We start from the raw sequence: 72,089 nt of genomic DNA on the forward strand, positions 1-72,089 counted from the left end.
ACTTTCTGGTCCAAATCCACTGAATAAATATGGTGAATTTGGTTGTTATTACTTATCAGACCCTCTTTGCTTAAATTTCCCTAATTTCTACTCCATCTTTCCTTTCCTTGCAACAACAATCAACAACAACAGCAACAAAAGAATGGATAGATATATATATGGGGAAGAATTTATCTTTAATCATTGAGAGAGATTTAAATTGGAACTGAGCAAATTTAATTACTATGTAGAATTAAGAATTAGAATAGTGTCAGTCCCTTGTTATTAATATATGTTAAATTTCTTAATTAAGAGCAGGTGTAATTTACTTCAGAGCCTAAAATTGACCAGATCAATGTGTAGCAAAATGATACATGGATGCTGAGATTATGGTAATTAATCACTTAAATGTATATTTAAAGTGAAGTTTGATAGGCAAAAGCCAGAAAGTTTTAAATTAGTAGTCCACAAAAAATGCAAAACATTTTCAAGATCATTTCTGTAAACCTTTTGTAATGCTTTACAAATATTAATTAAAAAATATATTTTGACTGTAGAAAATAGCCTCCAAAAAATATTGGGCTCCATTTTCATTACCACTCAGCTATTTCCAGGATAAATGTGTTTCTGTTATGCATAGCAAGATGCCAGATTGACACATCTATTCAGGAGTGCCAAACGGTGCTCATTCTGACTGCTATATTGCTTCTTGTGAAAGGTTCTGTCACCAGATCTTAATTAAGCATGCTGTTGATAAAGCTCAAACCAGATTACACACAACGCATTCTTCACTGCTACAGTCATTCCTCAGTGACATTAAAAATCAGAAGTAATGGTAGAAATTAAATATATCTTGATTTTGTAAATGATTTAGGCTTTTGTAATCAGATATGAATACCATAAATTACCATTGCTATGATTTTTTCATTTCCCATATTTGTGCAAGTGGGAATTTATATATTTGTTTTGATGTATTCATGCATTTATATGTAAATATATGCTCTGTCTCTAGCCTTCTAATCTGATAGAAATCTAATGAACACTGGAATTGGAACTGGATGATCTCTGAGGTTCCTCCCAACCAAAGCCATTCTAAAACAGAGTCTGGAAATGATCTTTGACACAGAGTAAACATTTATATTGACAGCTACGTAGATTTCTAGTCTATGCTGCATCATGGGTAGGTTTAATGACTGTAAGGAGAGCTGAGACAACTAGCTAATGTACACAAATGTCTACCTTAATACATCTATCAAAACTTTTCAGTATGTTGAGTATCATTCTGACTCTTCAACAGTGACATTTTTCCCTGTTATGTGACAATACTGGTAATATTTTTCTCTCTTTCATAAACTATAGATCCTAAAATTTGAACTTGACCTATGCATATATTTCTTTTCTGGACTTGAAGTCTGAAAAGCACAAACGCAGAAATAACTCATAGCTGAATGTGTGACGAATGCATGAACGTACAATAAGTTATAAGAATTCACATGTGATAAGAATGAAAAAATAAAAACAAAAAAAAGGCTTTTAAAAAAAAAAAAAACTAATCAAGAACTTCTGAATATTTTTACCTACAAGGTAGGTAATTATTTAAGATTTTGATAAAACATTTTATCTTTTTTTTCCATCTGCTCCTCACAGGATGACCATGGAGGGGGTCTGGTTATTGCATTTTCAATATCCAGCAGTAAAATTACCCTCTGTGAATTTTCAGAGAAGTCCCTATCACCATGTGTGTACTACAACAAATAAACAAAAAAACTACATCACTGGTATTGTACTAATACCAATGTTCTGGGTGACAGGACACTAGTTTTGGAAATTCAGGTGCCTTAGAACTGCATTCTCATCTCTCCGGGCAGACAGCTGTGAACCATGCAAAGGTCATTCTATACTGTGAATGCATCTGTTTCCCATCTCCAAAAGTCTTTTATTTTGCAAATCTTGTCTGCTTAATCTGTAAATTTTCCAGCGTAGAGACTATCTTGTTATGCACAGAAAGGGGTCTTGATCTCACAAGACCTCCACATTTTATGATAATACAAATAACATTCATCTCATAAATATTTGCCCCTGTTTAACATAGTTATGTGAATGGGCAAAGCATCTTACTTGGTGAGCATGCTTTGAAAATGAGTTATTTCCTAAATTGCTTTCGGGAAATTATTTCAATCCGTTTTATGGTCATTTAAGGATAAAGAGTGAGCTTCTTTTTAAAAACAGAACTGTTTCACCGTCAGAGTAATGCATGTAGTATGCGATCACTGACTTAAAATATTTATAATTTTTTTACAGTGGACAACTTGGTGTGGCCAACATATTATGGATCAAAACATTGTCCACAGAAGTATAAAAATTAAAGATATCCATAAAAAGATTTTGACATAGCAATGCTGACAACCTCTAAACATACCTCTTCAAAAGACACTTCTACAGCTTAATATATACAGTCCTGCCTGGCTAAGTGTTTAATTTGACCCTAATAGTTCTGTTTGAGTCATTTGGGTCTGTCATGTTAATAAGACCTCATAAATCACTTGGCTATAACTCATAAATTTCCAAGCTGTCATAATAAAGATGAGTTGTGTATAAAAACTTCAAAGCAGTGTACAGAATGAACTGTAAGTTTTCTGTGGGGACGTCCTTCCCTTGTCTGGAATTATACCCCATTTTGTGCAGGCAATGAGTGGCAGAGGACTAGTAATTTGCTCCTATTTATAACCTCAAATCTCAGTTCCCTAGCCGGTTTTACTCACAACAGCCCTGGCAAAGTGAAAATTTAGGCTTTCTGCTCTAGATGCAGTGACAAATTGAAGATTTTATGAGCTTGGTGCTCACAAGATGAAAAGAAACTGTGGTTATTCCATTGACTATGACTGGAGATTTGAGATAAATGTGCACTGAGAGTCAAATGTTGGAGCCTATGATTAGAGTCCATATGGGTAAAGAATGGACATCTCCATAGGAACAAGAATATATTTGACCAAAGATTGAAAGAGAAATTATACAATCTCATATATACATACTTTTTGCATGTGCATTTATGCATTTGCTTATGAAGCAGAATAAAATAGTCCCACCCAGAGTCATTTTTGTCGTTGGTGCTGAGATGTTTAGTAAAGCCATTAAAAATAAGATGAAAACAAAAAAGAAAATGAGGAAGAGCTTGAAAGCTTCATTCAGGTACCATATTTCCTAGGCAGTAGATAAATTCCCTATTCATTATTGCTGAAGATTTTACTGCTGCCCTCTTACCAGCTTATACTGGTTGTCTTCCAAAATAAGAATTATCCCAGACTATTTAGTATAGGAAGGAAAAAATAATGTTAAAGGATAAGTGATAAAATAGCAGACAGAAGTTGATGCCAGGAGCAGGGTCATGTAAGTTGCCACCATAATTATAAAATTAAACAAAAGATAACTTCCCAATTTGGAAATGATTATTTTTTGGCTTCATTAAACTGCAAAGATAATTCATTCATTGCCCTTTTCTGCTCCCATTAATTAGCATTTTCAACAAGTCTCTCCTTCAGCATCAAAGTTGTTATGAAGGAGGGGTAAAATAAGCTTTTTTTCCTCCAATTCATTTTAGATAGTTTTCAGGTAACTGAAAATATTCCTCCAGTGGGAATCTCACCCATTTTTTTTCTTTTTCCACTTCTCTCCCCAAGCTGATGGTAGTTTTTGGGACAAGATAGAACATTTCACTCACACATGAAATTACGTAGTGAAAACGTAGACAGTAGTAGATTTTCAAAGATCTAAATGTTTACCTGGATTTCTTTTGGTAACTTGATAGCAATGAAGGATTGAAAACCAATGAAAGACCTGGAAGTCAATCATAGATGTCTAGTGTATGTAGAGTGTTGTATATCTAGTGTATGTAGAGTCTAAATTGCATCTAGAGCAATGTAGTGCTTAATTACAAGTACATTCATGGATCTAGTACACCATATGGTTTACACCTGCTGTGCCGATTTACAAATCTTCTCTTTTAACTTGATGCAGGTAAGAAATGAAAAATTAAAACAAGAATGAATTCAATGAAATTTCTCCTTCTAAATGAATCAAATAAAAAGTTTAATGAAATTATTAAGAATATGAAATATATCTGCTTACTTTTATTGATTTGTTTAGGATTTAATGGAAATATTTTTCATGCTGCTGAATCTTGGCACTGAAAAATAGGTGATGAGAAGAAAAGCAGTGCTGGTACTAGCTTCTGGGTTGTAGGTTGGTTTTATGTTTGTTTGTATGTATGTTTGGTTTTTTTTTTAATTATCTATAATTTTAGTGGACAAATGACTTACCATATTTTCCCCACTAGTACTAGATATTACAATTCGAAGAAATTATGTCAAATAACTAATTCTCAGAAATATTGCATAGGATTATAAGGAGGAGAAATTAGTCTAGGTATCTAGAACTATCTGTAATGCTTTATGGTGTGTAAAACCTAAGTGCCATTACCATTCTGCTCGTATTGCAGAAACAGTAAAACATTTTCAAATACAAACAAGCTCCCCAGTTATCTAAAATTCCAATCTGTTTTCTCAAATTCAAAATCAGTTAGCAAGTATACCATATTCTAGATGAAGGAAATATGCACTGTGAATTTAAAGAACACCGCCAGACTTTGATTTTTTCTTTTGTTTTCTAATTGTATCCAAAACAAATCATTATGGTTTTCTTTATTCTGAGGTTCTTATCATTAGAAGAGTGAGAGAATGCTTTCAAATTATTAAATGTAGGCCATGTTTAAATATTTAAACTTAAATATTTAAGTGTACATCTTTATATATAAGGAGTTGATGGGGGGAAGGGTAAAAAAAGATTCCTAAATGTCAAAGAAAATATACACAAATTAAAGCTCAGTATTATTCCACTGGTAGGATTGTTCTGGAGAATTGCAAGTTAGTCAATCATAATTCCAATCTATTGAATAAGAAAAATGCAGAAAAACTAACAGTACTTTTTATGTTCCCAAAGAACCTCAGGTTAAAATATTAGTTACTCTACTGCAAATTAGAAACACACTAAGAACTGAAAATAAAACTGGGCCTAATATTTTAGTTTGCTCACAGTAATCCTGCCCAAGCAAAGCTGAAGTTTTTTTTTGTCAGCATCTCTGTTGGTGTAAAACAAGCTGTTCTATGTACAGCAAAGCTAATAATGCCTGATTCCTGACAATTTGGTGTCCTGCCTCTTGTCAGTTCTCCACATTGTAATACAGTGGATACGATACAGTATAACATCATCTTTTCTGCAGTACCTCTAGACCTCTGAAGCAAGAACTATCGTAGGTTCATGGTGTTACTGACTGCTCAGTAACAGAAATGGTTACTGCTGAATTTGGCACTTGGCAGCTCCTCTTTGCCCTTTGGAATTTCATATTTGAGTCTGCATCAGACTATCGAATTCCAGTGGGTCTTGAGTTATTAGAAGACTACAGACAGCGGGATAGTTCTATAAACCTGTTTCTTTGGTTAATCAAGCTTAAAGTGCTAGAACTTCATCAAATTTTCATCAGATTTTAACCACTGACATTCCTGCCCACCAGTTGTAGCTACTATTTAGTAAGGAAGGGCTACCTGAGCCAAATCTTATCCATAAGTGTCAGACTACCAGCTTGTCTGATACCTAGGAATGAAATATGGATCTCCAAATATTTGATAAAGACTATAGGTATTCTTTGTATTAGATTTTCACCCTCTGTTGATTACAAGATTTGGAGACCTAATTCAAACTGCTGATTTCTGAGTAGTTCAGTATGTGTTATGTGGTTGCATTTATGAGCCTATTATTCCTCTGGGTTGGCCATATCAAAATAAACCTCTTGTGGAGAGAAACTCTGGGTTGCAGAAAGTTCCCACCATGGACTGTCTTGACAGTGAGCCTCCAGCTTTAAGTTCTCTCTCCATTGAAATGTACCATTTGTTTACCTAAGTTCAAGGATGTGGTTCTGAAGTGTCCCTAATTGGAGTGACTTTGCAACTGCTTTCATATGGCTTTCAATTAGGTGTTAACCTAGAATGAGGAATTTATGAAAACAATTATTTAATTTGTAAAAATAGACAACCTGACCTTGAAAAGTCTAAAAAACGTAAATTAGCCTTGGTTTTCAAAACTATCATGTTAACAATCCTAAAAAAATTGACACTTTAGCACAGATTCCATAATTTTTAGAATGGGTGAGTGTCCAGTGAATGCACACACATTCCTATTTTACATTTTGCCACTCACTGATAGCAAAAATATCAGTGTTTCATGTTGCACAACTTTGCATTTTAGGATATTACTTCCTAAAAAGTCTCCTTTGTATAATTTCTCTTCTATTATCTAAATATAGCACTCAAAAAAATTTTGATGGCCTTGAGGGTGATTCATTTGAACTTAGTGACCTCCTGTTTCATGCTAAAATATCTCCCAGAGGGCCATTTCTCTCCACTAACTGCAAAGAGAACTCTGATGACCTGCTCAGATTTAGATGTTGATATTGGCAAGGTGGGAATTGGCTTCTTCTCCTGTGTAACTAGTGATGGAACGAGAAGGAATGGCCCCAACTTGTGTCAGAAGATATTCAGGTTGAAAGTTATGAAAAATTTCTCCTCTGAAAGAGTGGTCAGGCACTGGAACAGGTTGCCCAGGTTGGCAGAGGAGTCACCATCCCTGGGGGTGTTCAAGAAAAGGGCAGATATTGTTCTGAGGGATATGGTTTTGTGGGAAATATTGGTGGTGTCTGGACAGTTGGATTGGCTGATCTTAGAGGTATTTTCCAACCTTAGTGATTCTATGATTATCCACTAGATTAATCCTACATCTCATAACCTGTACATCTTTAAAAAAATTAGCTTGTTACCCCACTGTCTGTAACTTTCAGGATGGAAATTTTGAAAGTCTTGGCTGATTTTATAACAGTGATGGGAGAAAATCCCCTGCTAATTAGGACACGATTACTTTTGAGACTGGGTGACCTATGCATTCTTCTGTACAGAACTGATTTTATTTATTATTTTATCGTTCAAAGTTAGAACAATGGCTAACCCATGTGAAAATCAATTCACTGAGCTACTTAGAGGATGAAAACATTGTAAAATTCATTGTTTGTATGTTGAATTGGTTCTCCACTTCCACTTCTAGGGAAGAAAACATGTCTGATCATGGCATTATTTAGATACACAGTGAATATTCAACTGGCTGGGTACTTCATTGCTCTGTAAATTGAACCACTATTTCTGTCAGTGATTACATAAACAAAATAGAATGCTGTCTGTTCAGAATGTGTGCTCCCACAGGTACAAATGCCTATACCAATAGATACAGAGACTCTGCGAATTCCATTGTTATCTGTCAGTTGTGGACAAACAATGGATTTGACTCCAAATCTTCTGGAAAACAGTCTGCAAGGATACTGGCACTGTGCATACCTTGTTTTGTTGAACCTTGCAGTCACCAGCAATCTAGGTTCTATTTCTTGTGAATTGCCACATTTCATTATCATAGCAGAGCTCATGAAGTTATCTCACTGCTTTCCCAATAACAGGTGGGATATTTGAGGGATATGGAAATTACAACGATGATAAAAGAGATTTAATGAAGTGTAGACACCTAAATCATTGAAACATTTAGACATCAACTTTAGATTAAATGCATCCCACCTTGATCCAGTTTTGCCTATAGACCTTAAATGGGAATAAGACAGTAGTGAAACTCACATTGTCCTCAAATAATATTTCTTCAGAAAACTCACAAACATATTTTCAGTGTGGTTAGTGCATAGAGAGGTAGAGTTTATACTCTTCTGCCCATTTTTTCCAACCTTTCTTTATATTTCTCTTCATCTCAACATGAAAAAGCATTTGAGGCATCAGAAATGCTTTAACTCTTGCCTAAACATTAATCTTTTTTCTTCACTGCAAAATATTCAGTAGAGTCCCTTCAGTTCATTTCCTAAAACTGCATTTATGTAATGGCTGAGTAATAAAAGTCAGCAGAATGACTAGATGGTATTTCATCCTTTTGCATTATCATTGAAAAAGACATTACTATTCCACTATCAAAAATATCCATCAACCAAATTACATCCCTTTTCTTCACAAAGTTTTAAAATAGGATACCTAAGTATGATAGACAATGTAGAGTTATTATTTAATGACCATAAGGGAGTTACGTTTTGATTCATTTTCTTATGTGTTAAAAATTTATGACGAACATAAAACCTTGATATAACAGCCATATCATTTGTAATGGTCATAATTTTATTTAAATCATATATAGATAAAACATTATGTACATTTTAAAGCATGCCATCCTGAAACACTTAGAGAAGTAGATGGGGAGATTCAAAATGGTAAGTATAACCTAAGCTAGAAAGAAAAAATATCCCTTGGAATCTTGATATCTAAAATAATTATATTTTTGCTAAATTTTTATAAATTTTAATTGTCTTTCTTGAAAGGTCTACTTTCTCCCTGTCTAGTATAGAGATTTAAATACTGATTTTGTCATTTCCTTGCAATATTATTTTGTTGTGTTTGTATATTTCTCCACCAGTTCTGCTTGCCTGACCATGAAATACTGTAGGCAGAAAAAAAGAAAAAAAGAAAAAAAAAAATTAAATAAAAAAAAAGAAACAACAGCAAGAATAGTTCAAAAAAAATGGGAAAATGGGAGCAGATTTTCATAGAGCACAAATCATCTGAGAGCAAAAGATCTCAGTCACTCCAGGCGAGAGGGAAAGATATACATGAAACTGGAATTGCAACACTCTTCTCTCTTTGTGAGTGTTTTTTTTTTTAATTTTAAACCAAACCCTTATGGTTTCTGTTCCTCTGGAAAAGGATGGGAATAAATCCTCCTTTGTTGCAAAAAGTTGGTCCAAAATAGCAAAAACCAAAGTCTGGAAAAAAAAAAAAAAAAAAAAAAAAAAAAAAAGCAGAAATAATTTTGAAATATAAAAGGCATTTATCCTGGAATTCTCCTATAAATGGTGGTGATAGATTTACGTCTCTCTCCAAATTCTGGTTTAATAGCTTAGTTCTGTTTAAATTGTTGTCTACTCTTTTGCCAGATAATTGTGGTTCCAATTATTTTCTATATATAGTTTTTATTTTAAATGAAAAGCACCTCCTCACAAAGTACCTCTAATATAAAGATGTACAGCAGGAGCTGGGCTTATTCAGTCTCCAGAAGAGAAGGCTATTGGGAGACCTCATTACCAAATTCCAGTATTTAAAGGGAGATTATAAACAGGATGGAAAACAACTTTTTACATAGTTAAGTAGTGATGGGACAAGGGGAAATGGTTTTTAAACTAGAAAAGGGGGTTTAGGTTAGATGTCAGGGGGAAGTTTTTCACTGAAGAAGTGGTGAGGTGCTGGAACAGGCTGCCCAGAGAAGTTATGGATCCCTGGAGGTGTTCAAGGCCAGGTTGGATAGGGTCCTCAACAGTCTGTTCTAGTATTTTAGCATTTAATCTAGCGGTTGGCAATCCTGCCTGCAGCAGGGAGTTGGAATTTGGTCCCTGAAGTACCTTCCAACCCAAGCCGCTCTGTAATTCTATGACTCTATGAAAGCAGGGAATGTGGAGTGGTTTACAGATTTTCCTCTTAAACGTACTTGAGTTTACACTTTAAAATAACCAGTTGACGTCAAGTGGAAATAAGCATGTATGGGGAAATAATATCCTATAAGCATTTTTCAAGTTTTATGGAACTATTTTGCTAGAAAAAATTGATTCTTCTTTTTTTTTTTATCAAATTAGGCAGTGGCCATTTTTGGTTAAAAAGATCCCCTTTTCTGACTTAGATAAATGGCTGTCTTCCCTGATAGTTAGTTTTGGTCAATTCTGTAGTGTCATAGAAACTGTCGTGATGAGTATTTGAAAAGTCTTCCTTAGTATCTATATCACATTTTTTTAAATCTTACTTTAAATAAAGAAACAGCAAATTTACTTCAAAATTATTAGAGGAATAGTAAGCTTTACAATAAATCCTTAAAAAGCTCTTTGTCTTCTGTTAGAACTACAGTACAGATGATTTATGATTTATATTATAAAAGTAAATTATCACAACTAAAGTCTATTCACAATACTTTTCATTTTTAGAATAAAACAAAAGCATGCTTTTCACTTGCTTCATTCTCCTGTTATATAACATTTGACAGGTGAAGGATTTCTTTATCTTTAGGGATTATCCCAAAATGAATGTTTGGGATAAAATTTGTTCTTTATTTTTCTATTATCCTATCATAAGGTTCCTTAAAAATACTAAATCTCTAATAGCGAGATGTTTTTTCCCTAAGACAGATGATAGGATTGCATGTTTGTGACACATGAAAAGTTTTTGCATTATCAATGAAAGTTATTTTGGTGACATTTTAGATTTTTATATATATATATTTCAGCATTAATTACATGTAATTATCTTTAATATCTATGACAAGTGTGAGTTTGTTTAACAATAACAAGAAGTAATGATCAGGAAATTACTTGCATTTCCAATACTTATCTGCAGTATATATGAGTAAAACATATATATTACTTGTTTCATTGCCATCAATATTAATTACAGCAATAAAACAGACTCGGTTATTGCTGTCCTGAAAAGATGTTAATGATGTGGTCATCACTGAAATAGCTAAATTGGCTAATATGATGGCACAATAAATTCAGACTATAATTGGCTTGATTCTCTTTTCTCTGACATCTGTGTAAACTAGGAGTTCCCTAAGCATAACACTCATGTAAATGAGATAAGATTCAGATCTTTGCTTTATAGCTGTGGAGACCTGTTTGTAACAGTTAGGTAATTTTACTTAGTCAGTCTGCACTCTTGTTCTACATTAGCTGGCATTTATATTCCATACATATATACATATATAGCCACCTGCATCTCCAGGCTGGTATGCCTCTGTAATATACAACTTACTAATGTATTAATATTCTTGCAATAGTGATATTTTCCAGCAAATCAAAAGAAAGAACTTCAGGTTGAATAAATATAATCATAAGAAAAGTGAACTTATAGCTTGCAGATATGAATTATCATAAAAAATAAACTGAACTCATAATTAAGATGTGTTTGGTTGTTGTTTTTTTTTTTTAAATCTTTAGTTGCCCCTGCTGTCTCCTTTATTTTCTCTACATGATTTCTTTCCTACAAGTTCTCAGTCTTGATTAGAGAACAGACTGGACAGTCAGCTATTAATGAACCACCAGGCAACGACTTTGTTTTTCATTTTGTTCAATGTTCTCAATCTTTATTTACTGTACAATATTCAGACTTTGCTCTGCAGACAGAATGATTGATTTCCTCCTAGCATTTCTACACAGCTTGTCTTTTGTAACATCCATTGGCTTCACAAAGGTTATTGAATTTTTATGCATAACACTTCTGTTAGACAAAGAGATTATTCCCATTTTAAAGAAAGGGAGGTGGTGTTTGACCTGGGTTTACTCCTCTTACTTTAGTTGCATAACTCTGGTATCCACCCAACAACCTACTAACTTCAGATTTGACCAAAAATAAGTGGAAAGAAGCAGAATCTTTACAGAAAAACACAGGCTTCACGTAGGTTCATCTCTGTATCATCTACCAATAAAGCATAAGGAAACTATGATTCTAAGTCTACTCAAAAATTATCTGGGGTAGATGCAGCCTCCCATTTACCAGTGAGTTTTGCGAAGTTTAATTTTTCATTGGAATCACAGAATTACAGAACTGTAGAAGCTGGAATGGACCTCTAGAGATCATCTAGACCAACACCCCTGTCAAAACATGATCTTTGACCAGCAAGCAAGCCCATAAACAAGAGCATCTGTTTCTGGGTTTTTTGTTTTGTTTTGTTTGTTTGTTTGGTTGGTTGGTTTTGTTTGTTTTTGTGTGTGTGTGTGTGTGTGTGTGTGTGGTTCTGACCACCACTACCTGCAATTTCTTTGATGCCTGCAGAGCAGATGATACCCAGATCATGTCATTGTTTGAGTTGGAAGGGACACTTAGAGATCATCCAGTTGAACTCCTTATAATGAACAGGAGCACCTACAGCTCAGTCAGACTGCTTAGAGACCCATCTGGCCTGACATTGAGTGTCTCCAGGGATAGAGCATCCACCACCTCTCTGGGAAATCTGTACCAGTGTCTCACTACCCTTGTTGTAAAAACTTTCCTGATATCCAGTCTAAATCTCCCTTGTTTTAGTTTGGAACCATTTTCCTTGACCTGTCAGAACAGACCCTATCAAAGAGCCTGTCCCCTTCTTTCTTGTAGACTCTCTTTAGATCCTGAAAGGCCACTATCAGGTCTCCCTGGAGCCTTTTCTTCTCCAAGCTGAACAACCCCAATTCTCTCAGTCTGTCCTTGTAGGGGAGGTGAAACACCCACAAAGTGTGAAACACATATAATGGCCAACCGTGGGAATTTTGCTTGAAGCTACTTGCTAAAATAAAGACGATGTCCTGCAGAAGCAATTCTAGACCTCAGACTTCTGTGGATAGAATACCTCTGTCTTCTTTCTAATTCATTATACATACTAAAATTTCCGTTAAAAAAAAAATTAAAAAAAAACAAAAACAAAAAACCAAAACCCAACCTGTATCCTAACATCTCATTAAACTTAACAATCTCACCACTTATCCCCCAGGCCTGGCCCATTTCTGGATCTTGGTGCTTAAGAAATTTAAACGGAGAATTCAGCTCTTAGCAAACAGTTGCTGAAATACTTCGGCGCTCTGCAGTTTTTCACCACTTGACGCCCCTTGTCAAAACATTAAGGGGGATGTAGAGGAGCAGCATGTCATTATGTAACATTTTTACACATCATATTCATAAAGAGTCAAACACATTTTATTCTTGATCTAGAACTCCACTAATTAGATGCTGCTGACAGTTTGACTGCAGGCTTTGAGTCTGAATACTGTCATGCTGTTCCCGGCTGGCATTTATAGTTGGCTGGTCCATAGAAGCATGGGCCATTCTGCTCAGGTTTTCAAGGCGAGCCAGAAGTGTTGAAACTTTTCACCACTTGTTCATCATCTCTCGCTTGTTAATTAATGTCTGCAGTGTTTTGAACATGTGCTGTCAGAATCTGTCTTTTATTTCCTTTGCAAAAAAATAAAAATGCCTAGAAAATGCTATCAATGCTATCATATCTACAAACAGCTCAACTATGCTAGCCAGGAAAAGAAAAATCCAAGACTAAATTGCCTGGGACTAGAATATTTTCTAAAGCATATAGACTACAGTATTATCATAGCAATATAGTTTATTGCTATCGTGATTATAGAATAAATATATATTTGTAGCTTAGTTGGTTTAAATTCAGCAAAACTGGGAAAATGCAGAGCTCAGCAGCCAATTTAAAACCCTTCCCAAAGCATGGAAAGATAATAGACAATGTGAACTAAATTACACCCCGGGCATGTCTTAACTTTTATTCTTGGAAATTACATCTGGAAGATCTCTCAAGACATCCCATAGGCAGCTGAAATTTGTGCTTCTATGAATTTGTGCCTGTGCTATGAACATACTACTATAAAGACTATGTCCTGACCACTTTCTTGGAATACATACCAGTCAACTGAACACGGCAGGCACTTTGACGGTAGCCAGGTCATCACACTTGTTAATAAAGGAGCTTCTTAGATTTTCATACAACAAAATCTTAATCTTTGTAGATTGCTGGTTTTATTTACAGTATCCTTGACACGTCTACATAACAAAGGGATTAAGTTCTCTTTAAGGAAAGTAAATAAAGATTTAACTATGTATAGCCCCTGTTCATTGCATATACTTTTCAGGGCTGTCTGCTCCTACATTTACTGCGACTTGTTTTCTATTCAAATTTTCGTGCCAAAATTTAAGCACAGCTATGTAGGGAAATGGATGTCTCTTAATGAAAACACCACTGCAACACAGACTAAAGAGAGAGAAAAAAAGCAGGGAATGATGAGAACTGGGAGAATGTCTCTATATAATGCTTTCTCTAAATTACATGGTCATCCTTAGTTTACAACAGTTCATGAAACAGGGTTTTTTTTTACTAGTTATCTGTAACTATCTCTGCAAAGATTCAGTGAAGAAAAAGAAATGAGAGAGGGAAAAGGAAAACAAAGGAAAAAAGAGGAAAAAGAAGAAGAAGAAAATACAAAAGAACATGAATATAGCCATTCCTGATTCCTTGAAAAATTAATAAATAGTGTTTCATGCTTCTTACTACCAGTCAGTCATACTTATGGAACTTCTGAGACAGTATATTTTTTATTTATGAGGGCTGTTCTGAAAGTAATGCCTCCTATTTTATTTTGTCAGCCCACAATATCAGAATCTAGTGTTGGTATGGCAGTAGAGGCTGAACCTTCCCACCAATATCCTGTTACATTTTGTTGCAGTGTGACAGATGGCAGCAGATGGACAGTATGGTAAAATGGCATTAGATGTGAAAATGTGTGTGAAACAAAGGTGTGTCACTGAATTTTTCCATGTGGAAAAAAAATGGCACCCATTGACATTAATTGACATTTGCTGAATGTTTATGGAGATTAAACAATGAATGTGAGCACAGCGAGGTGGTGGGTGGTGTGTTTCTGCTGTGATGACAGCAACAGTGGATTACCTCCGCTGATGCAGACATTTATGAGTGTGGCTTGCAGGCTCTTGTTCATCTCTGATGAAAATGCATAGCTAATGGTGGTGCCTATGTTAAAAAATAGTGTTTTGTAGCTGAGAATTTGCTCTATTAAACGTGTTATTTTGCTTTTCGTATCTGTTGTATTTTGCATGAAAATAAATAGAAGGCATTACTTTCAGAGCTACCTATGGAGATTTCTAAGCACACACAGGCTCTTCAAAGCCATAGAAACATATAAACAAGCAAAATCAGCTTTTAAAATGTGAAGTTTATTTGTTTGTTTGTTCTCCCCATTCTGTCCTGGTATGAATTACTCTGTGACCCCAGACAGCAGGATTACATCAAAAAGTCAAGGTTATTTTTGAGGAAATGGCCACCTACCTCAGAAAAGCAAATTATGGCTTGATATGAAGGCAGACTTTACCCTTTTCTGTTCAGCAGTTTTTATCTCAATCTCCTCCTTTGAAGAACTGCAGTAAAGAGGGAGGAGAGAAAAAAAGCACGGGGAAAAAAAAAAAAAAAAGGAAAAAAAAAAAAGGTGTGGACATAATTGGAGGGGAAAATGTCAGTCTCTTAGTTTCACTGTCTTTGTTCTTTAGAAGCAAAAATCATATTACTTTTCCTCCTCATGAACCAATATCTTCCTCAGCTGTGAAATTCTTGCCAGAGAAATCTTACATAGCAGTAGTAAATAATGCACTACAGTGGAATGACTGTTATTAGAGCTTTGTTTGAATGTGTGTTGTGCTTTGTGCATGATGCAGAATTCAATGGACAGTGATCCAAAGCAGGGGAAGAAGCCTGTTTGTGTTCAGATTACATAATCCACTTGTCTTTGTTGTTAATGTCTTAGGTGTTTTGTCCCAAGCTGTTCTACTTCTCATAAAGTGCATTCAGCCTTATCTTGAGCTCAGATGCCTCAGGCTTTGTAACAATAGTTATTTATGACTTAACTATTAAAAAAAAAAAAAAAAGCTGAACAAGAAAACACTCCTTCAGTCATAAATAAATAGCTCATTTGTACCTAGGGAGGAGAAAAATGACTTTCAAAGAGCTTCCACTTCAGCTGCAGAATCATGACTTCCAGGTAGAAACTATTGGAAGACAGCTTTCTAAAACTAGTTTTGTGCTGAAAGTTTATATCTGAGATTCCCAAATGACTCTGGGATTTTAGTAACTATGCATTTTTAGGTTCCAGTTTGGAACGACTCTGAAGAACTCCTTTATAATAGCAAGCATTTGTAGCTCCCTGAAAGCTAGACATCCTTGTCAAAAATAAAAGATTAAGAATATAGGAAGGGGAGAACAATGGTTTTTGTCTATGAGAAGAAAAATGGCAGCTGCACACAGAGATATATATTCATGTGGCATAATTTAGGCCTGAAAAACAGACCTAGAGCAAAAAATATTGAAAAGTTGTTATGAAATGTTGTGAATATTAATTTTATTGCCAGAAGCTTATTTCAGATAGGGGCCTAAGTCACCACTGAAACAAATGAAAAAGGAACCCTGCAAGTTTATGATGATATTGATAGATTGATATCAATTATAATGGTATGAAATTGAATAGAATCATAGACCCATAGAAACATTATTGTTGGAGAAGACCATAAAGATCACCCAGTCCGACCATCCACCTACCTGCCTTATTTCCCCAATAACTCTCAGTACAACATCTAAACCTTTCTTAAGCACCTCCAGGGACAGTGACTTCACCACCTCCCTGGGAAGTCCATTCCAGCATCGGACCATTTGGATAACTATAACACAGTTATAGGATGAGGCAGTTTCAGGATGAGGCTGGCTTTACGTCTCCTGCCCTGCTTTGTTGATCACTCTGGTCATCATACACTTCACATTAGAACATTTGCAAACCTCTCAAATAAACAGTTTTCTTTTTCTTTTCTTTTCTCTTTGTGATTATGCTAGCAGACTACACTACCAATTTCCCCAGCAAATAAGATTTCTAAGCAGCAACAGAAAAGCCTCCTGAACTCTCCAAAGCACATGAAGCATTTCTCTACTCTTGAATTCCTTTCAGTAGGAGTTGAAACCTTTTACAGTAAATTGCATTTTGCATTTAGGAACTTCAAAAGAAGTTGTGAATATAATTGAAACATGATAAGTTTGACAGCTGATGTCATTATATGAGTTTCACTCAGCAGCTTTCTGAAGAAATAATAATAATAATAACAAAAACTTCCTAAAGGAAGGAAGTTTATGCCTGTAATGATGAAATAACTCCCTAATAACCTGCTTTAATCCATAAAGCACTCGTCCCAGTCCCAATATTCAACTTTTGAAGTAGATTACATGTAACTATTCTGACTCTCATAGCTCAGATGTTATTTTTAAAATTGATCATTGTCAGCTGTAACATTGTATTCTGTGGTTATTATTCTGGCTAATATTTGTATAAAAGTACTGATGAGAAAAATACATTATAATTGGCTACTTGGCACTTATGTTATATTTCACTACCCTTCAGTGTGTATCCATTGGCTGTAGTTCTGCTCTAAATTACCATATCTATTATAATTTGAGAGGCTGTAACTATTATTAAGTATGTTTCCATGTTTGTCAAAGATCAAGCCAAATAACAAAGAAAGGCCTGGGGACAGAACAGAGCTGCCAGAAATGTTATTTGGAGAGCCTGGAAACAGGAGAGACTCAGATATAATTTAGCTGATTCATTTCCTGCTGAAATTTTGGTCATTTAAATGATTTAGTGATCAGCCAGTGTTAGGATTCAGACTGCTAAAAAGAATAGGGAGATTTTTTGGCTGCTTGAGGCCTTTGATGATAACCCACAAAATTGATCAGAAAATTTAGAATGATGCTAGATGTTCAAAATAATAGTTGAGAAGGCAAAACAAACAAACAAACCATCCTTTCAGTTCGTATTTGTTAATGCGTGATGGAATTGAGAACAAATCTGACCGATAAATCCTTGGGGATATTCTTGGATTGTGCTAGATGACACTGATACTGCTTTACAAATGTTTCCATGAGTTTTCAGGGTTTGCAACATCTCTCCATATTCCTTGCTGAAGCATATTTTGCCTTCTAGTTTGCCTCTCTGTTCCTTCAGACCTGCCTTTTTATAGATCATTTTTCTGGAGGCAGTAAGAAGTTTTGTATGTTCTGAGTAACATCTTTTATGCAGTCTCCTCATTAATCTCTTAACATTCACTTTGTCACAAAATCATCAATTGTAACACTGAAAAGGTGTCTGCAAGAGCTAACTGGAAATTTGTGTTCATAAACATTGGAGTTTAAATTCTGAATCTATAACATCAACAAGGAATGAGATCCCTAATGTCCCATTAACAGTTGTGAAATGCTAGGATGAATTAGATGAATACCAGTTTCTGTGCTGAGACCACACTAGAGAAATCTGGAGTCACTGCTATAACTGTACAGTGTTTAAACAGTGCAGTGCTTATGATGAAGAAGATGTACAATTGTGTCCACTCCCAATTTTACCATGAGCTGTCATGTTTGATCTTTCTATGGACCACAAAATCACAGCCCTGTGTAAAGGGATACTGGTGGATGATAAGACAGACATGAGCCAGTAATATGCCCTAGCAACCCAGAAAGCCAATCATAACCTGAGCTGCATCAAAGGAACCTTAGTCAGCAGGACAAGGGAGGTGAACCTGTCTCTACTCTGTGCTGGTGAGACCTCACTTGGAGTACTGTGTCCAGATGTGAAATTCTCAGTACGGGAGACATGGACCTGTTGGAGTGCATGCAGAAGAGGGCCACAAAAATGATCCAAGGGATGGAACCCCTCTCCTACAGGGATAGGCTGAAAGAGCTGGGGCTGTTCAAGCTGGAGAAGAGAAGGCTATGAGGTGACCCAAGTGCAGTCTTTCCGGATCTAAAGGGGTTCTATAAAAATGAAAGGGACAGACAGACACTTTAGCAGGGTCTCTTGTGATTAGGCAATAGGAAATGGTTTCAAACTAAAAGAAGGGATATTTAGATTGTATGTAAGAAAAAATTTTTTTACAATAAAGGTAGCAAAGCACTGGCACAGTTTGCCCATAGGGGTGGTGGATTCTCCGTTCTTGGAGACATTCAAGGTCAGGCTGGACTCCGAGCAATGATATAGCTGTAGGTATACCTGTCCATTGTAGGGGAGCTGGACTACATGACCTTTGACAGTCCCTTCCAACAGACTCCATGATTCTGTGATTCAGTGATAATCACAGTGGTTAAGGCTGGACCTCTTGTCCAGTGCTTCTGATTAAAAAGACCCACCTAGTAAAGGTTGCCCAGGACCATATACAAGTATCTTTTGAAGATCTTCAAGGAAGGAGACTCCAGAGTTTCTTTCATAGAAACAGACATCCAGTTAAGTATTGCAGATACCTTTTACAAAGAACACTTCCTTGTACTATATCCATCTCTGAAAAGGAGGAAAATATCTATATTGTAAATTCTACTTTTCAACAATTTCAATTACAAAGAGGAGGAATATTGAAACTGAGGAGAAGTATGGGGACTGAATCAATTCATCCCAACAAATTTGAAAGCATCTATGAACTGCATGTCATCTCACTCATTTTGCAGGTCTGCTTGTCCTTCATGTGCTTACAGATGAATGATGCTTCAACACCTGCAGGTGTTGTGCAGGTCTGTTTTCTTAATTATCTAAGGATAGTGGAGTCAAGTATTATGCAAAATGGTGCTTTAACTGGGCTGTTTTGCATTCATATTATTTAGGTTAGGTACTTCTACTTTTCTTGGACAGAGAAGTCTACTACTATAAGAATTCAGGCCATGTCAGGCCTTCCCAAGAAGTTCAAAATAAAGGTTTGAGAACTGTAATATTAAGAGAAGTAAAAGCATTTACTTTGCACATTTCAAGTTTTGAATTAGTCTGGAAAAGGAGAATAGAAATGCAGAAATATTTTGAGATCAGTATCCTGAATCAGGTGAGTCTCTGGGATAGACACAGTGTTGGGGAAAACAAGAAAGCCCACAGAGATTGTTGGAGAGAAGCAGAACACTTATCTAGTGTTAATGATAGCTGAGCAGTCAGGATTAGAACAGGTTTGTAGATGGACTTCATTGATAAATGGGATGAGGGAGTATTTAATGTAACAGTTTTTGATGGAATAATAGCACTGAATATTTATTATTCTCACAGCCCCCGTACTTTGTTCTTTAACCCTCACCACCTCATCACCAAAACTTACTCAGGTTCCTCTAAAAAAGGTTATTCAAACATACCTCAAATACTTCAGGCAATCTTGTGCCTTCCCTTTCTTGTAATAGTGTTTGCGCTCACATCTTTCCAAGGACCACAGAAAAGAATGTACTAATCTCCCAAAGAATTTGCCATGGTTCTTCTGTATTTAGCAGGATTTTCATCACAACCAGCATTCAAGTCCTGGAATACATGCACAGATTGTTAGTCTCTAATATATTTGACATTCACCAGCACTTTCACCAGGTTCCTAAGCTGGTGTCCAAAGTTCATGACTTTGGACAAAGCTTATGTACTTATTGCATCAGTCCATCTTCCTAGAAATAGTTTTTCAGTAAGTATCTTTGTGGCACTTTTTTTAGTAGGTTTCCTTACACAGTGTGTTGATTCCCATAAAGCAGCTTCACATAAAGCACCTTCAATGACCCTATGCTCTTGAACGAATATCATAGAATCATAGAATTTTCATAGAGTGATAGAATGCCTTAGGTTGGAGGAGACCTTAAAGCTAATTGAGCTCAAACCACCCTGCTGTAGGCTGCTTGGCAACCACCAGATCATGCTGCCCAAAGCCCCATTCAACCTTGCCTTAATATTTTAGCCTGCTTGATCTGCTCTGATTCTACCACCTCAAAACCTTTTCATGTTTACTAGAGATTAAAGCTGCCTTTTCCAGTCTTCATGTCTTTCATCCAGACCTGAAGATATTGGAAAATCAGAGTGCCATGGAGAGAACACACTCCATCACTGTGAAAATATAAGTCATACTCAAATTACAGCGGGAGTAGTTGAAACTTGATGGGAGAAGATCCATATGATAGCACTAATAAATTAAATATACTTATGTAGCTCTTTGCATCTTACACAACCCTGTAGAAATGACATGAGGGAAGATGACAGGCAAGGACAAGTCTCAGCTAGGGAGACAGGAAAGAGGGTGAGGAAACAGGAGGTGTTGATAGAACATGAATAGTTTCACAAGGCATCCCCAGACAATCAAGCTGACAGAAGGAGTAGGAGTTTGCAGGCAAACTTTCTGCAGTCTCATTAGATTGGGAGCAGGATGATGAGAGCTGTAAATAACAGGTGCTTTATTTAACAAGAGGGAGAGAACATGAGAATGAAATGAAAGAAAATGATTAGGACTTTCATTTCGCCAAGGGTGTTGGAGGCTGAGCATATGACAGGGAACAGTGTGAAGCTTTACCTTTCCCTAGATATGTGTAGTCTCAGAGGCAAGAGGTTTGAAAGTCTTCCACAAGTGCAGAGATTTGCCGTAACATACCCATCCTTGTGAGTATCTTTAGCTTTCTGTGGTTCTAACCCATAGCATTCCTTCAAGGGTAGTTTAGTACCCTTAGTGTAACAGAGCCTGGGAATAAAGATCATTTCAGGTGGAGCTACTAGACCAGGTGCCCAGTACAATGTATTATTACCTCCGTGTTGTGACCAGAAACTGTGAATGACCTGCTCTGAATCGCTACGTAAATACAACTTTGCCATGTTGTTCTTTGTAGCCAATTGAGGAAATTCTTACCAAAGATAAAATGAAATTGTTATCAGAGACAGCAAAGCAGAAGTATACAGGAGGTACACAAGTTATCCAGTAAGTTATCCATTTCTTTGCATTTCTTATTCTAACAGAACAAGAGCAACAGTCTTCCTTTTTCACATATTTCATTTCACTACAAGGTAAGAAAGAAATAAATTTTAACTTTCCAGTCTTCATCTTCAGAATGGAATGCACATGGCAGACTAACACTTTGTCTTATTAAAATTTCCAATGGCAGCAATTTTTTAAGTTAACCCTGGAAGGATTTGAATCTTTTTCTGCTTGCTTTCAGTACCTCATAGTTATAACTTTGCAGAAAAATTGAATTTTAATATTACAAGAGAGAGTTTACTCAAAAGCAAGTTGAGTAAGTTGCCAGTAGGACTGGCAATTATATCCTGTGTTGGTATTTGGTCAAGAAAGCAGCCTGGAGACTGTTTCTGCTCTCAGAGTCAGAGTAATGTTGCTGAACTGACACAAACTGACAAAGACTATCTTGCACTGTCCTTAATAGCAGCCAGCTCTCACATCTACGAGGATGTTTAAAACAAAATAAAATAATAATGAACAAACCTGCTACTTCATACTGCAGAAATTTGTCCCTTTGTGGTTGAACAGCTGAATTTTTGTTTTGTAGAGGGGAGAAGAAATTAGAAATAATTTTTAAATCAGTGGATGTTTGCTTTTTCCTAGTCTAGATTATGTCCATACCACAGGGATGCAATGATTCATCTTCTCTAATTGAATTTCTCTCTTAGTTGCTTTGGCTATATTCGGATCACCTTGTAATTAGTTCAGAAGAATAAAAGTCCTTATGGTACAAATCATTTGACCTATTTTAAACACTGATTTTGGCATGAAGTAAATTGTACTCCAAAAGTTCTCCCTTCTCTACGAAATGTTCAACATCTTCATCAATGACATTGATGAGGGGATAATGGCCACCCTCAGCAAGTTTGCCGATGATACGAAGTTGGGAGGATTGGCTGACACGCCTGAAGGCTGTGTTGCCATTCAGCAAGACCTGGATAGGCTGGAGAGCTGGGCAGAAAAAAAACAGATGAGGTTTAACAAAAGCAAGTGTAGAGTCTTGCATCTGGGAAGGAATAATTCCATGCACCAGTACAGGTTGGGGGATGACCTGCTGGAGGGGAGCTCTGCAGAAAGGGACCTGGGTGTCCTGGTGGACAACAGGTTGGCCATGAGCCAGCAGTGTGCCCTTGTGGCCAAAAAGGCCAATGGCTTACTGGGGTGCATTAAAAAGAGCGTGGCCAGCAGGTCAAAGGAGGTGATCCTCCCCCTCTACTCTGCCCTGGTAAGACCTCATCTGGAGTACTGTGTCCAGTTCTGGGCTCCCCAGTACAAAAAAGACAGGGATCTCTTGGAAAGAATCCAGCGGAGGGCCACGAAGATGGTGAAGGGCCTGGAGCATCTCCCCTATGAGGAAAGGCTGAGTGAACTGGGTCTGTTCAGCCTTGAGAAAAGGAGACTGAGAGGGGACCTGATCCAGGTCTATAAATATCTAAGGTGTGGGGGGCAGAATGGCGAGGCCGGACTCTTTTCAGTGGTGAGTGGAGACAGGACAAGGGGAAATGGCCAGAAACTGGAGCATAGGAAGTTCAGCACAAACATGTGCAAGAACTTCTTTACAGTGAGGGTGACGGAGCACTGGAACAGGCTGCCCAGGGAGGTGGTGGAGTCTCCTTCTCTGGAGATGTTCAAGACCTGCCTGGATGCCTACCTGTGCGACCTGCTGTAGGGAACCTGCTTTGGCAGGGGGGTTGGACTCGATGATCTCAGGAGGTCCCTTCCAACCCCTACAATTCTGTGATTCTGTGAAAATGAACCTCTAGTGACCAGTTCAACCACAACATCCTATGCTGTAGCTGTCTACAACTTTGCTAAACCAATCCCACCCATGAATCTCCTTCAGTGTTTATATCCAATGCAATCAACTCTTTTAGGATTTGAGTACAGTTGTGCTCCATTTCGTCTTTATTATTAAATGGATGTGCTTGCAGAAGTTTAAACACAAGGTGGTCTTATACTTTCCTTAAGATTTAGGATAGCTTTTTAAAGACTCATTAAATGTCTGTGTTGAGTTGCTCCTATTCATTGACCTGTTTGAAATGAAAATTTAGTTAGTGTGATAGGGTTGAAGATGTAACATTCTTCTGCAAGTTTGAAATTGTTGAGGTAATTGTATTATTAAAATATTTGCCCTTTTGCTCCCTACAAGGCTTTTGATGGCCTGGAAGTCATTGTACAGCATCACGCTAGCCGTTAGTGCTTTGATTTCCACAATGCCTTTCTTTATTTAATAGGCCTGAAATATTGATTAACATTTACAGATTCAATTCCAAGCATTTGCCAGGGGTTACAGAGAGCCAGAGAAAGCTGCTTGTGCCAGTCAAATTCTGAGGTGTAATGAAATCCCCTACTGTGCCTGTCAACTTATCCAGTGTACAGGTCATTTCCCACAAGGTCTGCAGTGTTGAAAGAAGCAGTTTTCACTTGAAACATTTTATAGGCAAAGGGAAAATATGTCTCCAGTATTGTATGCTTTATCCCTTTGTCTAATATTGAATAGGCTCATTGCTTCACACAATTTTTGCCCCCAAAGCTTTCTAAGTCAATAGAAGAAGAATGTTTCAGGTGGGCACAAGTCAAGACTCTCAGTGTAAATGCTTTATTACTGTTGTCAAGGAATTTCACAGTAACTAAGGCTAGAGATAGACAAACCTCAAAAGAAATGGAATGTCATTTCATTTGGTGCTTTTATTCTTTAATTCTTTTATGCTTCCAGTTGTCACAAAGCTCTCTTTGAAATATACTTGCATCCTTCTTCCAACACTGTTCTCTTTCCTCATTTGATCCTAGACCACAACTTCCCTTCAAATTCAAATCTCTTTCATATTTCAGTTCCAACACAAGATAGAATCTGTGCTATTCTATTCCATCTATGCCTTTATCTGATTTTTTAAAATTAATTTATTTATTGTCGGAATTAGAATCTTTTGTCTTTTCATGTCCTACAGAGAAGACAGAGAATATGCAGCAGCACATTTTTTTTCTTTTTTTAAGATTTCATTTTTGCTTCTATTACATTTTAGATACTTTTTGCAAAAATATATTTTTAAGGAAATATATCGTTTTTCTTTTTTTTTTTTAAATGATATTATTGTGAAGTTCTTTGTGATGACGTATGGTCAAGCTCATTATCCAGATTGAAAATAGTCCCTAGAACAGCAATGCCTCTCACAAATCCATTTTTAGATACATATAGCAAGTGTTGTTATGTTAGGAGAGTAAAGCTATTGGCTCTAATTTCTCGTGTGAAGCCCTAGTGTCACAAGATCAAAATGTCTGAATGTATTGTTTTGTCTTCTATCTTCTTACAGGGAGGATGTGTATATTAGTAACAGCAAATGCTTTCAGTGCCAAGTTCTGACCTTAATTCAAAATGTTGGCTTTCATTTTCAAGTTTATGTAACCAGGAATTGTCTAGTTCCTCTACCAGCTTCATTTGCAATGGGAAATTTGCCCCTGATCCACAGTTGGATACAAATATTCATGGATTCAGTTTCTTCAATGCTTTCTGAGTATACTTGACAGAATAAAGACAATATCCATCTGAAGATAATGCATCACATATTTCATATGTGAGTATCAGTGATTCAGGAGGGATCAAGTCCACTATTTTGATTTAAAACTTTAGATATCTAAATGCTATGGGTATCACAAAAGCCAAAAGGCTTTATCACAGATGTCTGATGAGCAAACCTTTACTGTTTGTCATTCCACAGAAAGTACACATTTATGTCCCTCACATATGTTTTTTGTTTATTATTAGGTACATTTGCTCTAAGGTAAGTTGTAAACATGTAAGACTGATAAATAGTTTACCACCAGAGCCTTGTTTCCAGTCACCAAGAGTGAGACTTTGGCGTGCAATAAGAGCAATAGTATTTCCAGTCCTGTTGCTGAGAATCTCACTCCGGTCTGCATGAACACTTACACTTAAGATTTTAAATTCTTCAGTAATTTCACAATGCTACAAACAACATCTTTGCTGGAAAAGAGAATTAAAAAAATCTTTTTTTGCACAAGATTAACGCACACAATTTTAATGATTCATCAATGACTCCTAGGGATGTGTTACATTCTATTTATGGGGAAAGTGGAGTGACTAACATTCACAAATCCCTTTGGGATTGATTAAGGTGAAATAACACTCTGTACACAAACATAAAATGTAATGGGAAATTTCTACAGAACAGCTATCATTGGCCCTCCCGCATTGGACATGGGTCCACTCAAGCTGCACAGCTCCACGGAAAATCAAAGCAAGCCTTTTACCGCTACACAACTCAAAGAGGAAAAAAAGGAGAGAGAAACAAAGCGACAGAGACCACCAATCCTAAATCCAGCGTGGGGCCTACTTACAGAAGTGTTTGGTGTAAAGAGAGCCTCTCCTAGGCTTGTATATGCATGTATTCATTGGCCCCAGTTCCTGGATTTCTGGAACCTTCTCTTGTTCCTGTTCCAGGATTGACTGAGTGACACCAGGACACTCTTGATGACTTCACTGTTTCAAGAGCATTGTTCTGAACCTTTCTTTTGTTCCAGGAGTGGAGCGATGAGGCATAGGCTAAATCAAGGGAAGACCAGGCTTTTCCCCAAGCTTATCTATCTCTCAGGGCATTGTCTGGAATCACTGTACAGTCACTTGAAGTGGAATCACATTTAAGATTAAAGTACTCATATTTCAGTTTTTAATTTCCTGATAGTTACAGTCAACAGACATTGTAACCAGAGAACAATTTAGCTGACCAGACATGAAGAGTAGAACTCAACTGTTTAAACTTTCAGAAGCTTAAATATCTGGAGCTTTTTGAAGGCACTCTTACAGGACTGACATATATAACATAAGATTTATGGGAGACTACTCTCCATCAGCAGCTAGATTACAAGAAAGATATTTCTCAGAATCTAAAATGACTCAAGACTCTACATTTGAACAACTGAATGCCTCCCTAGATAACCACTTCAGGGTGAGTTGATAATCGGAGCAATACAAATGTCTCTGCTCTCAGACAGGGAGATATCCTAGAGCATCTGAGATGTATAACATGTGCATCATTTGGACAAATGAGACAGCCCCAGTGCAAATGCAGCTGTTAGCCAATTGGCATACACAAGAGAATTTCAAATGGCAATAAACACATTAATATAGGTAAATTAACTTAGTTCTAGAACCCATTGACTGACTTTATTGCATTTCCTTTAACTGTAACTCTTAGAAGATGACTAGACACTTGGAGACAAACTTCTGCAACTTTTGTGGCTCATCGTGTCAATACAGATATTGAAATTTCTTAGAGTAACACTGCTGAAGTGTCCCAGGATAAGCTTGGCAGTAAGAAGTGGTTTCATGGATCTGTAAGTTTATAGTGGGCTCTAAATCAATATAAAATCCAAGTTACTTTATCTTTATTCTCTGTCAAGAGCTGAATTAAACTGAACAAGTTGTCTTACCTTAGGCTCATTTCTTCCATTTGATGCTTTCAGGGAAAAAAAATGACAATTTCCCCCTTTGCTAAGTAATGGCTGTGTAGGAGGAATGCTTCAATACTCCTAGATGAACTGTGTTCAGATTTCGTGTGCCCTGCTTCTCAGTGCTACAGTGAAGATGTAGCAAAAGATTACCTGTGAATTTTGAATTCAGGGTTATGTTGTATATCAATTAACAGAGATAGCTTGAGTTCCCACGTTGTAAAGACTACTGCAATGTTCCTCTTTTCTTAATACCTAATTGTCATTCTTTATTTCATTTACAAGTAAACTGGATCCCAGCACTTTCTTTGGAAAATTTATTAAAAAAAAAAGTCAACACTTTGCACTTTTCTGTTATTCTTATGCCAGATCAATGCTTCTTTGTCTCTTTGTTAGTGGCTTAATAGTCTTATCCAGGATGGATGGATGAAACTTAATGCATTTGTTGTGCATGCAGTGTGGAGACCAAGCCACTGCAGGGCTGGTAGAGCTCGCTTATTGTTTATCACCCGAGATAACCTTCACCTTTGTTCTAGGGTAGTTAGTTGTCATTTGTTCCTGCTTCTTAATTCTCTGCTCTCCTGATCTCTAAAACAACGAAGAGAGAGTAAAATGCAGAATGCTTTTTCATCTTTTACTGACCCAAAGGATTTGTGACTCAGTATTTCATCATCTGCAGATAAATTGAATTTCTTGATACATGCTATTCTTTTGCGCAGGGTAGTTGGTCTTTCAATACTGTTACCATTCTGCTATATATGAAGTAGTTAAGTATTAATTAATGTGGGACTTGTGATATATACTTCTTCATGAAATTCCAACCAACGGTATGATGGAGGTCTTGTTTGGTTTTGGCTGCTTATTTTGTTGGGTTTTGTTGTTTTTTTTTTTTTTTCTTTAGTTGCTTTTGGTTTCCTATTTCTTTTTCCTATTGAAAAAGAAAGTAATGCAAGGAGAGGAAACCAACAAGAGATTTTTGAACAAGTGACTTCAGCACTCTGCTACATCGCTGCATGGATGGACCATTTACCTAAGTGGACAAACAGGCTTAATCAGATTAGTGAAAAAGGAAAGCAAATAGAAGTATGGAATGCTCTGTGTTCAGAAGTCAAGAGAGTACTCAGATACTTTCCCTCTCTGGATTCAGGCCTTCATTTTCAAAAGAAAACACTATGTTTCTAGATGAAGTAAACTTTTTTTTTTTTTTTTTTTTACTATAAACGAGAAAACAACAAAAAAGAATGTATCTCAGTTCAGATAAACTCAAACATGATTCTTCTAAAAGAGGGTAAAGAGAAAAAGTAATAACTTAGTATATCCCTAATGAAAAGAAGATAGCCTTCTGAAATTGAATTTCACCAGAATATCTGTCTCGCTTCTCCTTTGAACAATCTGTGTCAGACCTATTCTATCCTGATATTACTATGCATTGGCTTGCAGTGTCATCTCATCCAAGTGTCTTCAACACCTCTTTACACCATCCCATTCTCAACTCTATGCATCACAGAAACTTTTCAGCTACCTACCTCTATTTCCATGTTACAGAGCTTTATGTTTCAAAATATTCTGTCAGTTTTTAGAATATCCTGAATTGGAAGAGACTCATAAAGAACATTGAGTCTAACTCCTGACTCCACTCAGGACCTCTCAACAATCAGGCTATATGACAGAGCACTGACCATATGCTTCTTGAACTCCAGAAAGTGCAGTGTCATGACCACTGCCCTGGGGAGTCAGCTCAAGTGTCTTATCACAGTTTCAGTGAAGAACCATTTTATGCTATTCAATCTGAACAAACACATCACAACCATTCCCTCAGGTCCTGTCACTGTCATCGGTGCTGCCCCTCCACACTCTGTGAGGAGTTGTAGGCTGCCATGAGACCTTTCCTAAGTCACCTCTGCTCTGTGCCAAGAAAACCAAGAAACCTCTCCTTACACAGACCCCTCACCTTATTGCCTTATTGTAGTCCTCTTCTGGATGTTCTCTAATGGCTTCATGTCCTTTTTGAACTGTGATGGCCAAAACTGCACACACTACTCAAGATGAGGCTGTATTAGTGCAGCATAGAGAAGAATGATCACTTCCTTCAGTAAGCTAGCAATGCCATGCTTGATGCAGCCCGGGATACAGCTGGCCTTCCTAGTAGCCTGGGCACACTGTTACTCATGCTCAACCTATTATCAATAGGTTGCGATCTGGTTTAGGGAACCTGCTTTGGCAGGAGCGTTGGTCTCGATGATCTCTAGATCATCCAACCCCTACAATTCTGTGATTCTGTGATCAATCAAGAGCCCCAAATCCCTTTCAGCATGGCTGCTCTTCAACGTCACATCCCCCACTCTGCATGTACAGATGGGGCTGCCCCTTTTCAGGTGCAGAATCTCACAATTGCTTTTGAAAAGCTTCATATGTTTGGTGATTGCCCAGCCCTCTAATTTGTCAAGGTCTCTCTGCAAGGCTTCTTTCTTCCTCAAGGAAGTCAACAGCTTCTCACAATTTAGTATCATCAGCAAACTTGCTTAAAAGACCTAGACCTGTATCCAAGTCATTTATGGAAACATAAAAGAGAACTGGCACTAAAATGGAGCCCTGTGGAACTCCACTAATGACTGGTCACATGACCTTATTTACTAAAACCCTTTAGATCTGACCTGTCAACAAATTACTCACTCATCACATTATGTTTATGCCGATCTGTATGCTGGATGTCTTTTTCCAGAAGGATACTGTAAGCGATATCTAAAGCTTTACTGAAATCCAAAAAGATAACATCAGCTGACTTTCATGTCAGCTAGATGGGTGACCTTGTCATAAAAAGAGATTTAGGTAAAAAGGACCTTCCCCTCATAAACCCATGTTGGCTGTGATCTAAGATCGTATTGTCTCTCGGATGTTTGCAATTACTCCCAACATAACATTCTTCATAATTTTACTTGGCTGTGAAGTGAGACTGGCAGGCTTGTAATTAGGTCTTCTTTCTTGCCTTCCTTGAAAATTGGAACAACCTTTGCTAGCATCCAGTCAACTGGGAGTTATCCAGATTCTCAAAAGCATTGAAAAGTAATTTGGAGAGGTCTTATGACATTGATCAGCTCTTTGACTACCCTGGGATGAGTCCCATTGGGTTCTATAGGCTTATATGTATCCAGATGGAGCAGCAAATTTCACACAAGTTCAGGGTTGGCTGGGAGTTGAGCATTACTGCATACATGGTCCTTCAGCTTGGGGCCTTGTACTTTTCTTTATTTAGGAAAATAAGTTTTATTGAATTTAAGTGAGCTTCAGTAGGCTCTAGTGCTTGAAAAATTATTATTATTTTTTTTCAAAGCTGTACCTGCTTTCTCAATTACTTTTCCAGGTTCCTACTAATTTTATCACCCTAATGCCAACATGAATGTAACCCCTCCAGAAAAATCATTTGCTTTTTACAGTAACTTTACAGTATTAAAGGCAAATCTGTAACAGTTTCATCATATTGACATAACAGCAACCCAAGATACCCCTGACTACAGCAATGCTGAGGGCATGAATTCTAACATTTTGCTCTAGGCTAAATTGTAAAAAAAGGCTTTAGCAGCAGTGGATGACCATATGCAGTGTAAACCAACTATGTTGCATTTAAACTCATGACTTTTAATTAGATGTATGAAGGACTGGAGACAGAACTGAATATGATAAGGAAAAATCTCTGTTTCAAGTCAGAAATGATGTTGACATTTGCATTTGCTCATCTCTGACTGTGACACCTCTAACTGGCATCTCTGTTTACTGCTTTCCTTATGCTAGCCACAGTTTATCTTGATTAACCCCTCTGCCACATGTTAACTTCTTGCTAAAACTATGTAACTGTTGTTTTTTTCTGTGGCTTTGTAATATTATTTTTAGAAGTCTTCTTCTTTCCTTCTCTCCATTTACCAGAGCTAATCATCACCTTTTTTTTTTTTTTTTTTTTTTTTTTTTTTTTTTTTTTTTAATTAAAATAAGCTAAACTAAGTACAATACTTTCAAATGTACAAATTTATTTATTTATTTATGATTTTGCCTCAATGTAAGTCAATCACAAAATTAGAAGCACAGATCTTACTGATTTCTGTGATGGTATAGTGTTCACATGTAAAATAAGAATGCTTCTGAAAGTCTCCTTCTGGGTGCTTCAGCAAGTACTTACACTGTAGAAACTTGCAGGGAAGCAAAGATGTAAAAAGAAATGCTTAATGCTCACAGATCCCTTCAGCTTTACTAGTTATGGAAGCTGCTATATAACTTTCAAAATTTGTACATTTTTACTCAGTTTGGAAAGGCCAATACATTTTAAAAGGTGAAATCTCTACTCTGAAGAGTTTTCTGTTTTGATAAATGTGTTATCAAGGGAAAAAGAAGGCAGAAATCACAAGGTAGCTCCGTAATTTCAGCCTCCCTCCCATCACAGGAGCCTTTGCTTTAATGCTCCATGACAAATTCAGTCTACCATTGATCAATTCCTAAATCAGAAGCAAGGAATCTATATCTTCTGGACTATACACAGCTTGAGATTTCATTTTGCATGACTCACGGCCATTTTACAGTGTGCGAATGTGAGGTGCATGCAAGGTGTTTGTAAAATCTATTTCTCTCTGAATAAGGGAAAAGTTCTCATGTCTGGTTTAAAAGCTCCTCTTGGAATTTTTCTACTGAATTCTGTCAGATTAAATTAAACAGTGAATCCTGTTGGAGGTTTTGAAATCCAATAAGCTCTATGGATTCAATTCATAAATATGTTGAGGTTTCTACTTCTTGTGAAGAGCTGACTCTTTAGAAGATCAATAGCCTCTGAAATTAATTGTGATCTGGTAATCCAGTCCACAACCTACACAGAAAGCCAACCTAACATTTAAGCATTTATGTAAACTGTTTTCTTGGATTGTTTTTATTTTGGACAATTTGTATATTAGAGCATTTAGATTTTTGTCCACGTGGATTTATCTTCTGAAAGTCAAGCAAGAAATCTAGAAATCTGAGAACACATCATAAGATTAAAATAGATAGAACATAGAATAGATAGAAGATAGAATACCAAAAGGCTTCTCTCCAGTAGCTAAATCTGGACTTATTTTATAGTTCAGGGAAACAAGTCTTTCCTTTAGAAAATGTATTCCAGTTGGACATGAGTGAAGCACATCTTTGGGAAAGCTCTTTACTTTTTACCCTTTATCTTAACAGAAAATTATACATATTATCCAAATTGCATTAAAATGTTGTCATTTAAATTAATGTTAAACTTAATTACATTCATGGCTTAACCTTCTCAAGTACCTGTTCACAGTCTATGGGAGTTTACATGTTCTGTATTGCAGAGCTAGGTTTTCAGTCATTCCATAAAAATTAAAAATGAGGCCTAAACATAGTCAGTATGGGACATCTTAATTATCCATTTGTGTTGTTCAAGTTGGTAGTGATGTGTAGAGCCAAAAATTAGACATTTAGGATCCTTGTGTGCCTTTCCAGCTTGGAATATTTTATGATTCTATAATCTTATCATTGTTGAGGATATAGGAACTCACATTTTCCAAATTTTCCCTTACATCCCTGAAGGCCAAGAATCTCAGTTCCTTTGAGATGAAAACTGAGGTGCAGAAGCTGATGTGGGAAAAAAAAAACAAAAAAAAAACCCAAGCCAACAACCAAAAACAAATAAAATGCTGTTCAGGATGAAATCTTAAGATTTAACAGTACAGTGATCTGGACAATCATGACTGCAGCAGTTGATGAAAGATTTAAATTCTCCAAACAAAACAGGGAAAGATGCTTCTGGCACCCCTTGGAGGGCATGTTTTTCGCTGTTCCTTTAACACCTCAACAAATACAGTGGTGAGGGTGAGTCTAATGTAAATGTAAAATCATATCATTTAAAAAAATAGAAGAGATTTCTTTCAGAACTAAAAAAATTAAGAAGCTCTCAAATAACTGCCCAATATTAGGCCATAGCTGAAGGCAGTTTTAAATTTGTACATCTTCTTGACTCTTAAGTATTTATTTTGCTCAGATGTACCTGTAGTTTGAAGACAATATTTCTTTACAAGATGATAATTTGCAGACATGAATTTAGATTGTTTTGATAACAGCATTGTTTTTTTTTCACTTGTCATTTAAAAATGTTAGTTTCCGCATGTACTTATGAAAACATTATAAGACTTTTGAGAAATATGAACTTTTCCTAATAAATTTTCTCACACATTTAAGGTGAAACAATGAGGAAAAGCAAAAGGGAAAAGAAGAAAAGTTTGGGTGGAGTAGGGAGAAGGAAACTGTCTTTAAACTTTCATTATTTCTGTACTGAATACATTTCATACTAACTCTGTACTCTTTTTTTTTCAGCCTTTTCTTCTCCATCTTGTTATATTTTGTAATTAACATGGCTCAAGTTATAGAACATGTACATAGCATTAATATTCAGCATTTCCTTTTTTGGCAAAATGCAAATAATATTTTGCATTTTGGCAAAATGCAAATAAAACATATTTATTAAAGAAAAATATTAATATGCAAATAATGTTTGCCTATTTGTTCATTCAGAAGTTTGAAATATTAATATGATAATGGAGTAAAAGCTATTGCTAATTATTTTCTCAGCTCGATCATCAGAACAGCAGTAGAGATTCAGCAAAACAAGAAATCAAAACATCAGCCTTGAACTTAAGAGCGAAAACGAAATCCAACTTCAGATTCATTGCTTAGTTCTAGCTTTACTCTTTGTCATGTCATAACTTTCTAAATATTTGTTGAAACTGCTCTTGGGAATTCTCGTGTTTGTTGCAAAAGACTGGTCATACTTATTCCAGTAAGGGAAAACATTTCCCTAGCTGTAAACAAAAAGCAGCTGGACTGTGCTGATGAGCTCCAGTGAGAGAGCAGTTTATACACGCTTTGTTGTAGGTAGGCATTTGTGTATTGTCTGATTCTCTAGCAAAGTTTTGTTTTATCTTGGAGCTGGTACTCTCTGCACCAAGATGCATGCAAATAATCTTCCCACGAGCTCTTGGTAAAGTAAATGCACCACAAATAGAAGTAGTTGCAAAAGAGAAGCTGCCTGAAAATTGGTCTGAGATCTAGTTGAGGACTAAAGAACAGCTGGACTGGGCAAGTCATGGCCACTAAGGTCCTTGCTGGAATCTGGGATATTTTGTTTCCAAGAGACACCTCTTGTCATCTTTGTCATCTTGTTTGTGATTTACAAATGGAATTGCTTTTTTATTTTTTATTTTTTTCAGGAAAAAAAAAAAGAAAAACAAAGCAAAACAAAAGAAAACAAAGCAAACAAGCAACAACAGCAATAAATAAAACCACAAAGCCTTTTACGTATCATCTTTACTGTACATTTGAGGACAAAAATAATAAGTTCAACTCAGTCTTCAGAGCAAAGTGAAGCCAGAAAGATAATTTTCTTCTTAATTTTAAATGAATCTATTAGGCTGTCTTGATTATAAATCTTTCTGCATTGTTCTCAGTGGGAAATATGATGCCGGAGTAACATGTCTGTCAGATTTGTTCTGGTTTAGTAGCCTGACAATCAGGTCTTTAGTGTAGGAACTAGAGCAGTCCAAATTTATGAAAGATGCTTTGCTTATTACAAGTCTACGCTTGTGAAACATAAATCTTGATGTATCTTGGCTTTATTTAGACATATCTAATTGTTGGAGTCTTGAATTAGTGCAACTCAAATCTGACTTGCAGTCCTAAAACCTCTATTGTCTGTAGGAGAGAAGTATAGTTACTGCCCTAACATGCATGCCTCAGTTAAATGTGAAAAGATTGTTCAGATGAATCTGTGTATCTTCATCTATGATGACTATCCTAATAATAATCTGAAATGACGAATGTGTATATTTCAGAATAAATCTTTTTAGTTTCCCTGATGTGACACTTTTTTCTCAGTAGGCTACACAGTTTTTCCAGGGGGCAAGTTCAATCACCAAATAAAATATAGACTGTAAGAATGTTTGGTTCTGATTTCTTGCCTAATTGAAATGCTCTAATTTAAGCAATATGAATGCACTGCAGTATGATTATTAGTCAGGAAAAAAAAAAAAAAAGAACAAACAAACAAAACAAAAAACAACAACAAAAAAAAAACAACCAGGCAAAGTTATGGAATATTGTTTTAAATTATTATTTCTACCATTCATTTTCTGATCCAAAGCTAATATACAGATACCGCAAGATTTAGGCATTGATTTTGAGGAACAAAGCAAAGAGATACTGTAATGGTATATGTGAGCTACATTTGCCCTGAGGCATTTACCATGAAGTGCAGTTTACTTTTTATTACATAATTCTGACAGCTGTGAATAGGAAAAGTGAGCATATTGGGATTGTTACTGGCAACAATAATTTGTGTCTTTTGATCCGTGTGGTAGAAGGAGTAAGGTAAAAAGCTATCAGGATTTGTGAGCACATGCACATACACATACACACTGAGAGCTCCCTTGGTTCCATTTCATTTGCAAGACAAGAGAGACGAAGTATTTAAATGAAGTGTTCTTTTTTTTAATAGGGGAAGGAGAGGGAAGTATGTTGGGAAGAAAGAAAAGAAGGAGGAAGGGAAAAAAAGAAAGAAGAAAGAAAGAATATAAGAAGGAAGAATGGGAGAAAGGAATGAAGGATCAAAAGAACAAAGGAACAAAGTGAAAAGCAGAAGAAATCAGAGGCTGAGCTTTTTCTACATACTTGCCTGGAGAAGTACACATGGGTATGTTTGATGTGCAGACATAATTTAAAATGACCTTCTACAAATGCCCTGGTACACAAAACAAGAAAAATCCATCACTTTAAATGTCTGGAAAAGTTTGTTATGATTTGTCTAGTCTCAGTGGAGCATCTTTCAGCTAAAGAATGGTAAATAATTGATCAATTTTCTATCGCCACCTATGAGTGAAAATATAGAACTGCAAAATATCCTTCTATGTGTAACAAAGAAGATACACGCACTGGCTGTTGTTCACTTATTTGAAGATACATGTAAACCTGTTTGAGATGAAAACCGCAGTTTTTTGTCTTTGAAGGAGATATGTCAGTTTTCAGCACATTCAGGTTTTATTGTCTATCTATCCGGGTTTATTTGTGATATGAAGTTTCAAACCTAATTCAGTATTTTGTCTGTCCTATCCTTACTTTACTGTCCTAAGCTAAAAAGTACGTGTTGTATAGTCAAAGAAAGAGAGAAGCTTCTGTTTTGGATAAAGGTTGGTGATACATGACAAATAGCATAAAATATAGAAGTCATATTTCTTCAACCCAAACTCTGTTTCCAGAACATGAACTTTAAGATACAGGTAGAAACTCAATAGTCACAGTTGCAAGATGGGATGAAGAAATAGAAGGGAAATATAGGTGAAGAATTGCTAAAAACAGCAACAGCTCAAGTGGGATAGACAAGACAAGAGAACGTAAAACTCAGAGTGGTTGGACAGTGGAGATAAAAGACATCTGGCGATAGGGCAGGACATGCAGGAGAAAAATGGGTCTTGCTGCTTAATATTAATAGTTCACATGGTCACTCTGTAGAAAGTACTGAGTCCTGTGAGCTTGCAGCAGCGGGACTTGTGGAAGAACTATGCATACTAAAGATAAGTCTGGATTGGCCCATGTGTTAAGACACTCCTATAGGATTCAGAAAGCCTGGATACGATATTGATCCACAAATTTCCTGTGTAATTTTGAATAAAATAGGATAACTGTGGGCCCAGTTCATGGAAGAAATCTGGCAGGATTCATTAAATGAATGAAACATCTACATCAGAGACATCTTTTTATGAGCTGGTCTCCCATAGCTCCTGAATGCTCATTGAGGAAAGGAGGACATAAATAGGGGATGAATCATCTATATACATTTGGGTAGATTACTTGCTTTTGAAAAGTGCCTGTTTTTCCCAATGTCTGTGAAGGGCATCAAGGGTCATGGGCTCACATGGAGAATCCTGAAGCAATCATTTGATTACCTCCTTCTGTAAATGGGGAGAAAATGGCACTTTCCACATGTGATTTATTTCAGTTATTCCGAGCACTTGTCTAAATCACCTTCTGGAGTTACCTTTTATATCTATATTTAAAGAAGTCACTCTGAGGCCCCCCACTGCAAGAAAGACATTGAGGCCCTGGAGCATGTTCAAAGAAGGGCAACAAAGCTGGTGAGGGGTCTGGAGCATAGACCTTATGAGGAGCTGCTGAAGGAGCTGAGATTGTTCAGTCTGGAGAAGAGGAGGCTCAGAGAAGACCTCATTGCTCTCTTATAACTACGTGAAGGGAGGTTGTAGTGAGCTGGGGGTCGGCCTCTTCTCTCATGTAACTGGTGATAGGACTAGAGGGAATGGTTTCAAGTTGAACCAGGGGAGATTCAGTCTGGACATTAGGAAGTACTACTTCTCTACTACTTCTCTGAAAGAGTGGTCAGGCAGTGGAATGGGCTGCCCAGGGATGTGGTGGAGTAACCGACCCTGGAGGTGTTCAAGGAACGTTTGGATGTTGTGTTGAGGGACATGGTTTAGTGCGAACTATTAGTGATAGATGGATGGTTGGACTTGATGATCTTGTAGGTCTTTTCCAACCTTGGTGATTCTGTGAAAAGCCCTGAGTGAATAAAAGACTTTGTTAACACATGCTAAGATGTCCAAAGTTAGGTGAGATTTATTCCACCAATGAAATGTTAATTTCCAGTGAATTCCTTCATTCAGGCTGGATAGCAGTCTAAAAATCAGCAACACTAAAGGTTTAATAATGCAAATTCTGTTTGGAGTTTTATCTCATCTGCTTTAGGTAGGTTGTCATCTAATACAACATTACCACAAATGGAATTCTCACTGCCTGTCTCTGTGTACCATATACAGAAAGTACTATGGAATCCAACCTGGTAGGTGGATGCTTATATGCTCAGTTTTGGCAGCTCAGGAACCATTGCTACTGCAGTTCCAGCCCTCTGACTCAGTTCTTGGCGACAATACTGACTTTGCAGTTAGTTTAGATGCAGTCAAGAAACAGGAGCTCATTGAAGGACATGGAGAAGCTGAAAGTAGGTGGACAGTAACAATGTTCAGAAAAGGGATATAATGTATGCATAGGGTGCCAATTTTTTCTTACATTCAGCATTTTTTATGACATTTATTTTTGTCACAAGTCTAACAAATGTTTCCATGTATAAAGGGAAAAATTGAATTTCTAGAAATCTCAGAGAGAATTAGATATTTGTCATTATTTGTCATTTCATAGTGTCATGACAAATATTTGTAATAAAGTAAGTATTTTAATTAAAGAATTCCACTGAATGGTCAAATGAGATTAAGAATTTTTTTTTCTATTATATTTTATATTTTATTTTTATTTTTTACCATTTCCTCTTCACCACTGGTTCTTAAGATCTGCTTTGAAAGACATACATCAGCTTCTAAAAGCTGGAAGAACAAGTGAAAAATGGAAGAAAATACAGTACATTGAACAAGTACTCATTTTTAAATGCTGTAGAAATATATTTAGGATATGAACTTCAGCAAATCATTTAAGCTTCACAGTTTTAATTTTCTTGTTATTCATTCCAGATGTTTCACAATTTGGGATACAAACTTAAGGTACCTTAAAGAAAATTTTCAGAAATCCAGGACTTGTGTCCTATGAGACAATAACTCTTCAAATGACCTGACTGAACAATTATGAATTTTTATTTCCAGGAGTTATTTTTACTATTGAAAAAAAAAAAAAAAACAAAACAAAACAAACAAACAAAAAAAAACACCTAAACAACTTTTACTTGAAATAAAAATAACAATAATCTTTTGGCATTCTGATAAAACAGTGCAATTAATACTTGTGACATTTTGGAGGATTTCTAATGCAGTGAAGATATAAAGGACTTTATTTTAATTTAAGCAAAAGAATGTTAAAGATATAATAAGAGACTTTGTCAAGTTTCCCAGAGAGAAAATGAAATTTAACTCTGCAGATCCTACAGGCAAAAAAACAATTGATTTCAAGGATCTTCTGTTTGATACGCTTCAATTCAGAAAATATAGCCTTATCTCTAATCCAGATAAAATAAAAGCAGTATTTTAAATAATCACTCTACACTCTAAGTTGGTTGTCATGAGATTTTGGAGGATAAAATAATATATGGAAAAATTTACTCAAGTCAGATACGACGTCAATAAAACCTTCAGGGAGGAACAGGAAATTCACATGATAATGTATTGAAAGAACAATTATTAGGCTGTTTAACAGCTAAAATTGCTGGAACTACATATATTACTTTTGTTTTTCTTCCTTTAGTATCTATCTGTATATAATATTAGAATAAGTGTGTGCTGTAGGTAGCATTTGCTGTGAATTGTATTTGAAGCTTATCACTAGTTTAACGAGTTATTCAAAAATGAACAACAATGAAACAACCAAAAAACACCCTTCGACAATCAAACTGAAAAGGCAATTGGAGATTGTATCATTTTTTTCCTAATTTGATATTAAAGAGTAAAAATAAATAAATCGGCAGTCTAAAGAGGAAAAAAGGCTCAGAAATTAGGCATAAATTTATTTTAAGTGATTTAAAGCTGGATGCCACGGGTATTGATTGAATTGAATATCCAAGATAAGGGCTAGCTTACAGTCTAGAAAAGTGATTAGAATTAAATGGAAAATTATGATTTGACAGGGAATCTGTGGAGCCAAATGTAAACTCAAAATCATAGGAGTTCCACTTAAAAAAATCACGTGGTCATATTTTTACAGTTACATGACTATGATAGCATATACCTATTAGTTAAACATCCAAAACCTTTCAACAATACTTTCGAGGAAAATGCTTGTCTCTAATTTCCTCCTAATGACAAATAATTAAACATATTTTTTCATTGTTTTCATGAGCAGAACTTAGTATTTACAGTTTTGGGTTCCCTTGAAATACTACCTCAAGCTCCAAGCTAACATGAGTTTAATGATAATGATGCTCTCGATGCTCATGAGGCTCAACGTTTATTATTCCAACACACCTAAGCTTCAGGAGTCTAGATAGGCAAGGATCAATTTTTACTTAGTGAGAGATAGCTTCTGCTTCTTGCCATACAGAAAACAAAGTCTGAAAATGTAAAACAGCTTTTAAAACTAGATGAAAAACAAGTAGAATTTGTTCTGTAATCACATTATATTTAGAAAAATTTTTGATTTTTTTTTTTTAACACTGTACATTTTTACAAGCAAGAAACAGACACATGATTTCTAAGAGATTATCAAGATGGAATTCTCCTGTTGTACAAAAAGAAGCCCACAAGTAGTTCTTACAGAGAGAAGCCAGCAAGGAAATTACTGTTGTCAACTCAGTAACACCAAGCAGATAAAAATAATGCTTATGTAGGTAAATACCTTTCCATCAGAAGAGGGGTGGCCAGCAGGGACAGGGAGGTGATTGTCCTCCTCTACTCTGCTCTTGTGAGGCCCCATCAGGAATACTGTGTCCAGGTCTGGAGCCCCCAGTACAAGAAAGACAGGGAGCTGTTGGAGAGGGTCCAGAGGAGGGCCACAAAGATGATCAGGGGACTGGAGCACCTCCCCTATGAAGACAGGCTGAGGGAGCTGGGCTTGTTCAGCCTGGAGAAAAGAAGGCTGCAGGGTGACTTCATTGCAGCCTTTCAGTACCTAAAGGGAGCCTACAAACAGGAGGGGAGTCAACTCTTTGAAAGGGTAGATAACTGCAGGACAAGGGGAAATGGTTTTGAGTTGAGGTAAGGAAGATTTAGGCTGGATGTCAGGGAAATTCTTTACAGAGAGAGTGGTGAGGTGCTGGAACAGGCTGCCCAGAGAAGCTGTGGATGCCCCACCCCTACAGGTGTTCAAGGCCAGATTGGATGGGGCCCTGGGCAGTCTGGTCTAGTATTAAATGTGGAGATTGATGGCCCTGCCTGTGGCAGGTTGGAGATTCATGATCCTTGAGGTCCCTTCCAACCCTGCCCCTTCTCTGATTCTGTGTTCTGTGTAAATACCTTGAAAACAGCAGAAACATTATTCTAAAAATGATAAACTCATTTTTGCAGTACTTAAATGGACAATTTTACATGAATAGCCTAAAGGAACAGCTGGGCTTTTCCTCCTGCTTTCTCTTGCCTTTTCTTCTGGATGGGCCTTTCTCTCCATCTTTTTCTGTCTCAGTCCTGACTTAGACAGGCAACTTGCTTATCAAGAAAGTAACTTTCAGAGCAGGTAGCTTTTCTGATGCGTGTGGTTCCATTAGGTAAAAAAACAGGAGTGAGAAACTCTTGAGAGGCAGTGATTAGAGTTCTAAGAATACAAATGAACAAATGCATTTTCTGATTTACATATGTTATTGTTATCATTATTCATCTTCCAAAAACTCCCAAACAAATGTCTCACTGCAGTAAACCATCACAGCCATAAACATCCATTCTGTCCTAAATAACTTCCAGTGTAATTGAATGTTTGTAATTTAAAACACTTATCAGGAAATGGGGCTGACTCATACAGAGAGTCAATCCATAAAATGACACATTGGTTCCAGCTTATTTTCTAAGTTGCAAAGAATGTTCTTTGTGTTGATGCTGGGCTTTCTTGAAGAGAGGCTGTTTTTTTTAACATGCTCTCATGCAGTTATGGCTGGTAGAAAACTTGAATTCCATTAAATGTTCAGCTGTTCGATAGCCATCTTCAAAGAGCTTTCAGCAAGAGCAGGGAAAGTTTGCAAAGCCCTCTGATTTCTCGGAAGACTCGTGTTTCTGTACAACATAGGAGATAAGAGCATCAGTGGGACTGTGATCTCTTGCAGCAGCTGAATGAAATCTCCCTAAGTCCTTTGCCCTGCCCTCATCCCATATTGCTCTTCTCTATTATAGCATGGTGCAGAAATCTACTGTCTTTGCTACTCAAAGTTAGCATGGAGTTTTGTCTGAGACCCACAAAGAACTTTTGTAACACAAAGCATTTCAAAAGATGCCTAGAGCATCACTTTAAAAACAGGCAAACACACAGTATCTCTGCAAGGCAGAACAATGCTATTATACTAATTTCACAGATGGATGAACTTGAACATGGTAAGGTAAAGGGCTAGATCCTGTGTGGTGATGTGCTGTGATATTTTAGGGGATTAAGCAGCAGAGACAACATTTTTCCCCTAGCATCTGGAAGACAATCTTTGCAAGATAATACAGTAGGAGTGCAACTGTAACTGCATTAGCTCATAAAACACATCCACAAAGGAGTGTAGTTTGCCAGCAAGAGGGCACGCTCATCTGTTCTACTCAGCTGCACAGGTAGCAAAGACCCCAATGCACATTTTCCCAACATTAACGCTTTTTCTCTTTTAAGCAGCAGTAAAACACACCCCATCTGCCTCCCAGCCCTTCTGATTTTGTGTTCTACAAGCTGGGATATGGCTAGATGTTCAAGGCAGATGTTACCTCTACTCCAAACCTTTCACCCTTATCTCACCAGCAGAGCAGGATTTGCCCATAATAACCATGTTCATACACAGGCAGAACCCAGATGTCCTCATGGTCACACCCAGATATCTCACCAGACCTTCCCCTGATTTTTAATGTTCATCTTCTTGCATGTTCCCTGCAGGAGACTACATTTTGACAGGCAAAAGGGCTGCTGACTTTAATCCCATGTTTTCACTTTGCACAACATGAAATTTTTAATTGTCTAGTTGAGAAAGCATGGCAGCTGACAATTGTTTTGGTCTGACACAGAGAGCTGATAATGTTCTGTTCATAAGACTGAGGCTGTTGATTCATGAGTTGATATTTCCTCATACTTGATTGTGCACATTATACTTCATAATCTGATCTTGTCATTTTCATTTCTCAGAGAGAAAAAAAGGAACAAAAAAAGAAAAAAAATGAAAACCCTTTGTTTGCATGGTAAACTTCCATATAGGTGTGTAGTTACATCTTGGTCTTCCCTGTGATTTGTGCCTTATTCATCCCATTGAAAGCCTCTTCTATTATATTTTCATAAAATATTTTCTGTTCTAGAAAAAAATTATGCCATTTTTCCATGTGAGTTTACTGTTTTCATATCTATGAATATTTTACATCGGAAAAGTATTTTTAAAGCAAGGTATTTTAATGCAAGATAGCACAGTATAACACAATCTAGTTGAAATTGAGACTAATAAATCAAATAAAATAGGAGAGAGAGAGTGAATTCCCAAGACCAAGTCAAACCTGAAAAGCTTGGTACAGATAGGAAAGCACCCTCCAACACCCACTTCAGTAAGAGTGCAGTAAGAGTGCTCCCAACCAGGAAGAGCCAGATCCTATGACTTCCACCACGTACAGGGACAGGTACCTGGAATTGGTGCATTAACACTTTAACACCCAGTGCACTACATGATGTTATGATATGGAATACCAAAAACCAAAAAATTACAAAGCCATGATAGGATAGGATAGGATAGGATAGGATAGGATAGGATAGGATAGGATAGGATAGGATAGGATAGGATAGGATAGGATAGGATAGGATAGGAAAGTTCAATCCAACTGCTTGACCAATTCAAAGCTGAACAACTTAAAGAATATTAATGAAGGCATTATCCAAATCCCTCTTCAATACTAACAGATATGAGGCAGCAGTCTCTCACTAATAAGCCCATTCCAGTGTTTGACAACCACTTTTTTTTAACGTCCATTCTGAACCCTCCCAGGGATAGCTTTCTACCATACCCATGTGTTCACAGAATCATAGAATCATAGACTCACAGAATCACTGTGGTTGGAAAAGATCCCCAAGAATATCTAGACCAGACATCCACCTATCACCAATATTACCCACTAAACCAAATGCCCCAAAATGCAGTTTGCCCTTCTGGCTGCCAGTGAACACTGCTCACTCATGTTGACCAGCACCCCTGAATCTCCATTATGTGATTGAAAATAGGGAGACAACTTTAAATTAAAAGAGAGGAAATTTAGATTAGATATCAGGGGGAAATTTTTCATGAAAAGCTCAGTGAGGCACTGGCACTGCTACCCAGAGAAGCTGTGGATGCCCCATCCCTGGAGGTGTTCGTGGCTAGGATGCATGGGGCCCTTGGCAACTTGATTTGGTGGGAGGAAATTAGATGGGCTTTAAGGTCTCTTTCAACCCAAACCATTTTATAATTCTTTGATCTCTTTCCATTGAGTTGCTTCCTAGTCATTTGTCTTCTAATCTTTACCTGTGTCCAGCATTACTCTGCTCCAGGTGCAGTATCCAGCATTTTCATTTCTTGAATTTTGTGCCCCTGAACATTATTCAGTGCTCCAATATATTTAGATTCTTTGCAAATTGTCATGCTCCTCTACAGGGAACAGAATCTCCCACTTTAGTAAAATAAGAGAACTTGCCAAGGTAAAATATTATGATTTCTGTGTCCAAATCAGTTGCCTTAGAAGTGCTGAGGTCCTGTTCTATGAAAAGTCGGCTGCATTCAGGTGTGTGTTTTGCTTGTTTGCTTGTTTTTATAGGATACAAATTGCTAATAATTTTAAAACAGTCTTTTCTATAACTTCTTTTCTGTAAGTTCTTTCTGTAACTAAAATAATCATATTTTAAATAACTTTAACCAGAATAATCTCAGGGGATGTCAGATACACACATTAGGTGTAGGTGAATTTTACTTAAGATATCTAAATTTAATTCCCTCAGATTTCTACCTCAGTATATATCTGGCCATAGGAATGTCAGGTGTCTCTATTCACTTGGAATTCTTTACAGATTTTTCCATGAGCAGATCTCACTCCCCTGGAAGTCTAGCATTGGTTGGGTCTTTGTTATGCCTAATAGATAGCTAAACGATTAATTATCCCAGGAAATGTTACAGTGACTTCAAAATTAGGTTCAATTCTCTTACACTCAGAGAATCTCAAACACACATTTTCCATTTCCAAAAGCATTTTTTTCTGGCCACTAAGTTATAATGCTGGGATAAACTTGACGCATGATGCGAAAGTCTTCAAGTGAGCAAAAAGTGAGAAGTATGATTTTTAATTTGGTAGTTGAGAAATCTCTGCTGAGAGTTTTTGTAGACAGTGACTGCCTAAAGTCACTAAAGACATTAAGTATCCAACTGATATTAAAATGCTTTTTACATATGTGGGTGGTTTGAGCCATCTATGCAAAGAACTACAGAGCTTATGTACGTGTATGCACTTGCACTCTGTTTTGGGATCCAAACAGATCCTTCCTAGATCTTGATATATGCCAGAAGTCATCCAAACACTGTGATAATTTCTTCCCAGGCTTGCTCATGAGAGTGTCCATGCTCATATATTTACTTAGCCTAAGTAACATACCTCCATCCTCATGCCCTGAAAAAGACATATTAACAGAAACATACACAAAAGAACAATAAAATAGCATCATGCTAAGATGTATTTCTTAGGTATCAACTGTGATACATGTTCTGAAAGTAGTGTGACCATCATTATTGTTAGCAAATCTGCACTAAATGCATAACTGATGCTCCCTTTACTCCTCTGCCAATTTTACGCCCTTGAAAATCAGTCATGCAAATACTATTCAGATGATTTGATTTAGCAAATCTGGTCAGCTGTGTTTTAAAGGTAAGTCATAGAGTGGCTTAAAATCATAAAAGACTATAATCCCTGTATCTAAGTGAATGCATTTCATTACACAGATGTAGTTATGTACTTTTGGACATCCAATTCTTCCTAAACTTGTTTCAGTTATTAAACGCATTGAAATATTCCAGAGCAATTTTCCGAAGTACTACAGCTAAACCACAATTAGATGTAACTGCATATAATAAAGAAACACACAGAATATTATGTCAGTTTAATACATACTCACTCAGATTTATCCATTTAAAACTTAGACATCTAGTCTGCTTATCTGGTGATTTTCAAAAGCCAAAGAAGAGAGAGAGAGTGTGATATATCCCATCTATCTTAAATACCTATCTCACTTTGGAAGCTGCTACAATTTCTCTTAACTCTTAAGAAAAGATGTCTTATTTCTAATCTGAATTTGTCTGGTTTCAGCTTCCAGCTGCTGGATCCTGACATGTTAGATTACTGAGCTGTTTACCGTAAGAAAGAAAATCTCTGTGTGCATGAAGAGGGCAAGTAATCTACTCTTCAAAGAATTAAATAGATGGAGATTTCTAGTTTTCCACTATATGACATTCTGGCTGCACTTCATATAAGCCTTTAGAGATAATATTTCTTATCACCCCAACTGACACAGGTGGAAAAAACTGACAGGTTTCTGGGCACATAAACTCTTCTTTAGATCTCACTGAGTTCAAAGTTTCTCAATTAAACACAAATTTATTTTGATTTTTATAAAACCATTTAATTTGATAAATTAAAGTTTTGCAGAGGAGAAAGGAATTCTTACATATAGCAGACATCTAAGGTTTTAATTCAACAAAAAGCATCACAATAGTAAGCTAATTTGCCTTTTACTGCTACAAGCCTTTTTTCAGTATGTACATAGCAAATTTAATACATAAATGCAGTGATTTAAGATCACAGTCCTCAAGTTCACAGGAGTCATTGGGAGTTTTTCCACTAAATGACTTTCATTTAGGCTTTTGACTCAACTTTTTATGCTCACAGAGATTGAAAACTTTCATGGACATTGAACAGTAGTCATTAAGAAGCTATAGTGTACTCATAGGAATAAAGTTCACATAAATGGTGGAAGAAAGCACATTGGTAATTTGCATTTTACTTTAAAACTCAATGTGTATTCTAGAAACTCATGACCCTATTATCAAAGGCTAGAAGAAGATAATGAGATTCTAAATAAGGTTCTGAATAAATGAAGGTATTCTCTCATTTATGAATGGGTACATGCTTATTATTATAGAGGTGCTCTCATGTCACTTTTCTGAGGTCCTTGTCAAAACTTTCAGTTTGTCAGATGAAGGTCAAGAGGACATTTTTATTTTCACAATTACAAGACCACTGTGAAAAAAAGAAGTCCTTCAAAAAAAAAAAAAAACCAACAAATTCAATCCATAAGCAAGGAGATTCTGATGACTACAACTTTGGAACATTTGACATTTTCATCCTCTTGGAAATAGAATTCAGTAGTTTATTCTCAATTTCCAGTTTGGGTTTCAATTAATTGATTAACTTAAGACAGGTTTCTTATAATCCAAGAAATTAATTGGCAAAGGAAAGTAAATGTGAAGCTGTCTGGAATTTGTCAACTTTTGGGATTCTAAAAAATGATTCAACTCATTTTCACTTTCATTTTTAAATTTGTTAAATTTTGTATCTTGGCCTTAATAAAAAAAGTATCTGTTTGACACAGCTAAAATAATAATTATAAAAAACACAATAATGCATTTCAAATGTAGTACACTTCCTGATATGAAACTGAGAGGATACTAATTCAAAATCTAAGAACTAATGATAAAAAGCAATATCTTACTGTTAACTATTGTAATTAATTCTGTGAGATGCATTTTTTGAAGTAAAAATTTTGTAGATATTTTCAACTATTCTGGAGAATATCCAATATCTGATGTTTCATAAAACATCAAATACTCTACCAACAGTTTTTCTGTTCATATTTACAGTGAACCAAGAATTTGGATATTAAGCAGCAAAATCATTCTGTCCCAATAGTAACGACTAGGTTTCCCTAAAGCAAATGATCTTTTTGCTCTTTTGTCATGGCATAAATAATTGCCTCATTATTTCTTGAATCTACACTGGGCCTTCCCTAGGGTATGGCAGATGAGACATGCTTGATTCTCTTTACATGTCCTGTTACTTGTCAACAAGCTAATGCAATTAAGAAGTTTCATTTGTGGCTGTCTGTGTTTGTGCTCTGAGTGACCGGCTGTAGTTATTCAAAGAAGGACCATATTCAGAAAACTTTCCAGTGAAGAGCTTCCCAGTCTGGAGAAGAGAGCTGAGTCAGAGTCCAGTCACTATCAGTTTATCTTCTGTATTTCTCTCTAGTGCACTTACGTTATTTTATAAATAACACAACATAGCATAACATGAAATGGGATTGAAATGGAAATTCTTAAGCTTCCTATGAAGTATCCCTATTCTGAATAAGCGTTCATATCCAACAATTCACAGGAGCCATTTTTCCACCTGAATGCTTTATTTTCTTTTTTGATCATATAGCACAAACAAGAATGCTTCTCCTGAGTTAGAAACAAAGCTAACCTCTTCAAATTTGTCAATTTGAGGAAAGAACAAGCCATTCATTTTCTACCCATTCTTATTTTTAAAATATAACATTTATAACTCTGATGAAATATGCAGCTTTGTTTCATTGTCAGTTACAAAGCCTTTTTGTACTGTTATCTTACTCTCTATATTAGTATATCTTTCTTTTTGAAAGATAACAAATGACAGATTTTTAAACTGTCTCAAATCTTTTAGAACTCCTACACTCTCATGAATGTCAGTCACTGGAAGCTGTAAAAACTGGGAACTAGGATACATATTTTAAGTTTGCTTTCACATTTTGAATTTCTGATTTTCACTAAAAATTACATTCTAGCATCAAGATGGGTTTTGCTGAGCATTGCTTATTGCAGTCAGAAATCTACTTCATGAGTTTCTCAAGGTTTAGGTTAAAACATCTTAGTCACATTTTCTATTTCAAAACATGAAAACAAAATCAAAACCAAAATCAGACTTCATTCATTCACAATAATTATTGTTAATTCCAGATTTTAAAATCTAATATTTTTATACAGTCTTTCTTAGACATATGATTCATTTCTTTGGGCAATATTTGCAGTACAACGTATGAACCACTAACTCCTTTTTATGATATTTGAATCTTACCTACAAAAAAATAAATAGGAATTCTCCTTTTGTTTTGGAAATAGCACAGTGATGCTATTTCAGGTCTAATCTGTGCTCCATTCACGTCATCTAGATTGCTCAGAGGAAAAAGAAGAGAAAAAAAAGTATTTTAAAATGTTGGTTGGGTTAACTGTACAGTTTTGAAGACACTACCAGTGATGAAAGTCATCCACTCCAGATAATGAACATGGAAAGAGGGAAAGAGGATATAGAAGAAAAACAAAAATGCCAGGTGCAAAAAGCTGACCACAAAAAATTCAGTGAGATGAGAAGGGTGAGGGAAACTGAGTTAGGCATAGGTAATAGCTCCCAGTAACTTTGATTGTGTCAAAAAACAATAAAATAGCAGAACTATTTATGCACAAAACAGTACATCTGTGAAGAAATTGTCATTATTTTCCAGTGGATCACTAACTTAGCACTCCATCATTTCTGTTTCGATCAAATTCACTTTTAAAAAATAATTCTACATGTGTAAGAAGAGTTTTTTTTTATATTTTCCTGAACTGAATTATTCACTGTCTGCAGAACTTCTGCTTTTTCATTTGGAAAATATCTTCTTTAAATATTTAGAAAAAATATCTATAAACAGCATGCAGTTTTAATTACAATTTATACGCTTGCATTTTAATTGCCTTTTAAACTAATTTAGCTTGTTCTTAAAGTTAATTAAACTCATTGGGGAGAAAATGTTCCTTAATTCAGTTGTGAAAATGGAACAGATGTGGAGATGTATTTGTGGTTGTGTCTATCAGTCTGAACTTATAAGAACCCTTTTTATCTTAAATTCCCTAATAGAACTTAAAAAGAAAGTGCTTTCCATATAAGATGTCCAGTGCATTTCCCCTGTTCTTTCAAAATTGAAATTATACATGTACTGCATATACTTTTAAAATTAATTTACCTCCTCTAAAATACAGTGAACCAGGATATAGATGAGGATGCGTCTATTATTGTTAAAACTTCAATTTTGAAGAGCTTTCAACTCTGAGCTTATAAGTACCCACATAATTAAAATTCTGACTTTCACAATGAGCTTTTGGGAGGACAGCGAGCATTATAGAAGTTAGCAGAGAGAAAGCAGATTATTAAGAAAGAAAAACATTTGGAATACATATTGATTGAATTAGGGGTCACTGTGGCACATAGAATTCATTGTTTGACATAGCTTTAAAGTGTCTAACTTAATGCTCACAACACTGTGGTTGTTGCAGAAATCATTATGGGCTGTCTGCAATGCTGACAAGAATGCTGAAAATCAAAAATGCTGAAAATCAAAATCAAGAATGATGAAAAGCTAGTCCACGCTGAATATGATATTAAGCCATTTGTTCACAGTTATTTCATGCACCAGGTGTACCTACAGCTGTGAACACTGAAAATGAGATTATTTGTTTAATAAATTATATGGGAAAAATTAACTTCATTAGCATCAGTTTCTCAAGGGAAATTCCTTTCAGAAAGTAGCCTTACAAAATGGCACTATACTAGGAGGAAGGACAGTGCATAAGTGTAGCCGCCAGAACACTGAAACAATTCAGTGAATCCCAGCCTTCAAAACCAAAACCAACATTAAAATGGTTAGCATGGTTAGAAGTGACTACCCTACAGCGCTCATTACAGAAGACCTTGAATCGTGTTTAAAAAACACAAGCAAATATAGAAGGATTTATCAGGAAGGCTGAGGAAGAACAACAGCCAGTATTTCAGATGCTTCAGAATTCTAGTTACCTAGAAATTCAAAAAGAAAGAAAGAATAAAGGGGAAACAAAACCTTTCATGCTCACTGTATCCAGCATCTGTGGGTCAGCGATTCTGAGGTCACTGAAATAGCCTTACAAGTTTTAAAAAGAAAGCCTCAGTTAGCCTATGGTTCTGTTATTGCCGCAGAAACAAGCTCACTGCTGGTTTGTTAACTTGTTTTGATTCTGCTCTACTCTTGTTTCATTGACGTACACAAGGCTGACATCCAGAGACACTCTTCTTGGGCAGTCATGTGTATCAGGCCCGGTACACTCACTGTCAGCTTGATAGGACTACTAAATGACTGTGCGCTGATCCAAAAGCAACTATTCCTCATACTGTGCAACTTGTTGGAGCTTTTATGAATATTATGCAGTGTGTGACAGCTACTTTTGTGCTTCTGTAGCTAGTCATTATATGCACATTTAAATTCCTCTGCAGTACTAGGATTTTTTTAAAGCTGTTTCTTCACTGAACATCCATATTTGTAAGCCTATTTCATTAACCGTTGCTGCATGCAATCCTCATTAGTGCATTCTTTCACACCCAAAAAACAAATTGTAGTCATCTCAGCAGCCTCTGTAAAATATGGCTGAGCTTGTACTTTTTTAGAATATTATCATGCATGTAGAGGTGTGCGTGTCCTGTTGTAAGACCTGAAAATTTCCACAGGCAATATTCTTTTTTTACCTGTATTCATTTCTTTAGTCATTCTTCTCCAATACTGCAGCCTCAATCACACAAAAAAAATTATAATAATAATTATGACAGTGTGCAGCTCTCTCTGACACAGCCAAATGCAACTGGGATGTTCATATGGAACCCACCTAACCTAAAAGATCTTCAGGAAGCAAGAACCACATAGTCTCATGCACAATGAAACATTGTCAGATGTTTCATGGGTCACACCAACAAAATGTAAATAAATAAGTAATTGCAACTTCAAACTCTTATCACAGAATCCAAGAATGGCTGTTTGATTAGAAAAGACTCCTGGTTATCATATGGTTTAACCCTTGCTCTAGCAGGGATGCCAAGAGCAGGATGCCCAGGACCACATCCATGCAGCTTTTGAAATCACCAAAGAGGAAAACTCAGTATTACAACCATGAGTGGTATTTAATTCAGTCAATCACGTCATTATAAATTTAGACATATGATTTAATAATCCAGGATACTTCTACAATAAAATTCACAAATAAGCACATTTAAAAGTTATTAATCTCATTTAGCTCAAGCAAATTTGAGGGGATAGAAAATAATTTTTTCTACCTCTAGGGAGATTTTCTATGGTGCATTTACATTTCATAGGAAATCCAATTCAGAACTCTAGCTTTGTTAATTATTGTTCGTGTTTTAAACCGGTTTGCAAACCTTTGTTATCCTTCTTGATCTGAAGATCAAGTAGTTCATCTAAGATCAGTACAATAAGGCAACTGTTTTCTCAGGTCTGAACAACGTTAATTGTCTTGAATATACTAGCCCAATGTGCCTTAATTTTGTTATTGTTATAGGTTTCTTTTGAATCTTCTTAGATTCCATGCTTCTGACATCCACATTTACCCTTGGAAAAAAGTTTCTTAATCTTTCTAATACCCATATCCCAGAGCTGTCATGACTATGCAAGCAATGAAATAACCATAAAGTCTCTGTAGTGTTTTAGATTATTCCTTGTTTGCACATAGGTTAACTGTGTTATGAAAGAAGAGAGGAAAGAGTAAAGCTGCTCTGATTCATATAAAAGAACTGGTAAGAGGCAGGAAGTAAGCCTGCACATTATTGAAAAACAAGCAGTATAATGTTCTCTGAAAATGTGGTATTGTGTGAGCAGTAAATGAAGTCTGGAACATTCTGAGGTTCCCACTGGTCTTGGGACCAGTATTCTTCAATATCTTTATCAGTGATGTAGACAATGGGATCAGGTGTACTCTCAGCACCAATCTGAGTGGTGCAGTTGATATGACAGAAGGAAGTGATGCCATCCAAAGGGGCCTGAAAGATAGACCCAGGTGAACACAGTGAGGTTTAACAAGGCCAAGTGCAAGGTGGCAAAGGTGATAAAGGATAATATAAAAGGCTTTTAAGTATGTTAACAGCAAAAGAAAGACTAGGGAGAATGTGGCTTCCCTACTTAATGAGGGGGGTGTTCTGGAAACGGGGGATGCTGAGAAGGCGGAGAAACTGAATGCCTTCTTTGCTTGTCTTCAGTGAAAAAGCTCTGCCTTGGAAATTCCAGACCCTGGATGTTAGTGAGAGGGTCTGGGGAATGGAAGACTTTCCTTTAGTCAGGAAAGAGGCAGTCCAAGAATGCCTAGGCAACACCAGTGTTCATAAATCCATGGGACCTGATGGGATGCATCCAAAGATGCTGAGGGAGCTGGTGGAGGCGATTGCTGAACAGCGGTTGAGAGGTCTTGGTCATCTTTGAGAGGTCTTGGAGAATGGGGGAGGTGTCTGAAGACTGGAGGTTAGCCAATGTCACTCCGGTCTTCAAAAAGGGCAAGAAAGAAGATCCGGGTAATTACAGGCCAGGCAGCCTCACCTCTGTCCCTGGAAACATGATGGAACAGTTTGTGCTGTGCCATCTCCAGACAACTGGAAGAAAAGGAGGTTATCAGGAGTAGTCAGCATGGGTTCACCAGGGGGAGGTCATGCTTGACCAATCTGGTAGCCTTCTATGATGTTGTCTCTGGCTGGGTGGATTGGGAGAGAGCAGTGGATATAGTCTACCTTGATTTCAGCAAGGCATTTGATACTGTCTCCCATGACCCTTAATACAAAGCTGAGGAAGTGTGGGATAGATGAGTGGACAGAATCACAGAATCACAGAATTGTAGGGGTTGGAAGGGACCTCCAGAGATCATCGAGTCCAACCCCCCTGCCAAAGACAGTGAGGTGGGTTGAAAATTGGCTGACTGGCAGAGCACAGAGGGTTGTCGTTGGTGGTGTAGAGTCCAGTTAGAGACCTGTAACCAGCGATGTTCCTTAGGGGTCGGTGCTGGATGTGGTCTTGTTCAACATCAATGACTTTGATGGGGGGATAGTGGCCACTCTCAGCAAGTTTGCCGATGATACGAAGTTGGGAGGATTGGCTGACACACCTGAAGACTGTGCTGCCATTCAGTGAGACCTGGGCAGGCTGGAGAGCCGGGCAGTAAGAAACCAGATGAGGTTTAACAAAAGCAAGTGTAGAGTCTTGCATTTGGGGAGGAATAATTGCATGCATTGATACAGGTTGGGGGATGACCTGCTGGAGAGGAGCTCTGTGGAGAGGGACCTGGGTGTCCTGGTGGACGACAGGTTGGCTATGAGCCAGCAGTGTGCCCTTGTGGCCAAAAAGGCCAATGGCATTCTGGGGTGCATTAAAAAGAGTGTGGCCACCAGGTCGAAGGAGGTCATCCTCCCCTTCTACTCTGTCCTGGTAAAGCCTCATCTGGAGTACTGCATCCAGTTCTGGGCTCCCCAGTACAAAAAAGACAGGGATCTCTTGGAAAGAGTCTAGCAGAGGGCCACAAAGATGGTGAGGGGCCTGGTGCATCTCCTCTATGAAGAAAGGCTAAGTGAACTGGGTCTGTTTAGCCTTGGGAAAAGAAGACTGAGAGGGGACCTGATCCAGGTCTATAAATATCTAAGGTGTGAGGGGCAGAGTGGCGAGGCCAGATTCTTTTCAGCAGTGTTTGGAGGCAGGACAAAGGGAAACGGCTAGAAACTGCAGCATAGGAAATTCTGCACAAATGTGCACAAAAACTTCTTTACAGTGAAGGTGACAGAGCACTGGAACAGGCTGCCCAGGGAGGTGGTGGAATCTCCTTCTCTGGAGATATTCAGGACCTGCCTGGACACCTACTTGTGCGACCTGGTGTAGGGAACCTGCTTTGGCAGGGGGGTTGGACTCATTGATCTCTGGAGGTCCCTTCCAAGCCCTGTGATTCTGTGATTCTGTGTTACACTTCGGATGAGGCAACCCCAGATATCAATCATAGAATCATAGTATTACAGAATCACCAAGATTGGAAATGATCACAAAGATTATCCAGTCCAACCATCTGTCTATCATGAATATTTTCTACTCAATCATGTCCCTCAGTACAACATCCAAACATTTCTTAAGCATTTCCAGGGACAGTGACTCTACAACCTCCCTGGGCAGCCTGTTCCAATTGTCTGACCACTCTTAATGTCCAATCTGAATCTCTCCTGGAGCAACTTGAGGGAATTCCCTCTCGTCCTATCACTAATTATATGGAAGCAGAGTCCAACTCCCACCTTGCCACAATCTCCTTTCAGGCAGTTATAGAGAGCACTAAGATCTTCCCTGAGCCTCCTCCTTTCCAGACTAAATAGCCCTAGCTCACTCAGCTGCTCCTCATAAGACTTGTGTTTCAGACCCATCACAACTTCACTGCCCTTCTCTGAATATGCTTCAGGGCCTCAATGTCTTTCCAGTAGTGAGGGAACCAAAACTGAACGCGGTACTCGAGGTGCAGTCTCACCAGTGCTGAGTACAAAGGGATGATCACTTCCGTGCTCCTGCTGGCAACAGTATTTTTTATACAAGCCAGGATGCCATTGGCCTTCTTGGCCTCTTGGGCACACTGCTGGCTCATGTTCAGTTGATTGTCAACAGATACACCCTAGGGCTATTTCCTCTACTCAGTCCCAAGCTTGTAGCAATCCCTGGGGTTATGACCAAAATGCAAGACTCAGCATTTGGTCTTGCTGAACTTCAACTCATTGGCTTCAGCCTAGCTATCCAGCCTGTAGGAACTTCCTACCCTCAGGCAGATCAACACTTCCTGCCAACTGGTGTCAGAAGAAGCCACAAAGATAATCGAGGACTGGAGCATCTGTCATATGAAAGCAGGCTGAGGAAGCTGGGCTTGCTCAGTCTGGAGAAGAAAAAGCTCCAAAGAGACCTCATTATGGCCTTCCTATACTTTAAGAAACCTTATAAACAGGGATAAGGAAGGAAATCAAGTTTTTATATGGGTAGATTACAATAAGACAAGGAAGAACCATTTTAAACTAAAAGAGGTGAGATATGGGTTAGATGTCAGGGGGAAATTTTTCAGAGAGTTTTGTGAGATGCTGAAACAGGTTGTCCAGAGAGACTATGGATGCCCCATCCTTGAAGGTGTTCAAGGTCGGGTTGGATGGGGCCCTGGGCAGCCAGATCAGGTGTCTGATTTAGTGGTTGGTAACCATGCCTGTGGCAGGGTTGTTGAAACTAGATGGTGTTTGAACTCCCTTCCAACCCAATACAATCTAGATTCTGTGATTCTATGATTCAATTACTGTATGATTTAGCTCAACTGTAGGTATAGGACAACTAAATTTAACAGAAATGATTTCTTTAATGACTTATTAGCAAAAAGGAAGCAGCATAAATCAAGTATAAAAGTAATTCAGAGAACACAAAGGTTTGTTACATACTGTCTTTGTTCAAATGCAGAAAATGTCGCTTGAACAGAAAATACCTGAAGTAGCATTTTCATCAAGCTCATATTGCATAATATGCCCTGAGTCACACAGGAAATGTCAATATGTTTTCTCTCTCCATTAACTTTAGAAGGCAATTAGAGGACTAGTTTACACTAGACATATCCCTTTTTGAAAGTGGGAAGTAAAAGAGATTAATCATACCCTATTTATTTGTTCTGTGAATTTATTTTTTCAAAAATCAGGCATGTGCTGTCACTCAGTGCATATTATGGCAAGATCTATATCTTCAAGTAATACCTTTAAGAATGTATAGACAACACAACGTACAAAGATCCTGGTTTTCCTGCAGATAAAAGTGCCTACCAATAACATAAATGCATTTCTGCATATTCTCTTTGTCATCCCAGTTAACTCCCGAGAAGAGATCAGTGACGCTTCCAGTGTTGCTGGGGCCAATGGTCAATAACTAAGCAGAAAATATATCTACCATCTTCAGTATATTCTGCATAATCTATCTTTATGGACACCACTCTCCTGGTGTCTGGTAGGGCACTTCCCATAGGCATATGTTAATCATTCTTACTGGCTGCAGGCAGCCAAGAAAGCATTATAAACTTTCATTCAGCCAATGATGCAAGCATCCATAATACTTGCAAAAAAATCATGAATAGTAGAGGTGGTTTCTCACAATGTTCCAATGATCTATGATTAAGAAGTTGAACGTCTTCAATATATAATTCATGGAACTGAAACTAACTCAGTAATTTCTTTTCGATGAATAAGAAATCTTGGTTAGTAACAATTTTCCAGTAGATCAACAGCAGACATCTGATATCCAGTATTTCAAATATATTGCTGTTAATTGGTTTTAAAGAGGAGAGATACCCATTTGGAGTTTCGCCAGAGCTGATGTTAATATTTTTCGGAAGATGTTTCAGAGCAGATTTAATAGCTGCTCTAAAAGTAATGCTTCCTGTTTTATCACTTTGACCCACAACATCAGCAGCAGATTTTGGTAGTGTGATAGTAGACACTAAACCTTTTCACAAGTATCCCACTACATTTTGTTGCCATATAATAGATGGCAACTGAGGGGCAGTTTGACAAAACAGCAACAGACATGGAAATACACATGAAAAAAAAAGTGGAATTCAGTTCCTCCGTGTGCAAAAAACTGCACTCATTGACATTCATCAGTACTTTCTGAACATTTATGGAACCCTAACAGTGAATGTGAAAATAGTGAGGCAGTGTGTGGTGCATTTCAACAGTGGCAACAGAAACAGTGGGTCACCTCCACTGGTGCAGATTTTTACAACTGCTGCGTGCAGGTTCTTGTTCATCACTGGTAAAAATGCATAGCTTTTTACCAAATAGAGTTTTGTAGCTGATAAAATGCTCTATAAAATACTGTTACTGTGCACCTTGCATCTATTGTAGTTGCATGTATTGTAGTTTGGAAATAGGAGGCATTACTTTCAGAGCAACCGACTTTACTATCTATTACTCTCAATTTACTATCTATTACTCATCTGCTCATAATTTTAGTTCTAGTTTGGATTCTTTTGTTGTTGTTATTATTTCCTAAAGTCTGTGCCACATTACTTATTTTTCATTCTTTAAATTAACCAAAGGAAGTCTTTGTGACTAATTACCATGTAAAGAGACCACTAAAGTAAGCTTTCAAGTTCACTGAAATATAAAATACTGATTTTCACTATGTATAATAAAGGTCTCTTTGGAACATAACATAATCTTAAACTCTCTTTAGATGTTTCCAGCATCCACATGAATATTGTTTTATTAAATACATAACGGCATCATCATTGTGATTACAAACAGTAAAAAATTGTTTTTGTCTGGATTCAGTGGAAATCACAAGTGGCGTAATCCAAATTGTGAACACTGGAACAAGGTTCTTAAAATCATAGAATCATAAAATCATTAAGGTTAGAAAGACAGCCCAAATCATGCAGTGCAACTGTTCACTTACCACCGATATTGCCCGTTAAACACATCCCTCAGTACAATATGTAAAAGGTTCTTGAACATCTCCAGGGACAGTGACTCTACCACCTCCCTGGGCAGCTTGTTTCAATGCCTGACCACTCTCAGAGAAGAAATTTTTCCTGACATCCAACCTGAACCTCCTCTGATAGAAGGAGACCTTTCTAGTTCTATTGCTAGTTACATGGGAGCAGAGGCCATCTCCTATCCTGCCACAACCTCCTTTCAGGGAGTTGTAGAGAGCAGTAAGATCTTCCCCAAGCCTCCTCCTCTCCAGACTAAATAGTCCTAGTTCACTCAGCGGCTCCTCATAACACTTGTGCTTCAGACCCATCACAGCTTCACTGCCTTTCTCTGGACATGCTCCAGGGCCTGGATGTCTTTCTTGTAGTGAGGGCCCCCAAAATTGAACACAGTACTCGAGGCACAGCCTCACCAGTGTTCAGTACTGAGGGATAGTCGATTTCTCACCCCTGCTGGCTGTGCTATTTCTGAAACTAGCCAGGATGCCATTGGCTTTCTTGGCCGCCTGGGCACACTGATGGCTCATGTGTAGCAAAGCATCAACCAATATCCCCAGATTTGTTTCCTCTACAGTCTTCCAGCCACTCTGGCCTAAGCCCATAGCATTGCCTGAGGTTGTTGTGGCCAAAACACAGGACATGGAACTTGGTCTTGTTGAACTTCATCCCATTGGCCTCAGTCCTTTGATCCAGATTGTCCAGATATCTCTGAAGGGCCTGTCTACCCTCAGACAGATCGACAAAACTTCCTGCCAACTTGGTGTTATGTGAAGACCTCTTGAGGGTGAGAAGGATGTCCAAAAATCAAGGTAAGTTAGAGCTAGGTCAAAATGGGTTTATGTCCTTTGTTTTCACTAATGCAAACATTTTATTCTCCTGCCCTCACACAGTATTCTCCACTAATTGGGTTAATTCTGGGTTGTAACTGAGGGACTAATGCTAATCTCCAGGCACAATACAAAATATCCTAGTTTCCTATAAGTTGGCCATGTACTCACAGTTAATATACACATTTGCACTAACTGCAGTAGAAAATTAAAAAAAAAAAATCTGTAGAAAAAGTTACTGTGATTTACACACTATTTCACTTCTTTGTTATACAGAATTGTATAAAATGCTTAAATATTGTTTTTATCTGCTTTTCATTTCTTTCAACTTTATCAGCATTAATAGTAACTATAAATTTCACTGCATCACTTTAATAAAATTGTTCTAGGACCTTTGTACACACATTTCCAAAATTATCTTTTTAATTATCATAATAGGTAGGCATTTCATAAATTCATATATCATTAACGCTTAGCTTCTTTCTTAAATATTTATTCTTTATTAAAATGAGACTATCCTGTATCGTCTTTCTGCATTATCTTGCAGTTTTTAAGAGTTCTTCTGAAATTGTTCTAAGCAGCAACCATCCAAAATAAAGCATTTTTGTGAAAAAGATATAAAAGTTAATATAATTACTAGCATAGATGATGAAGCTCCATAAGTTTAGATACTGGTCATATAACAATACAAAATTTAGGCACATGAAAATGTTTTTTTTTTTCCCATAGAAATATAACTCAAATAAAATTCTTTATCTATCTATCTATATAATGTAAATTGAAATTTCTAACCGTATTAATAAATTTTCTGGCCAAAATTCTCATTAGTTGTGCATTTCTGAAGTTGTGTTCTATCTATGAAATGGGCTTTCCAGCCTACAGGACCTTTCATTCTTTAAATTCTTGTTGCTTGTTTTACGTGTCATAATCTCATACAAATGATTTTTTCTTATGGGCATTCTTGTTGTTAAGCTGTGTATTGAAAATACTTAGATCCATACTCACCCTGTATATTTTTCAGAATTTAACTAGAGTCCCATGGATGCCATCCAGCTGATTACACTAATTGAAGAATGATAACCAATTCTGGAGGGAATGTTTGTTACTTACAGCTTGCTGGAACAACTTTAACTCCAAAAATGGTCATTTCAGTAATATAGCAGAAACACATGGTATAATGAAGGCATGAAATTCACAAATTTCATAAGGATTACAGAAATGCAATAAATGTTAAATGAAACATATTTAGCAAGAATGTCCCAGTCATCATCTAGCTCAAATACCAAGTCTGTCTCACAAAAAATAGAATCAATCAGAGGATTTCTAGTCCACATTTTTGCTTAGAAGGCTGAGTGCATGTGAAGCCTTTAGACTATACAACGTTGATGGACTGACAGAACTTGAAAGCTCATCTCCCCTGGCATTTCAGATCCTCAGATTTTGTTCTGTGGCTGTCTATTCATAATTTTTTGTTTTCTGGTGCTTCTCATTATAAATTGTCAAAAGCATAAATGTATAATTGTTTTCCATTAAAAACAAACCAACAGGAAAGAAAAAAAAAAAAAAAAAAACCTGATTAAATTCTCGTTAAAGTCCATGGGAGCTTTTCCTTCCTTTGACATCAGTGGGTTTGGATCAGACCCATACTGCACCATTTAATACAGCAGTTTAAAGTGCAAGAATCTCATTGACTGCACAAAGACTTTAAAGAGTTCTTAACAGATGCTCTCAATACTGAGACGTTGTTGCAAGAGAGCATTTGTTGGGGGCAGACTGCTTACTAAAAGTAAGAAGCAGTGAGAATTAAAGAAACAAATTAGTGAGTTTCTTAAGAAGTTCCTCTAAAACTGAGAGGGTTATATGGTCTGAGTGTGACAGTAGGAAAGTTCCTAAGCAGCAGAAATCTTTACTTTTTGCATGAGAGTTTCTTCTGCTTGGAAAATGCACATCGGAGTGCTCAGGAACTTGTGCTTGGTTTTGTATTCATATAATGTGCCCACGGATGTTATGGTGCACAGTACAGACTCATTTAATTTTGGGGGTTGAATAGGTGTACACTAGAATATTAACAGTGAGATGTTACTAGGAACAACATGGCACTTCACTTCTGAGTAGTAATGTAAGACTCCTAAGTGCACTAAAAGTTGTACAAAGCCATTAGACAGCAAAGGAGTAGTCCTAAGAAATCTATTTTTGTGATTTGAGCTATCACACATTTTTGCAGACAGCACTTACTTGGTCATAAACATAACCCTCTGTAGCAAAATCAGGCAATATGAATGAAAATCAGTCACATAGTGGATGTCAGGACTGAATCTGTAAATCCCCAAGAATCATGTTTGCAGTGTTAGTGGAAATTGGATATAGGCAGCCCTTGAATATCATATCCAAGACACAGATATACATATATCCATGCTGACTATCCAACCCATGAGAAGAAGTGAGTTCTCAGAAGGGTCTCCCAATAGGAGACACAGATATTAAATCCCACATCTATGATGTAGGATGACTTTCAACCTCCACTGGAATTTTATGTTTGACAAGTGCCTTTCAAAACACCTCCACATTTCAGTTCCACTTCTCCATTTTCATTTGTTACACTACTGGTCACAACACTTGTACACTTCAAAAATTTAAATTCTTTGCACTTTGGATCTTGCTTTTTCACTGCTTGGTTTTATATTGTTGGCTAATTTCATTTGTATGTGCAGAGGGAAATTGCTGCTATTCAGGGGTGATAGACATCCACGCACGAAGCAGTTAAACAGAAAAAATAAAACATTGAAATACACACCAAAGGGTTGTTGCTTTGAAGTATTTAATAAACTGGTGTTTATGAATGGTAAAACTTGGGAAATTTACTTCTGTCTCCTTCCATCAGTATTTTAATTAAATAAATCTCAGTCTGACCATAGAATTCTCAAGTAGGAAAAATCAGATTTCTCTACAGATGGTTTTAACACAGACTAGGGAAAAAAAAGAAAACAAACTCTAAACTTTTATGAACTATTAAAAAAGAGAATATTAAAAACTGTGTGATCAATAGCAAAATGGATCTTTTCTGAGCCTCATGTCTCTTCTGCCTTAAAGACAAAGAAATGTTAATGAGTACACAGGCATGCACAGAAAGACACTAAGGGCTCTATTAACATTATTTACACTATAGAAAACTTGTGCAAAGTATCTGACTCCAAATTAGTTCTGTCTAAGCCAGACTAGAAAAATGAACTTAAAAATACCTTTACCCTTTCAATTCTTATTATTGTTGCATTTTATTTTTTTCCCAAATCATCAGGGCTTAAATACAATGCAAGGAGACAATCCAGACACAAACAGAAAAGTGTTCTCAGGAAACACTTAATAACTGAAAGTTTGAAACCTAACTCAAAAAAAAAAAAAGAGAAAAAAAAAAAAAAAAAAAAAGAGAAAAAAATGATTTTGATGCTTGTTATTTTCAATAAAAAGTATCAAAGGTCATCAGCTGTTCCTGTTCTGCTAAAATGTTGATGACAGAGAGTTCTGTAGAGATGTACTCATTTGATAATTTCTCAGGTTTCATTTTGAAGCTGCCTTGGCCCAAAAAGTCATTTTTACCCCTAACATACCTATATATCTGATGAACTGGGAATGTGACACTCATCTTTAAGTCACAGCTCCTAATGGACTCCATATACTGAATGGGACCTTAGGAATTTTTCAGTGAGATGATCACAGGTTTCAGAAATGCTTTGCTTTCTCCTGGGTCTTTCCAAACAGAGTGCATGTCATCTATATGACCTGAATAAAAAGTGAATATTTCTCTTAGACCTTGATTGGGCCAGTTGTTTGGGCAATGGTAAACCGTGTATATACTGAAGGTCATGTGACATTCTGACACAGTTTTATACTTCCTTAAAAATAATAAATATTCATCAAACATTAGTGAAATGCTTCCAAAATCTAGTGCACTTTTTTCTTTTCTTGCAAACCCATAGTAAATAGATCAAAATGCAATTTAGTTCATTAATATTCTTTATCATGGTAGTAATCAAGGCACAGAATTCACTCTCTCTCACACACAAAATATTGTGCAATCAAAAATGACTTTTATTTGGCTGTTATTGCAAATTGTATCCAGAGATGAGAGCAGCAGATGACCTAGCACAGGCTCCAGAATATGTAGATATGGTAACTGCTGCTAACTCATGTCTTCTTTGGTAGCATAGTGCATCTCTGGTGATGACAATGGAGGATGACAATTTCATGCTATGGAAGCTATTTGGGGTCCCCAGTTACATCCTTTCTATTTTCTCTGTACTGAGAAGAGAATAATTTTTTCAGAAGATTCTCCCAAAATACGAGGAAAATACAATGTATCCCAAAAACAGAGTTCAGATTGACAGGTACTTTGCCTGAAGAGTTATTCACCTCAACTTCTTGTAAATTAGTCCAGGCAGTGATTTAGCCTGTGCTCTCCAGAGCTTAGACACTGCCAGGAACTTTTTGGACCTCTCTTTCCTCCATTTATGCTCTTTTTTTCTCACTTCTTTTCCCTCATATCATGGAGAAAAAATATTCCATAGAGATTAATTAACTGATTTTTGTGCTTTACTTAATTGTTGTTATTGATGAGAAACTGAGAGGAGGTCTGAGGAAGTACATGGGCTGGTGGCTAAAGCAGTAAACCAGGTTTCAAGGGACAAGATTCAGTTCAGTTCCTGGATAAACTGGAAATATCCAAAGCATTTCTATTAACTAATTATTCTTCATCCTTTTCCTCACTCTGAAAACTAGAAAAAAAAGATACTTGTTACCTCCTATATGTTTCCTTATTGATTATAGCTCTGTTTCAAAAGTAATCTCCTATTAAATTTGCCCACATCACCAGAGGCAGATGGTGGTGGTATGTTAGTAGAGGTTGAAACTTCTCAACAGTATTCCACTGTACTTTGTTGCCATGTGAGAGACATCAGTAGAGAGGCAGTCTGGCAAAATGACATCTGACATGGAAGTCTGTATGAAGCAAGGGCAAGGAAATGAATTCCTCCATGTGTACAAAATTGTACTCATTGACACCCATCAATCATGATTGCAACAATAGATCACCACCACTGGTGCAGATTTTTATGTGGTAACCACGTTGCAAAATAGTGTCTTGTAACTGAGAATTTTCTCTATTAAATACTGTTACTGTGCTCTTTGTATCTATTTTGTTTTCAATGGAAATAGATAGGAGGCATTACTTCTGGAGCAATCAACATACAATGGGATTTGTGAAGTTTTCATTTATTGACATTATCTATTGTCTCACATGGGATTCAGTAAGTAAACTGAAGTCCCTGGTGAAGGAAACAAAGTAATTGGGGAAGATTATGGTTGTTTAACTCAAGTGGGCTTTGAGAATATACTACTATAACAAAATAAAAAAGGGGAAAGGTTAAGTTCCTTAATAGAAGTGTTTCATGCCATTTAACAGTCTCTGGGGGTTTGATTTTGTAGTCTTCCCACTAAAAAATGCAACTCATCAAAGACCCACTGGCTGGTCAGCTGAGTGTTTGTCTCTCTAGTCTGCTGGTTGTATTGGTTTTATCACAGCGATGCAAACTAAAACTCAGCTTATCAGTGTTCAGAAGGAAATAAACAGACACATACATTCCCATTTACTAATCTGGAATGGAATCTCACACCAAATTTTTAAACAGTTCTATTTAACAGAGGTAAGCCATAAAACCAATCCCTTTAAAAGAGAAGGTCCCACCAGCAGGTTTGGTTCTACTCCAGTGTTTTCTGTCCCTCTCAGCGACCCAGGCTGACCTCTGAGTTTATAAAGCCAGGTGAGTTACAATAGCTCTAGGCTTTCACATGTCATGCTGCTTTGCTAATTGCTTAAGCAGCTGTACTTCTCTATCTTCTATCCTTTTTGAAAAGATAATCTGTTTGAATTTGCTTTTTGTATACAAAGAAACTAAAAAAGCAACAACAGAGGAGAGTAGACAGGTGCAGAAAGAATAGACAGTGACAAATAAATAAACAAAGCTCCCCTCTATCATACTGAAATGATAAAGAGCATGGGCAGCAGAAGCTAAAAACACACTGATATTGGCATTGGGAGCAGTGGATTATATTCCACTGAATTGCTCATTGCTACTCTTGTTCAGCTATGTAGGAGTTTGCATGAGGGTTAAGGAAGAACAGAAAAAGTGAAAAAACTAGGATATAAATAAAATAGAAAACTTGATAGAGGGAAGTGAATAAGCTTTGCTTTGATAAGTGGTATTTATAATCCATGGTATGAACTCTCAAACTCCAGGTCATAAGATGGATTTTGAGTAATGAACCATAGAAGGTTGGAGCAAACTTACAGAGAAGTTCTGACACATGGGTTCCTGTTCCACCTCACCGCTGCCATCATTCAGTATTTCATTTGAGATTTGCCAGGAAGAAGCCCACTGCTCTGACCATTAATTATATACAGATCTCAGCTAAAAATAACATTTTCATTTTTTTTTTCTGTTTGTTAATGCCCAGACCACTTTAAGTACAAGAACTCAGAAATAAAAAGATATCATGGAAATGGGGAGATAGATCTATTACACGAAAGAGAAAAAAAATTAAAAATGATCTTTCTAACCCATACAATAACCCATATGAAAGAAAAAAAAAAAATAAAGGTGGGCAAGAGAGATTCTGCGCTTTTGCCCGTATAGGCAGTTTTTTTAGTGTTTACTGTTTTACAGGTCATTTATATAAGATGTCAGAATCTTAAAGAGTCTCCTGCACACATGATATAACAATTAGTACTGCTTACTGGTTTGTAGTAGTTGGGGAGATCTTTTGGACATGTCGCAGCAAGGAGATGAGTTTGGGTGTCATTTTTAGGGTTTTTTTTGTTTTGTTTTGTTTTGTTTTGGTTGGTTGGTTGATTATTGGTTTTTTGTTTGTTTGTTTGTTTTTTGTTTGTTTGTTTGTTTTGATTTGATTTGATTTGTCTTGATTCTTTAAGAGAGAATTAGCAATGACCAGAATGGTTCAATAGAATCTGAACAGTCTGCAGTTGGATAGTAAAGTACCATGTCTGCAATTGACTAAATTAAGGTCTCAATTTACATTTTAACAAGGAACATTGAGTATTTATTTGTGGAAATATCCTTTGGCTTATCGAAAAGAAGGTTAACAGGTGGCTTGAGCTAAGAGTACCTAAAGAGTGGATAAAAGAGAGCTCTTTAATCAAGTGGTCAGACAGAAGCCAAGATCCAACAGATAGAAATTGAAGACAAAATTAGATAGGAAATAAATGCAGGTTTTTACTCTGGAGCATAATTAGCTGTTATTTGCTGTTGGTTATTAGATTAAAGGAAGAAGAGGTTGAACACAGAAATACAATATGGTAGAAGTTGGAACTGGCCACTGGTAATACATTTCATCCAATCCCAATTCTTAAGCAGGGTCATTGCAAAAGATTGCTCAGTTCTTTGTCCAGTTGGAATTTGAGTATTTCTAAGGACAGGGAATCTTTCTGTGCATGCTGTCTAAATATTTGGTCACCCATACGATAAATATCTTTAAATGGAATTTCTTATATTTGAATTTGTGTCTTTTTTCTGAGCAAAGTGTAAGAAAGCTTTGGGATTATCTTCTATAATCATCCATCAGGTGTCTCTAGACATTGGTATGACCTCACAAGCCTTGTCTTTCCAAGTTAAACAAGAGAGCAACTCTCTTAGCCTCTACTCATCACATCAATTCAACATTTTACATAAAGACTGGAGGCATTCCCAAGAGATGTGCTCTAGTTCAACCATAAAAGATAAAGCTTAAGTACAGGGATTATAAAGTGATATTTGTCATGTAGGAAGTCAGATAACTAGAATAACACCTTTGGCTGTTAAAATCTTTTGAATAACACCTTTGTCTTTTAGAAAGAACAACCTGCACTGAAGACCTGATGGATATTCTTTCTACCTCAAAGAACAGCAGTTTTTGGTTACAGGGGTAGAATTATAAATACTGAATTCTCTTTTGGATAAAAACATTTTCTTGGGTCAAACCTTTAATGACTGGTAGGATTGTGCTGTACTAACAGTGTACCCTTGGTCTACAGCCACTTGACAATCTTTTATAGGCACTTATTTCCGTCCTGGAGACACTGACATTTTGGATTTCATGGGTCAACAAGAAGGCAATGACTTGGCAGGAAATCCAAGACAATTACAGCCTTTACCTCCCATTAGCAATGTGGCTGCAGCAGGGCTGCACAGCTTGAGATGCTTTACAAAATGGTTTTCAAATTGTGGATTTTTTATTTATTTATTTTTTTGACATGACATTTCTTTGCTTAAATAGGAAATCTCTTTAGGATCTATAACTTTTCTTGGCACAGGGTTAATACTATTATGCTTCCAGTCTTCCTGGGGATTTTTTTTTTTTTTTTTTAGAAACATTTCACTGGAAAACAAGTTGTAGATGTGGTTCATAAGTACGTTTTGCTAAATCTCTCTCCCTTTTTCGCCCTGAATAGCATGGTATGAATACAGGAATTGGATGACAGTGGGCTAGTTACTTAAGTCGACTTCAGGTAGATAAAGATCTGGGCATGCAGTGGAAAAAGTTTGCAGATTGTGTTTAACTCCAGCAGAGCTCCAGCTGCTAGGATCATCATGGATGGAGGAAAGATGTCTCTTCCTCACCCAGATCATTCACTTTTATGGCCTTCTCAGCTAATTTAAATGAGATAGTGTAACCAAACGTGTGGTCTGGGTACTTCAGGACTCTGCTACAGAGAGACAGATAAAAAGATGGTTCAAGGAGCTACAGTAGGAATCTGCTTATGCTGACAATACCTACTGTTTGCATTCATACATGCTCTCAATCTCTAGATATGTGCAGTTCTCTATCTGCTCCAGGTCTCCACTCATAAGTAGCTTGTATTCTTCTTCTTAGCTTTGGGCTGTCTATAATAAACTGGTCCTGAGAACCTTTGCACTGTTAGAAGTTAGCACATTGGGAAATGAATTACTCTACCCTCCAGCTGAATAAAAATACAGACTGATCTAAGAAAGTTGTTTATTGATCCTTCTTTAGTTAAAGTAGATGTCAGGGTGCAAAATACTAACTTGGCTAAATCAATATTCCTTTCACTATCAAGTTTGTCTTTTAGATTATGGGCTGCTCGAAAGAGTGGAGTTTAATTTCAAGACATGTCCCTCACAGACACTGTTTTAGTTAAGGCTATGGGACAATTATTGGGCATACATTGATGGTGGATTCTAAAAGTATGTGTGGCTCTTCCACAACAAATTCATTAAGATCTCAATTACATCTGAAAGCAGAACTGGGTATATTGCTGAGAGCTGAAATTGCTTACAAGTACAAAGCAATTTTAAATCCCTTATTAAAGAGTATAGTTACAAATTCCAGTTTAATAATTTTTCTTGATATGCATCTTTAAGTGGTATATGGCAGCATAAATTTACTGAATTTAGTTGAATATCATAGGAAATGCAGCCTTCATCTTAAATACTGAGGAAATATTTCTAAACATATCTGTGTAAACTGTCAGCTAGATGTTAATTTAAAAAAGATTTACATTTTTAAACAGTGGTTTTTTAGGAATCTGAACAAAAAATTCTTAGAAAATCATATATGTAAACATTATTTTAGCTTTGCTAAAGAACCTTAGATATCAGTTGTGACTCATATCTTACAGTTATGGGCATAACTGCAAAGTGCAACATAATAATGCAGCATGTATCTGGGAAACAGTCAAATAAAAAGAGAAGAATAAGGAGGAAAGATTTTTTGTTGTTGTTATTTTGTTTATTTTGCTTGTTTTTCAGCAAATTATCCTACTTTACCTAGAAGAATTAAGAGCCATCTAATCACCGCTTACATTTTATTCTTTCCTAACCCACAATTTAAGAATTCGCTGTTTTTTCTGCTTTTTTTTTTTTCTTTCTCCCCTGCAAGGAAAGTTTAATGAGGCATATTTGCTTGTTTCCATGGTATTTCAAAGAAAGATTACTCGCTGAAGGCAAAGAAATATATAGAATAAAGCAAGGAACAAATGTCTGTTCTTTAGTAACAGATTTAAACCTTACTTTCTGAATTAATTATATAGCAATATTTTTCCATACTTGTAGTGGGTGAAATCATCTCAGTCATTTTTTACTTTGATGTAAGTTCTGATGTTTCTTAGAAAAAGTAGTTGTTAAATAGTATTTCTCAGTTCTCATGTCAGGAAGGCATACACATGTATAGCTCTAAATAGCCATTAAAAACATCGTTCATTGGTGAAATATTTCATAGCTAAGTGACAAACAGGATTCTGCTTGCACTGCTCATGCTGCACAGCACTGCTGATGAAATTTGAATTTCTGTGTGTGACATAAGTGTTCGTTTCTGACTGAAAAAGCCAAGAGCATTCTTGTGCACCTCCCAAGTGGGCCCACGTCCATCATGCATTATGCAACCACTAACTTCCTGTGCCTACTACAACATATGTACAAATGTATAAGTAAAAAACTGTTGCCATCAAATCCAAGCATTATCAAAATCAGAAACAAAAGCTCATGAAGTTCAGGAGATCATGCATATTGCTCTCATTCATAGTCTGAAAGGAATTATCCTTTGCTAATATTATACTGTTAATCAATCATCTTATTTTTAATTGACCCAAAATTTCAGATGAGGAATAGGATCTTGACCTGATGCACATGAAGTCAGTGCTAAAATATCTGCTAATTTCATTTGTCGAGACTGAAAAACACATAAAATAATGAACTTAAATTCTGACAACACACACTCAAAAATATTTAAATATCACATTTACTGCAATACCTAAGGAAAAATATAGATGGGTGATGCATGAATAAGAGACAGACATTCATCAAGAACCCATGACTTGTGTAACCATGAGCAAACTACTGAAGTTTGGATCTGTCATTTAAAATGACGTACCTGGAACAGGAGTCCCAGCTTTTCTCCTGCCCAACAAAAAAAGATTAGCAATTTCAGAGGACACTTTAATGTACCTAAGACCTGAATTTCCTCATGACCAGTAGTTTAATTTAAGTGCCTAAAGCTAGGTGGGATGAAATAGGAAGAAGAAATACACCAAATAAATAGTAGCAGCAGTTAGGGCAAAACTGCTGGGGGCTTTGCAAATCCTCTTGAAATCTAATGTGCCATATGTTTTACCTTTAAATCGGATTGCAGTTACTTCAGCATCTCCAGAGATTTGTTAATACAATGTGCTTTGTTAGCATGAAGCCAAAAAAAACCTCTTCTATTCAATGACGTTGTTTTTTTTTTTTTCCCTTTGCAATCCTAGGAATAGTATTATGTAAAGCTCTGGTTTACTGTTTGAGGTTTTGTTAAACCTCTTCAAATGTCTTTTTGAGCTACATGAACTCCACTTGCCGGTGCTTGCTTTGTTTAGATTTCAGTGGGGGATCAGGCTGTTTTTGTGCAGATACCAGTTCCAGCCAGTAATTACCCAGCTACAGTAAAAATTGTTAATTCTACTCAATTTATATTGGTTAACTAGACCTAATCCTCAGTCTTTTTATTTGAGTCATTCTGAATTAGTCAAGAAGACTTGCCTTCATCTTTCAGCATGAGGGTCTTTCTACATTAATACAACCCTCAAGACATAATATTAAATAAAGCAGCATATTTCGTGAAGTATTTTTATTTGAATATGCACAAATGAAAAACAGGCACTCTCTACCTAACATTTTAATGAATATATATGCATATTTCTTGTTACCTATGTTTAAGAAATAGCTACTGCATCTGCCATTCGGTAAACTTAACTTCATCCATAAACTTAATATTAAAACATTTCTTTTTCTCCCTACCAGTTTTTTCTAGCTGACAAGAAGGATTTATTATCTTCATTTTATAGGTGGTAAATTATTGTTCACAAAAATTATTATTATTATTATTATTTTTAAATACATAATGTTGAGAGCTACTGGAACCACCTTTAGCAGGAGGTTGGACTAGATGATCTCCAAAGATCATCCAACCCCTACAATACTTAGAGTCTGTGAACTGAGTTCTCCTAAATTCCTCCACAGTTCAGATATGAATATTCTCTCTTGCATCTTGTGAATATTCTCATTTTGCACATCTACATGTCTGTGCATTATAATGGCATATATATTGCCCATAATGGGCAATTTGAACATGAGAGTGTCATGAGGGCAACACTCACCCCTTAAGAGAGGCTGTTCATACGGGCAGCTACATCTTAGACAACACTTTCTGGGTTTGTTTTTTTTTGCAGTTTAAATAAATCCATATCATCAATTTCAGCCTCCAGGAGGAAATTCAGTTCTTCAGTTTCCAGCTATAATGTAAAATTCCATAATCAATCTAGAATTCAGATACTTGTGCATAAACAAAGAGGGCTCAATAATGGAAGAAGTTATCATATGCTATTCTTGCATTCACCACCTATACAGAATTTCCTTATTTAAAAAAAAATAAAACTAAAAAGTTTCTGTTCAACTAAAGTGTTAAAATATTATCCCAAATATTCCTCCAGCCAGCAGCTTCTCGGCATGGGTTAGGCTCTACTTTAAAAACTATTGTCATCCAGGAGACAACCTGTAGTTTTAAATGACTAGCCTGTCAGTTCTTTAGCTCTCTGCACTTGCTTTTTCTGCTTTAGTGAATAGTAACAATTACACACAAACAGCATGTTATTTCCAACTGTGGTTTTTTTGACAGAAATCTTTGTGATACAAATATTGCAAACTTACATTCATTTGCACGATTAATTTTTATGTAGATTTTTAAAGCCTGAAGAACCTTGGTTTTATAAAACCCTGCCGCCTTTAGACTTTGCAACAGAACTGAGCAATCTTTTGTAAAGGACTTGTATTAAAATTAATTAAAATGAACTGCTTTCTGTAATGCAGATTTGGGATCTTTCAACGATTTTACTGCACTTGGGGTGAGATTTCCAAGTACTTTATTTTATATCATGAAAAGGATATCGTCAATAACAATAATTCTACCCCAGAAAATTCAAACAACTCATGTTTTTTTTTCTTTATGAACATGTGATGTTACCCTTAGTAATTAAACATGGAAATACTACAATTAAGTAAAGCTCAAGTGTCATCCTTGCAGGGTGATAGCAGCCATAGACCCTCTGGTTTAGCAGAAAGTATTCTTAAAAGTTCCATCATGTATTTAACTTTTGACAGGCAAGTATTGATTTAAATCACTCATTTGTGTCAGATTTGAAAGATATAGACTTGTATTCCTTTTTCCTCTGTTCTGACTTCTCTCCCAACTGGA

Source organism: Lagopus muta, chromosome 1 (genome assembly GCF_023343835.1).
Source record: "Lagopus muta isolate bLagMut1 chromosome 1, bLagMut1 primary, whole genome shotgun sequence".
In the NCBI taxonomy this organism is placed as follows: Eukaryota; Metazoa; Chordata; class Aves; order Galliformes; family Phasianidae; genus Lagopus; species Lagopus muta.